This window comes from Salvelinus fontinalis, chromosome 6 (genome assembly GCF_029448725.1).
Source record: "Salvelinus fontinalis isolate EN_2023a chromosome 6, ASM2944872v1, whole genome shotgun sequence".
Lineage (NCBI taxonomy): Eukaryota > Metazoa > Chordata > Actinopteri > Salmoniformes > Salmonidae > Salvelinus > Salvelinus fontinalis.
In genome coordinates this window covers 46,219,422-46,286,855 of record NC_074670.1, presented here as the reverse complement: position 1 = coordinate 46,286,855, position 67,434 = coordinate 46,219,422, and the positions used below count along the sequence as shown (strand labels likewise).

Here is a 67,434-nt window from a genome sequence, read left to right as displayed (position 1 = left end):
TGTAGCCATCACCTTGGAAACCTGGAATTGTGAAAATTCTCTTCAAAGTGAATCATGTTTTTCATGCCATTTGTTGTCACCACTTGTCACGAGGAACCAATGGCTTAGAGCACACACTACATCCTATGACGTAACATGTCATCAAAATATACACAGCATAATATTATCATGTCAACACAGAAACACTTGCACTGTTTCCTCTCCAATCATCAGAATGCAGCTCACACGTCAAGTCAAGACAAATACCACAAAGCTCTCTGTTTCTGTGTTCAAACAGGCAGCCCAATTCTGACCTTTTTTTCACTAATTGCTCTTTTGACCAATCAGATCAGTTATTTTGCCAATAATTGGGCAAAAGATCAGAATTAGGCTACCCGTGGAAACACAGCCTTTGCTGCATCACCACAAACATTATTTTTTACGAGATCATCTTTCTGCAGACATGGTACATCTGGTCACAGATAATTACAGCTGTTTCCTGTTTGCTGTTTTCCCCCTCTGGCACTGCGTGGTTTGTACGATTATGGCCCAAGAATTTGAATGTCAATGATAATTGGGCTCTTTAACCATGTCTGGCAGGGCCGTCAAGTGTCAGAAGTAGATCTTAGGGACCAGGGAGTAGAGGGCATGTGACAATGCCTCTCTTGTAGTCTCCATCCCCCTGGAGTCACAGTAACCACAAACACACACACGCACACACACACACACACACACAAACAGCACAGTCAGAGAAAGAAAGACCCATGCACACACACACACACATGACAACACCCAGAGGCAGACAGATGCAGCAACCATTGGTGGTGCTTAATACTTTTCTTTTTAATTTACTGTTGCAGGGAAAGATGAAATCTATTTTCCCATAAACATTCATTACAACAACATACAATCTTGTGCATAGGGCACAGAATGTACAGTCCCCTCTATTCTCCACTTCTGCCTACTATTCTATTTCTTGAACTACAGCTCCCTCTACTGGTAAGGTTAAGTAAGCGGCGGAACAGCTTCCCCCAATATGATCCAGTTCAAAACAAGGAAATAGAAAATGCAGCTTGCTACATGCACATTTTCAATCAGCGTTACACTTCCTAATATGAATTTGCTAGTTATTATAAAGTTAGTTAATTAGGCATGAAAACCTCTGTTATTAATATACTCTTAGCTATTTTCAAATAAACTCAGCAAAAGAAGAAATGTCCCTTTTTCAGGACACTGTCTTTCGAAGATAATTTGTAAAAATCAAAATAACTTCACAGATCTTCATTGTAAAGGGTTTAAACACTGTTTCCCATGCTTGTTCAATGAACCATGAACAATTAATGAACATGCACCTGTGGAACTGTCGTTAAGACACTAACAGCTTACAGACAGTAGGCAATTAAGGTCACAGTTATGAAAACTTAGGATACTAAAGAGGCCTTTCTAATGACTCTGATAAACACCAAAAGAAAGATGCCCAGGGTCCCTGCTCATCTGCGTGAACGTGCCTTAGGCATGCTGCAAGGAGGCATGAGGACTGCAGATGTGGCCAGGGCCATAAAGTGCAATGTCCATACTGTGAGACGCCTAAGACAAATCAAATTTTATTTGTCAAATACACATGGTTAGCAGATGTTAATGTGAGTGTAGCGAAATGCTTGTGCTGGTAGTTCCGACCGGGCAGTAATATATAACAAGTAATCTAACAATTTCACAACAACTACCTTATACACACAAGTGTAAGGAATGAATAAGAATATGTACATAAAAATATATGGATGAGCGATGGCCAAACGACATAGGCAAGATGCAGTAGATGGTATAGAGTACAGTATATACATATGAGATGAGTAATGTAGGGTATGTAAACATTATATAAAGTAGCATTGTTTAAAGTGGCTATTGATACATTTATTACCTCCATTTTTTTATTATTAAAGTGGCTAAAGATTTGAGTCAGTATGTTGGCAGCAGCCACTCAATGTTAGTGATGGCTGTTAAACAGTCTTATGGCCTTGAGATAGAAGCTTGTTTTTCAGTCTCTCGTTTCTAGCTTTGATGCACTTGTACTGACCTCGTCTTCTGGATGATAGCGGGGTGAACAGGCAGTAGCTCGGGTGGTTGTTGTCCTTGATGATCTTTTTGGCCTTCCTGTGACATCGGGTGGTGTAGGTGTCCTGGAGGGCAGGTCGTTTGCCCCCGGTGATGCATTGTGCAGACCTCACTATCCTCTGGAGATGCTTGCGGTTGAGGGCGGAGCAGTTGCCGTATCAGTCGGTGATACAGCCCGACAGGATGCTCTCGATTGTGCATCTGTAAAAGTTTGTGAGTGTTTTTGGTGACAAGCCGAATTTCTTCAGCCTCCTGAGGTTAAAGAGGCGCTGCTGCACCTTCTTTACCACACTGTCTGTGTGGGTGGACCATTTCAGTTTGTCCGTGATGTGAACGCCGAGGAACTTAAAACATTCCACCTTCTCCACTACTGTCCCGTCGATGTGGATGGGGGGCTGCTCCATCTGCTGTTTCCTGAAGTCCACGATCATCTCCTTTGTTTTGTTGACATTGAGTGTGAGGTTATTTTCCTGACACCACACTCCGAGGGCCCTCACCTCCTCCCTGTAGGCCGTCTCGTTGTTGATGGTAATCAAGCCTACCACTGTAGTGTCGTCTGCAAACTTGATGATTGAGTTGGAGGCGTGCATGGCCACGCAGTCATGGGTGAACAGGGAGTACAGGAGAGGGCTGAGAACGCACCCTTGTAGGGCCCCAGTGTTGAGGATCAGCGGGGTGGAGATGTTGTTTCCTACCCTCACCACCTGGGGCGGCCCGTCAGGAACTCCAGGACCCAGTTACACAGGGTGGGGTCGAGACCCAGGGTCTCGAGCTTAATGACGGGTTTGGAGGGTACTATGGTGTTAAATGCTGCACTATGGTGTGCTACAGGGAGACAGGACGGACAGCTGATCGTCCTCGCAGTGGCAGACCACGTGTATCAACACCTGCACAGGATTGGTACACCCGAACCTCACGCCTGCGGGACAAGTACAGGATGTCAACAACAACTGCCCGAGTTACACCAGGAAGGCACAATCCCTCCATTAGTGCTCAGACTGTCCATAATAGGCTGAAAGAGGCTGGACTGAGGGCTTGTAGGCCTGTTGTAAGGCAGGTCCTCACCAGACATCACCGGCAACAACGTCGCCTATGAGCACAAACCCACCGTTGCTGGACCAGACAGGACGGGCAAAAAATGCTTTTCACCTACGAGTCGCGGTTTTGTCTCACCAGGGATGATGGTCAGAGTGTCACGATCGTGTGGAGGAGAGACGGACCAACACGCAGCTTTAGGAAAATAAGCCATCTTCATTTATTTGATGACGAAGGAAAAACGAAACAAAAACACTTAAACACTAAACAAAACAAGAAAACGATCGTGAAGCTAAATAACGATGTGCACACACAGGCTACAAACGTTTAACATAGACAACTACTCACAACAAATGAAAGCCTATGGCTACCCTAAATAAGGCTCCCAATCAGAGACAACCGAAATCAGCTGTCTCTAATTGGGAACTCATTCAGGCAACCATAGACTCTCCTAGACAACTAAACATACATAGACAACGCTAGACACAAGTACTCAACACAAACCCATATACTACACCAACAACCCCTTTACCATAGAAACACCCAAAACCAACAAAACACAAACATTCCCCATGTCACACCCTGACCTAACTAAAATAATAAAGAAAACAAAGAATACTAAGGCCAGGGCGTGACATAACCCCCCCCCCCCTTAAGGTGCGAAATCCGGGCGCACCATTACACAGTCTAGGGGAGGGTCTGGGTGGGCTTCCATCCACGGTGGCGGCTCCGGCTCTGGTTGTGGTCCCCACGTCACCACAGTCCCTAACCGCCTCCTTAGCTTCCTCCAAATGACCCCCCTCCACATTAACCCCATTGCATTAAGGGGCAGTTCCGGACTAAGGGGCAGCTCCGGACTAAGGGGCAGTACCAGGGTAAGGGGCAGTACCAGGGTAAGGGGCAGTACCAGGGTCAGGGGCAGCTCCGAACTAAGGGGCAGTACCAGGGTAAGGGACAACCCCAGGATAAGGGGCAGCACCAGGATAAGGGGCAGCACCAGGATAAGGGGCAGCTCCGGACTGAGGAATGGCAGCTCCGGACTGAGGAATGGCAGCTCCGGACTGAGGGACTGCAGCTCCGGACTGAGGGACGGCCCATGGCTGGCTGACAGATCTGGCTGCTCATGGCTGGCTGACGGATCTGGCTGCTCATGGCTGGCTGACGGATCTGGCTGCTCATGGCTGGCTGACGGATCTGGCTGCTCATGGCTGGCTGACGGATCTGGCTGCTCATGGCTGGCTGACGGATCTGGCTGCTCATGGCTGGCTGACGGATCTGGCTGCTCATGGCTGGCTGACGGATCTGGCTGCTCATGGCTAGCTGACGGATCTGGCTGCTCATGGCTAGCTGACGGATCTGGCTGCTCATGGCTAGCTGACGGATCTGGCTGCTCATGGCTAGCTGACGGATCTGGCTGCTCATGGCTAGCTGACGGATCTGGCTGCTCATGGCTAGCTGACGGATCTGGCTGCTCATGGCTAGCTGACGGATCTGGCTGCTCATGGCTAGCTGACGGATCTGGCTGCTCATGGCTAGCTGACGGATCTGGCTGCTCATGGCTAGCTGACGGATCTGGCTGCTCATGGCTAGCTGACTGATCTGGCTGCTCATGTCTGATTGGCGGCTCTGGCAGATCCTGTCTGGTTGGCGGCTCTGGCAGATCCTGTCTGGTTGGCGGCTCTGGCAGATCCTGTCTGACGGACGGCTCTAGCGGCTCCTGTCTGGCTGGCGGCTCTAGCGGCTCCTGTCTGGCGGACGGCTCAATAGGCTCATGGCAGACGGGCGGCTTTGCAGGCTCATGGCAGACGGGCGGCTTTGCAGGCTCATTGCAGACGGATGGCTCAGATGGCGCTGGGGAGACGGATGGCTCAGATGGCGCTGGGGAGACGGATGGCTCAGATGGCGCTGGGTAGACGGATGGCTCAGATGGCGCTTGGCAGACGGGCAGTTCAGGCATCGCTGTGCAGACGGCAGACTCCTGCCGGCTGAGGCGCACTATAGGCCTGGTGCGTGGTGCCGGGACTGGTGGCACCGGGCTGGGGACACGCATCTCAGGGCTAGTGCGGGGAGCAGCAACAGGACGCACAGGACTCTGGGGACACACAGGAGGCTTGGTGCGTGGTTTAGGCACTGGTGGTAAAGGGCTGGAGACACGCACCATATAGCTAGTGCGTGGAGGAGGCACTGGTGGTACTGGGTTGGGGCGGGGAGGTGGCGCCGGAAATACCGGACCGTGCAGGCGTACTGGCTCCCTTGAGCGCCGAGCCTGCCCAACCTTACCTGGTTGTATGCTCCCCGTCGCCTGACCAGTGCGGGGAGGTGGAATAACCCGCACCGGCCTATGTAGGCGAACCGGGGACACCATGCGTAAGGCTGGTGCCATGTACGCCGGCCTGAGGAGACGCACTGGTGACCAGATGCGTTGGGCCGGCTTCATGACATACGGCTCAACGCTCAGTCTAGCCCGGCCGATACGTGGAGCTGAAATGTACCGAACCGGGCAATGCACGCGTACAGGAGACACCGTGCGCTCTACTGCGTAACACGGTGTCTGCCCGTACTCTCGCTCTCCACGGTAAGTACAGGGAGTAGGCGCAGGTTTCCTACCTGACTTCGCCACACTCCCTTTAAGGCCCCCCCCCAAGAAATTTTTGGGTTGTACTCACGGGCTTCCAGCCTTGTCTCCGTGCTGCCTCCTCATATCGCCTCCTCTCGGCTTTAGCTGCCTCCAGCTCTTCACGAGGAAGGCGATATTCTCCCGGTTGTGCCCACGGCCCCTTACCATCCAGTATCTCCTCCCATGTCCACGAATCCTGTGTAGGTGGGTCCTGTTGCCGCTTTCCATGCCGCTTGGTCCTGTATTGGTGAGTAGTTCTGTCACGATCGTGTGGAGGAGAGACGGACCAACACGCAGCTTTAGGAAAATAAGCCATCTTCATTTATTTGATGACGAAGGAAAAACGAAACAAAAACACTTAAACACTAAACAAAACAAGAAAACGATCGTGAAGCTAAATAACGATGTGCACACACAGGCTACAAACGTTTAACATAGACAACTACTCACAACAAATGAAAGCCTATGGCTACCCTAAATAAGGCTCCCAATCAGAGACAACCGAAATCAGCTGTCTCTAATTGGGAACTCATTCAGGCAACCATAGACTCTCCTAGACAACTAAACATACATAGACAACGCTAGACACATGTACTCAACACAAACCCATATACTACACCAACAACCCCTTTACCATAGAAACACCCAAAACCAACAAAACACAAACATTCCCCATGTCACACCCTGACCTAACTAAAATAATAAAGAAAACAAAGAATACTAAGGCCAGGGCGTGACACAGAGTCGCATTTATCGTCGAAGAAATGAGCGTTACATTGAGGCCTGTACTCTGGAATGGGATCGATTTGGAAGCGGAGGGTCCGTCATGGTCTGGGGCGGTGTGTCACAACATCATCTTACTGAGCTTGTTGTCATTGCAGGCAATCTCAACGCTGGTCATTAGAGGGAAGACATCCTCCTCCCTCATGTGGTACCCTTCCTACAGGCCTATCCTGATGTGACCCTCCAGCATGACAATGCCACCAGTCATACTGCTCGTTCTGTGTGTGATTTCCTGCAAGACAGAAATGTCAGTGTTCTGCCATGGCCAGCGAAGAGCCCGGATCTCAATCCCATTGAGAACGTCTGGAACCTGTTGGATCGGAGGGTGAGGGCTAGGGCCATTCCCCCCAGAAATGTCCTTGAACTTGAAGGTGCCTTGGTGGAAGAGTGGGGTAACATCTCACAGCAAGAACTGGAAAATCTGGTGGAGTCCATGAGGAGGAGATGCACTGCAGTACTTAATGCAGCTGGTGGCCACACCAGATACTGACTGTTACTTTTGATTTTGACCCCCCCTTTGTTCAGGGACACATTATTCAATTTCTGTGAGTCACATGTCTGTGGAACTTGTTCAGTTTATGTCTCAGTTGTTGATTCTTGTTATGTTCATACAAATATTTACACATATTAAGTTTGCTTAAAATAAACGCAGTTGACAGTGAGGACTTTTCTTTTTTTGCTGAGTTTATGTACCTTCGAGAAGTACAGAGCGGGCTGCGGCAGGTGTCATAAACTGAAGTTGCATGTATGTGTGACCGAAAAAACAAAAGTTGTACTTCTCCTGTCACGGCCGTTAAAAGAAGAGGAGCTAGGTGCAGCGTCATGAGCGTACATTTTCCTTTTATAAATAAAAATGAGGCCGAACAAAACAATGAATACTACAAAAACAAACCGTGAAGCTAAAGGCAATGTGCCCTAAAAAAAGTAAACTTCCCACAAACACAGGTAAAAAGGGCAGCCTAAGTATGGTTTTCAATCAGAGTCAACGATAGACAGCTGTCCCTGATTGAGAACCCTACCCGGCCAAAACATAGAACTACAAACATAGAACATAGAATACCCACCCCAACTCACGCCCTGACCAAACCAAAATAGAGACATAAAAAGGATCTCTAAGGTCAGGGCGTGACATCTCCTAGCAGCAGGATATTATGCTGGAAGCACGATCGTCCCCCTGCAAAGACAGACTAAGCTTTGAGAATATTTTTTTGTCTTTTGTTTTTAAGATTGTATTATTTACACTAGCATTTATTTTGAAAGTTTACACAAATACTGGTATGCTGAAAGCTATTGTGTAGGCTATTGTGTGTCCCAATGGCGCCGGAGTGGATGGTCTGCCGTTTTACGGGCTCCTAACCAATTGTGCTATTCTGTGTGTTTTTTTTTGCGTTTTGTAACTTTTTTGGGACATAATGTTTCTGCTACTGTCTCTTATGACGGAAAATAGCTTCTGGACATCAGAACAGCTTTCACTCACCTCGGACTCGAGAAAGACATTTTCTTGAATGAATCGGAGGCAAAAGATTTACGACTTTTCCCGGACCAGGCCCAAATCCCGTCATTCGCATGAAGAGGAGATGCTGATACAGGGGCCGCATATCCGAATGCTTGTTGAGGATTCATCTGCAAGTTGACAAGCAACCTTTTTTTGCCATACTGGCAAAGGTGCAATCACTGTAGAATAAACTTGATGAGCTCCGTTCGAGACTATCCTACCATTAAAAATGGTAATATCTTATGTTTCACTGAGAGAGGTCATGAATAACATACAGTTGGCTGCTTTTCCATGCATCGGCAAGACAGAACAGCAACCTCCGGGAAGACAGGTGGTGGGGGTCTGTGTCTATTTGTCATTAACAGCTGGTGCACAATCTCTAATGTTAAGGAAGTGTCTAGGTTTTGCTAGCCTGAGATACAGTACCTCATGATAAGTTGTAGACCACACGATTTGCCAAGAGAGCCTTCATCTATATTTTTCATAGCTGTCTATTTACCTCCACAAACTGATACAGGCACAAAGACCTCACTCAACAAGCTATGTAAGGCCATAAGCTAACAAGAGAAGGCTCACCCAGAAGTGTCGCACCTAATGGCCGGTGACGTTAATGCAGGAAAAATGTAAATCCGTTTCATCTAAATTCTGCCAGCATGTCACATGCAACCAGAGGGAAAAATAACTCTAGACCACCTTTACTCCACACACAGAGACAAGTACAAAGCTCCCCCTCGCCCTACATTTGGTAAATCTGACCATAATTCTATGTACCAGTGACTCGCTCAATACGGAAGTGGTCTTTTGACTCTGATACTAAGCTACAGGACTATTTTGCTTGCACAGACTGGAATATGTTCCGGGATTCATCTAATGGCATTAAGGAGTATACCACATCAGTCACCAGCTTTATCAATAAGTGCATCGACGACGTCATCCCCACAGTAGCTGTCGGTACACATGCCAACCAGAAGCCATGGATTATAGTCATCATCCGCACTAAGCTAAAGGCTAGAGCTGCCGCTTTCAAGGTGCAGGACACTAATCCGGACACTTGTAAGCAATCCCACTATACGAACCATCAAACAGCCAAAAAGTCAATACAGGACTTAGATTGAATCCAACTACACTGGCTCTGACTGTCACGCCTGCTCCCGTTTCTCCTCCCTCTGGCGCTCGAGAGTGCCAGAGTCCACAACATTACCCACTCAAGCCATTTTCAGTACGCACACCTGCCTTTCCCTGTCACGTGCATCAGCGCTCAATGGACTCACGTGGTCTCAATTACTTGTGTAATTTCCTTGCCTATATCTGTCTGTTTCCTAGCTCTAATCCCTGCTTCGGGATTGTTTGTCATATGTCCTTGTTTACTCGTGTGTTAACGGTGTTCCTGTCGTGTTCTTTGCCCATTCCTGAATAAATGTTTGACTCCCTGTACCTGTTTCTCCTGTCCGGCATCGGTCCTTGAAGAATCCCGAAGCCGTCACATGAAGCATCGAGGAGTAGTGGCATTCCGGTTGGTGGTAAGGTGGGTTCTGGGTTGCTGCCGATGGAACCGGGGTTGCCTAGCCAGCTCGTCGGGCTTTCACGCCTAGCTGGCTCGAGAGGTTTCCTTTCCCCGGTTGGCTTGGAAAGCGCCTATCCCACGTCGGGCCTCAGCCGGATCGCCAGGTCTTGTTCGCCCAGTCGGCTCGTCAGACTGTCACGTCTCCGTCGGATCATCGTGCTTCCACGTCGCTGCGGGATCGACAGGGGTTCATGCCTCAGCTGTCTCGCCAGGCTCCCACGCCCCTGCCTTTTCATCGGGAGTTACCCCCAGCCGGCTTGCCCGGCGCCCATGTCTCGGCTGGCTCGCCCAGGTGGGACGTCGGGTGGCACCCCTAGAGGGGGGCATTCTGTCACGCCTACTCCTGCTCTTCCTAATTTCCTTCCCTATATCTGTCTGTTCCCTAGCTCTGTTCCCTGCTTCAGGATTGTTTGTCAGATGTTCTTGTTTACCTGTATGCTGACGCTGTTCCTGTCATGTTCTTTGTCCGTTCCTGAATAAATGTTTGACTCCCTAAACCTGCTTCTCCTGTACGGCGTTGATACTTACATTGACGCTCATCGGATGTGGCAGGGCTTGCAAACTATTACAGATTACCAACCCAGCTGTAAGCTGCCCAGTGATGCGAGCCTACCAGATGAGCTAAATGCCTTCTAAGCTTGCATCGAGACAAGCAACACTGAACCATGCATGAGAGCACCGGCTGTGTAATCATGCTTTCCATAGCCGATGTGAGAAAGATCTTTAAACAGGTCAACATTCCCAAGGTCAGATCAATTACCAGGATGCATACTTAGAGCATGCGCTGACCAACTGGCAAGTGCCTTCACTGGCATTTTCAACCTTTCCCTGACCAAGTCTGTAATACCTACATGTTTCAAGCAGACCACCATAGTCCAAGAACGCCAAGGTAACCTGCCTAAATGACTATGCCCTGTAGCACTCACGTATGTAGCCTGAGGTGCTTTGAAAGGCATGGCTCATATCAACACCATCATCCCAGAAACCCTATACCCACTACAATTCACATACCGCCCCCACATATCCACAGATGATCTCTATGGCACTCCACACTGCCCTTTCCCACCTGGACAAAACAAACATCTACGTGAGAATGTTGTTCGTTGGCTATAGCTCAGCATTCAACACCATAGTGCCCTCAAAGCTTATCATTAAGCTAAGTACCCTGGGACTAAACACCTCCCTCTGCAACTGGATCCTAGATTTCCTGACGGGTGTCGTGGAATATTCTAATCAAGTGAGAGAGACTTCGTCATTTCTTCAAACAATCATCTTTATTCAAAATTGATTCATTATTGCAATAATGAAACCATTGACCCAACAGTCCGAAGTGTGTGTTGCCGAGAGCTTAACTGATAATAAAAAAAACGTAGATCTTATATAGGACCTAAAAATGCTTAGGCAGGGCTGGTTCCACCCCTCCCATAAGCCACCTTGGTCCATCTCCTGGTTATCTGCACGGGATGTTGTTTTAACCCCAACCTGGCTTAGTTTCCCAGATGCCAGGAAGATGAGACAATGAGGAATTTTTCTAAACTCTTCCAGGATATCTCTATCTCGGGTCACACACACACACCACATCTTGTCTATGGAATGCCGGCTTTATGTTTTTATCACAAGTCATTATCAGTTCAAGCTATCTCTAGCAGAACCCATTTACTTGACCATATGCCCAGACTAACTGCAAGAAGCTAGAGTGGAAACCATCTCTTTACAGAAGCACAACATTTAAAAAACAGAAATGTCTTACTATTTGTTAAGTATATAATCATTAACTATTAACATCAAACAAATCAGGTAAATACATCATTTTTCTATCACACAGGTCACCACCAGGTGGTAAGGGTAGGCAAAAACACATTTGCCACACTGATACTCAACACTGGGGGCCCCTCAGGGGTGCATGCTTAGTCCCCTCCTGTATACTCCCTGTTCATCCACGGCTGCGTGGCCACACACGACTCCAACACCATCATTAAGTTTGTTGACGACACAACGGTGGTAGGCCTGATCACCGACAACAATGAGACAGCATATAGGGAGGAGGTCAGAGACTTAGCAGTGTGGTGCCAGGACAACAACCTCTCCCACATCATGAGCAAGACAAAGGAGCTGCTTGTGTACTACAGGAAAAGGAGGGCCGAGCATGCCGAGCACACCGTTCACATTGACGGGTCTGTAGTGGAGCGGGTTAAGAGCTTCAAGTTCCTTGTTGTCCACATCACTAACAAACTATCATGATCCAAACACACCAAGACAGTCACGAAGAGGGCACAACCATGCCTATTCCCCCTCAGGAGACTGAAAAGACTTGGCATGGGTTCTCAGATCCTCAAAAAGTTATACAGCTGCATCATCGAGAGCATCCTGACTGGTTGCATCACTGCTTGGTATGGCAACTGCTCCGACCGCAAGGCGCTACAGATGGAGACTGTGTTGCACGGCCTGGTGCTGGCTTTTTACTCTCTATAGACAAATACACAATGTGAACAATAATGGACAGGCATACCTGTTAACAACCTAGATCAGTGTTTCCCAAACTTGGTCGTCGGGACCCCAAGGGGTGCATGTTTTGGATTTTTCCCTGGCACTACAAGGCTGATTCAAATAGTTAACTGATTATCAAGCTTTGATAATTTTAATCAGCTGTGTAGTGCTAGGGCAAAACCCAAAACGTGTACCCCTTGGGTCCCCAGGACCGAGTTAGGTTAATCTAGGTCAGCGTATCCAAAATGGCAGTGGCATGTATTCATGGATGCCAAGGGAAGCCAGACTTCCCCCCAAAATTTGAATCTTTCGTCTCTCTGTGCTTCATCATTTTCTTTCAATTCGCAAGAGGCTGAATATATCACACAGGAGAAAGCATTAGAGTGAGCAAAACAGCGCCCCTCTGTCGCTCTACTTGTAGGCCATCTGTCTGGTCCAAACGAGTATGACATTGTTGCCCATAGAATTGAAGGTAAGGGAAGCCAGCGAGCATTTGGCCTCCCTTGATAAAAGAAAGTATAAACAATTTGCCAATCAGCGTTGAGCTAAACTGAGCGAGCTCAACTGTGAATGGTCCTGGCACACCCCAAAAAAACTGTCAAGGGAAGCCAGCTTGGATTTTGGCGTCACTCTTATCAATTCACAGTGAGAGCATGCGTCACTGACAGAAAACTTGAATTGTTGCATTTCTTTGTGTTGTTGTCCTCCGGTGGCTAGCTAGCCAGCTAAAATTGCCCCTTTCCTATATTAGCCATGGATGGAGATAGGGATTTGGACTTGTGGTTTTACTTAATTCTCCGTACTGGCCAATGATCGGCATTTTATTGTTAGGTGTTCTAGGTCGGTGAACAAAAGGACTTGAGTTCCTGTATGTTATCACAATCACACCATGAGTCGTTAATCATGAAACATACACCCCCACCCTTCTTCTTTCTGGAGAGATATCTATTCCTGCCTGTGCGATGAACTGAGAACCCAATTGGCTGGATGGACTCAGACTGTATATCCCAAGAGAGCCATGTTTCCGTGAAACAGAGGATGTTACAATCCCTGATGTCTCTCTGAAAAGTTGACAAGTCCTGAACTTGTCAATTTATTATCCAGAGACTGAACATTAGCGAGTAATATACTTGGAAGCGATGGGTGGTGTGCGCTCCTCCTAAGTCGGACTAGAAGACCACTCTGAGTACCTCTCCTCCACTGGCGGTGTTCTGGGTTGGCCTCTGGAATCAGTTCAATTACCCTGGGGGGGGGGGGGGGGTGAACGAAGGATTCGATTCGGGAAAGTCATATTCCTGGTCGTAATGCTGGTAGTGCTGGTGAGTTCTGATATCCAGTAGTTCTTCCTGGCTGTATGTAATAACACAAAACATTTTCTGGGCTAATAACATAATAAATAATGCATAAAAAAACGAAATACTGCAGTTTCCTGAGAGCTAGAAGCATGGCAGCCCCCTCTATTGGCGTCATTTTCATACCAGCAAGGCACGCAGAGATGCGTGTCACCACCTGGGTGTCAGAACGGTGGAAGGAGAAAAGTAGTTGTGTCATCCGCATAATAGGAGAGACCATGTGAGGATATGACGGAGCCAAGTGACTTGGCGTATAGAGAGAAGAGGAGAGGACCTAGAACCGAGCACTTTGTTTGTTAATGTTGTAAAGATTAGGCTATGTGTATTGAGTATAATTTCAAAACAAATCTGACAACAAGAAGGAGGGAATGGGTGTGTGGCGAAGACCCAATAAAGGCATGTTTCTGTCTCCTCTCAAATCGTGCGCATTTATTGTGTCATTGTAAGAATTGTTTAGGCTACCCGTTTGTTAATGTCATATACAGTACCAGTCAAAATGTGTACAATTTCCTACATTGTAGAATAATCGTGAAGACATCAATACTATGAAATAACACATATGGAATCATGTAGTAACCAAAAAAGTGTTAAACAAATCAAAGTATATTTTATATTTGAGATTCTTCAAAGTAGCCACCCTTTGCCTTGATGACAGCTTTGCACACTCTTGGCTCTGCCCCACCTGCCCTGAATGACGGGTCGCCACTGGACTACACAAATGGTGAGCTAACATTTACTAGCTGGCAAGGCAGCTCACAAAGGACTTGTGCCATGCGAAAGTGGGCATCCAGACAGGGCGGATTGTGCCAGCTCAGCGCGTTTGGTCTCCGGTGCGTCGTTTCGGTAGGTAATTGGTTGGATGGGCTTTTTACAGATGGGCTGTGTTACAGCTGCAGCGATCGGTAAGCTGCTCTGACAGCTGACTCTAAAAGTTAGTGAGGGAGATATCAGTCTCCAACTTTTTTGCAATTCATTCCAGTCATTGGCAGCAGAGAACTGGAAGGAAAAGCGGCCAAATTAGGTGTTGGCTTTGGGGATGACCAGTGAAATATTCCTGCTGGAGCGCGTGCTAGGGGTGGGTGTTGCTATGGTGATCAGTGAGCTGAGATAAGGTGGAGCTATACCTAGCGAAGACTTATAGATGACCTGGAGCCATTTCTTTTGGCGACGAATATGTAGCGAGCACCAGCGAACGAGAGCATACAGGTCGCAGTGGTGGATAGTATATGGGGCTTTGGTAACAACAGTGTCCCAAGAAGGGCCAGCTGTATACTGGTGTCGTCTGCGTAGAGGTGGATCAAAGAGTCAGAGCGACATCATTGATATATACAGAGAAAAGAGTCGGCCTGAGAATTGAACCATATGGCACCCCCATAGAGACTGCCAGAGGTCCGGACAACAGGCCCTCTGATTTGACACACTGAACTCTCTGACAAGTAGTTAGTGAACCAGGTGAGGCAGTCATTAGAGAAATCAAGGCTGTTGAGTCTGCTGATAAGAATACGGTGATTGACAGAGTCGAAAGCCTTGGCCAGGTTGATGAAGATGGCTGCACAGTACAGTCTTTTATCGATGGCGGTTATGATATCGTTTAGGACCTTGAGCGTGGTTGAGGTGCACCCTTGACCAGCTCGGAAACCAGATTGCACAGTGGAGAAGGTACGGTGGGATTCGAAATGGTCAGTGATCTGTTTGTTCACTTGGCTTTCGAAGACTTTATGGATTAAGGTATGATGGATTTAGGTATGTAACAGTTTGGATCTAGAGTTTCTCCCCCTTTCAAGGGGGGATGACCGCGGCCGCTTTCCAATCATTAGTATTCTCAGACGATACGAAAGAGAGGTTGAACAGACAAGTAATAGTGGTTGCAACAATGGCGGCGGCTAATTTTAGGAAGAGAGGTTCCAGATCGTCTAGCCCAGCTGATTTTTAGGGATCCAGATTTTGCCGCTCTGTCAGAACATCAGCTGTCTGGATTTGGGTGAAGGAGAAGCGGGGGAGGGGGCCTTGGGCCAGTTGCTTCGGGGGGTGTAGAGCTGTGTGTCGGGGTTGGGGTAGCCAGGTGTAAAGCATGGCCAGCCGTAGAGAAATGTTTATTGATATTCTCGATTTCTTCCAAAGTTGTGGCAAAATGGCTTAAGGATAACAAAGTCAAGGTATTGGAGTGGCCATCACAAAGCCCTGACCTCAATCATCAAAAGAATTTGTGGGCAGAACTGAAAAAGCGTGTGCGAGCAAGGAAGCCTGCAAACCTGACTCAGTTACACCAGCTCTGTCAGGAGGAATGGGCCAAAATTCACCCAACTTATTGTGGGAAACTTGTGGAAGGCTATCCGAAACGTTTGACCCAAGTTAAACAATTTAAAGGCAATGCTACCAAATACTTATGGAGTGTATGTAAACTTCTGACCCACTGGGAATGTGATGAAAGAAATAAAAGCTGAAATAAATTATTCTCTTTACTTTTTTTCTTAAAATAAAATGGTAATCCTAATTTACCTAAAACAGGGAATTTTAACTTGGATTAAATGTCAGGAATTGTGAAAAACTGAGTTTAAATATATTTGGTGTATATAAACTTCTGATTTCAACTGTATATCTCAGCTTGGATGTCGGCCCACCACCTCAAGGTCAACCTAAAAAAAATGGAACTGCTCTTCCTCCCGGGGAAGGCCTGCTGCTCAAAGACCTTTCATCACCTCTCATCACGGTTGACAACGCCACAGTTTCGCTCTCCCAGAGTGCAAAGAACCTTGGCATGACACTGGACAACACCCTGTCGTTCTCTGCAAACATCAAAGCAATGACTCACTCCTACAGATTCATGCTCTACAACATCCCTAGGGTACAACCCTACATCACACAGGAAGAGGTTAAGGTTCTAATCCTGGTACTTGTCATCTCCCATCTTGACAACTGCATCTCTCTGTTGGCTGGGCTCACCGCTTGCACCATCAAACTCCTGCAACTTATCAAGAACGCTGCAGCCCGCCTGGTTTTCAACCTTCCCAAGTTCACCTATGTCACCCCGCTCCTCCGCACACTTCACGAGCTTCCAGTCGAACCTCGCATCCATAAAAGACCATGGTGTTTGCCTGCGAATCAGCAAGAGGAACTGCCCCTCCCTACCTTCAAGCTATGCTCAAACCCTACAAACCAACCCGAGCAATCTGTTCTGCCACGTCTGGTCTCTTGGCCCTCCCACCCCTGTAGGAGGTAGCTCCCGCTCAGCCCAGTCCAAGCACTTCTCTGTCCTGGTAGCCCAATGGTGGAACCAGCTTCCCCCTGAAGCTAGAAGAGCAGAGTTCCTGCCCATCTTCCGAAAGCACCTGAAACCCTACCTCTTCAAAGAGCATCTTAAATAAATCCCCCTCCTCACCTACGTCTACATGACGTGTACGTGTCATGTGACGTGAACGCATCGGCAGTTTTGATGCCTTACAAAAAACTTGGCTGAATTGACAGTCAATGTTAATTTATAGCAGTATCCTATGGCGCTAGGAAGACGTTAGGTGACTTGGTGAGAGGTATCAGTAGCTTCACTAGGCTTCATTTTGGCAAGAATCACTCTCCATACGAGATAGCCAAACAGCGCCCATCTGTCTGACTATATGTAGTACAATGTATCTGAATCCTGTCTGGCCAGAAAAACACAGAAAACATTTTTATACGCAACATGCAACAATGTCTGTGATTTTACTGTGTTACAGTTCATATTAGGAAATCAATCAATGCAAATAAAGTAATTAGGCCCTAATCTATACATTTCACATGGCAGGGAATACAAATATGCATCTGTTGGCTACAGACACCTTTAACAGAAAACCAGTCAGTATCTGGTGTGACCACCATTTGCAGCATGACACATCTCCTTCGCATCGAGTTGATCAGGCTGTTGATTGTGGCCTGTGGAATGTTGTCCCACTTCTCTTCAATGGATGTGCGAAGTTACTGGATATTTGCGGGAAGTGGAAAATGCTGTTGTACACGTCAATCCAGAGCATCCCAAACATGCTCAATGGTTGTCATATCTGGTGAGTATGCAGGCCATGGAAGAATTGGGACATTTTCAGCTTGCAGGAATTGTGTACAGATCCTTGCGACATGGTGCCGTGCATCATCATGCTCAAACATGAGGTGATGGCGGCGGATGAATGGCATGACAATGGGCCACGAATCTCATCATGTTATCTCTGAGCATTCAAATTGCCATCGACAAAATGCAATTATCTTCGTTGTCCGTAGCTTATCCCATACCATAACCCCACCGCCACCATGGGGCACTCTGTTCACAACGTTGACATCAGCAAAATGCTAGCCCACACAACGCCTTACACATTTCTTTGGCAACAGCTCTAGTGGCCATTCCTGCAGACAAGCATGCCAATTCAAATCAAATCAAATTGTATTGGTCACATACACATGTTTAGCAGATGTTATAAAATAAAGCATGCTCTCTCAACCTGAGACATCTGTGTCATTGTGTTGTGACAAAACTGCACATTTTAGAGTGACCTTTTATTGTCCCCAGCACAAGGTGCACCTGTGTAATGATCATGCTGTTTAATCAGCTTCTTGATATGCCACACCTGTCAGGTGGATGGATTATCTTGGCATAGGAGAAATGCTCACTAACAGAAATGTAAACAAATATGGAACCTTAACCTTATGTATGGAACATTTTGGGGAACTTTTAATTCAGCTCATGAAACATTTGACCAACACTTTACATGTTGCGTTTATATATCTGTTCATTGTAGTATGACATGCCATACTGTTTTTGTCCAGACAGCATGGGATACATTGTCTACACATACTGACACAGTGGGGCGCTGTTTTGCTTGATCAGATGCTGTATCTGAGATTGATGCGTCTTTCTGTCAGCGCGCGTCTTGGTCAAATACAGTATCAATATTTCTTTATTTTATATGGACGGGCAAGGAGGTATGGTAGGGTGGGCCAGGCCCCCTAAGGGCCGCCCTGCACTTTGCCATTATGGGGTATTGTGTGTAGATGAGGAAAATTGTGTGTAGATGAGGAAAATAATCTATTTAATCCATTTTGAATTCAGGCTGTACCGCAACAAAATGTGAAATAAGTCAAGGGGTATGAATACTTTCTGAAGGCACTGTACAACTCTTCCATAAAATACAGTATATGTTTTAACTTGTTTTCTTTTGGAAGGCAGATAAAGTGTTTTTATCAAAAGCAATCATGTGAGAACACAGACTCCTACTTATTACTCCACATGTTTAACCTACGTCACTTCTGTTTTGAGATGACTTTTTGCCAGAACCAGGCACCAGGCTCACGCCTGGGAGACAGCCCGGTTCCAAATAGAATGTAATCAACGCTCACCCGATTCAATCCCATCAATATCAATACAGGAAGTAAACCACTAATTCAAGCCCAATATGCTGATAGGTTGTATGGTCTCAAATCAATCAAAGAACCTAGTGTATGAAGAACATAGCCATCTGCTGTATTGTTCAGCCCACCCCCTCATTATGAGTAGGATTAGAATGTTCATGATTTGCTCATTATAAAGAACAATGAATGGTACAGCCAAGAGTAAATAAAGTTGAGACATGAATCCTGTGACGTCATATCAGTTTGATTGACAGCTGTTGACTCTTGAACACACCCCTAAAGTTTCACATAAACATTAAACCAAAGCAAAATATGTGTATAACTAAACCAAGATAGACCACACCCTGTGGTTTCCAATGGCAACAAATTAGTCATAGTGGGCAGAACAGGCAAGGAGGTGGGAAGAGCCAAGCACGACCTAGCGAGGTCCTATTTGCCTGTTCTAGCAAACATCTGCATATTTCCGTTAGGGAACGCCTACTCTGTGAAGTGCGCGTCTGCATTAACTCAATTCGCCTTTGCACTCCTTGTAAACAACGCACTTTTAAAAAACTTTGACAAAGGGAAAAGTCTACAAAACCTATTCCACTCTGTTCAAAACAGATTGTAGTGTTGCGAACACAAAACTATATTGATTTCAAATGTTTCATCGATGAGAAAATTTGCAGAATGTCGGCCAAAATCCATCTCTTTCCATCTTCTACCACTGCTGACCACTGGGCTTCCTCTCACTACCAAATTTGGTAGTGTGTGGAAACGCCAAGCGGAGGCTTCACATTTATATATCCGGTGAAATATCTGTCACATTGGTCCTTCTGCGCCAAAGCCGTCCTGGTTCAACCGCAGATGGTGCGGTCCATCCAAGAGCTAACCAATAGCATCAAGCGTTGTTATCACACAGAGAGAAAAAAAAACCTGACAGTCGCCATGATGCTTGTTTGTTCCTTGTGATACAGCAGCGGAAACGAGAAAGTAGAAACAAAAGAGAGCACACACTCGTCCTCGCGATACAGATTGGTATGCGTTTGCAGGTAAAATCAACACAAGCGACGAGTTGCTTCGGGTGAAACAGATCCACAACTCAACTGTTTTCAATTATTGCTGCATAGGTGTTTCATAAAGTGCTACTTATGCATATATGAAGTCGGACAGGTTCGAAAAATGTAGATACCTAGCTTAGCTAGCCAACATTAGCTTTCAGCGCTTATTTCCATTAGGAATAGCCAGCATAGTTACGCTAGCTAGTTAGCCATAAGTGAGCTAGTTAGTTGCTACTCTGTCAGCCTTGCGTGTTATGGTCAGATACATGTAGAATAATATGCAGCCGTTAATATCTTCTCAATTCATTGGTTAGTTAACTATATCAGCTAACTATAATTCTCACGAAGTTATGTTGTAGCGGACTGCCGTTCGTTGGCTAATTTGCTAGTTAGCCCCTAACAGTAGCTAAAATTCTAAGCTATCTAGCTAAGTCCATTTTTCCTGACCCGATGTCGGCCTCAACGCGCCACCCAATTGTCTATCTAGCCGACCAGTTTGTGTTCTCTAACTATTTAGTGGTGGTTATTGCTCTGTGCGGCCTGTTGTGTAGAACTAACGTTAGTTGGCTGGCTAACTAGGTAACCGAGCTGTTGCAATGAGTATTATAAGTTCAACTTTATTGATTTCCCTCGCTGCTAAGTTGTAAAGTAACGCATTCTCATTGAACCGGATTTATTTCTGCAATTAGTATCAGCAGCCAGACAATAATATGGCCACATCTTTGAGCCTCATTTCCAGAAGTTGTCAGAATCAAGCGAAGCCCTCTTGAAAAGTTACGTTCCTCTTTGCATGTTTGTAAAGTACCTAGAAAGCTGCTAGTGAACAGTCACTTTCAAAATGTCCGTTTTGTGCAATGGATATCTAATTGCGTTTGACATGCATGTTATCAGTGGATAGATATAATGTTCAGTTACTTAAAAAACTTTCCCCCAGTGTTACAGCAGGAATGCCCAAGGAAAAATATGAACCGCCAGACCCCAGGCGGATGTACACTATCATGTCAACTGAGGAGGCAGCCAATGGAAAGAAGTCTTACTGGGCTGAGCTGGAAATCACAGGTGAGCATTGCAGGAGGGTGGCCCAGGGGCTGTGGAGGGGTGCTGTTCTCATATTAGGACTCAGCAAGTGAGGATGCTCTAGTCTAGGCCAGTTTATCAACCATTTTTGTTCAGTGACCAGCATTCTCGTGCTTAGAGGATAAGGTCCTCTGTTTTATAAGCCTGTATATTGGTTTGACTTGCAAGTCCAGCATGATTGTTTACTCATGTATTAGATAGAAACAAACCTGTATCTGCTTTGCATGAAAAGCCACCACAGAGACATGACTCAACTGTGTGTTTATCTACCCCTCCACATATCTCTCTCCAGGTAATGTCAGGAGCCTGAGCCCATCTCTGTGGACTCTGACCCACCTCACTGCCCTACATATCGCTGACAACTGTCTGTCACGCATCCCACCCGACATTGCCAAACTACACAACCTGTTGTACCTGGATCTGTCGTCCAATAAGATCAGGAGCCTGCCGGCAGAGCTCGGCCACATGGTGTGTCTCAGGTGAGCTGCTGGGAACCGCACTTCCCAGTATTCACTTTGTTCTAAACGTGTCACTAGTTGGTGCCTGAGAATAACCGTTGCCTGTTGGGCTCACAGAGCATTTACTTTTGTCTGTATAGATCACTGGTCAATGTGTTTATGGTTTATGGGAAAGTTGAGGAAGGGGCTGTATTGTCACAGAGGCTTGTCTCTTGACACTTGTGTTTCCCTGTGTCTGTCCTCAACAGGGAGCTGCTTTTAAATAACAACCAGTTGCGGGTTCTGCCATTCGAATTGGGGAAACTGTTTCAGTTACAAACACTGGGGTTGAAAGGTGAGTGTGGCTTGTCGTCTTGGTAACCCTTCCGTTCTGGGGACTCTATTGTAGATCCCGTTGCAAAAAAAAAAAAAAAAAAAAATGTAATTCAACGTTGTCTTCATTCCTGCTCCTATCAGGAAATCCACTTGCACAAGAAATCATGAGCCTGTACCAGGAGCATGATGGCACGAGGAAACTGTTGAACTACCTGTTGGACAATCTGGCAGGTTCAATCAAATGCAGTAAGTCACCCTCTGTTTCTCACATGACGTTTTAGCAAAAATTACTAATGGCTAACATGGACAACTCCTGTCCCCAGCCCCCACAGAGCAGCCCCCGTCACGGTCGTGGATCGCACTCCAGGAGCCGGACCAGACGAGACCTTCTGGTGAGAGACCAGCAGACAGTCCCTGTATACGTGTGCACACACAAACACACACACAGGCTGTTTTCCTAAAGAAGTTAAATCCGCTTAGTGTTTAGTTTCCTTGCCACAATACTAATGAGTATCGCGATACTGTTAAATTCCCGTCCCTAAAATAAGAATACACTGAATAAGGTTCTATATCCTACGTCTCTCCCTCCGTGTCCTCCCTCTCAGCGTTGTTCTCAGTGATGTGCTACAATGTGCTGTGTGATAAGTACGCCACGCGCCAGCTCTATGGCTACTGCCCTTCCTGGGCCCTCAATTGGGAGTACAGGAAGAAGTCCATCATGCAGGAGATCATGAACTGCAACGCTGATATCATCAACCTACAGGTATGTGGGTAAACCTCGACCCAGTGTTAAACAACTCCTGTTGCAGTCATTTTGGTTTCTCTCTGGCAAGTCATTAACCAATGAACCTGATTTCCCTGCTACATGTTTTGGGTACATTAAGTCATCTGTCCACTTTAATGTATGGATTTTGATTTATTTTCTACAGGAAGTGGAGACGGAGCAGTACTACCAGTATTTCCTGCCAGAGCTGAAGGAGCACGGCTACGAGGGCTTCTTCAGCCCAAAGTCTCGAGCCAGAACCATGCACGAGTCGGACCGCAAACATGTGGACGGGTGTGCAGTTTTCTACAGGACAGAAAAGTGAGTGCACCGGAGGAGCACTGTCAATGCTTTCTTTTCTTTTTTTTCTCCACACAATGCTCATTGACAGACACTCGCTAAGTTTCCATCCAAATGGTGACAGATTTTCAAGTAAATATTCTAAAATGTGCACAAAAACAATATGCACATTTTCCCACCAGAGTGATGTTTCCATCAACTGACTTGTTGCTAATAAAAGGCTGTACATGATGACGTAAAAAACACTTTTGCAGTTAAGTTCCCATGTACCGAAAACAAACAATAGAAGTTAAATTTAACTCTACTGGTGGTTTTGTATCAAACCGTTGTGGTGATATAAATATAGCAAACTTGACCAATCTGGTTTTGGCGCATGCTCTCTCGACAACAGTTTGCTGATAAAGTGGATATCTTATGTGGATGAGCAAGATCATTTTATTTGATAATTGGCAGCCGATTACAGGTCATGTCACCAGCGTTAAAATAGGCTAAATATCTAGGTTAGGCTATTGGAGATTTGCATGATCACTGTGCACTTATCCGCCATGTGAAGTTCATCATAATTGATTTCATCTGCCTAATAAACCTAATGCTTTTTCACGTTGTGGTGGTAGGTGTTTCCGCCACCATATCTCACATAATGAATAACACAAAGATCCCACCATGTCAAACGAACAAATTGTCAGTTGACAATTCTAAAATTGTACCAACGTTTCCTGTTTCCAGCAGCCCTGTTGTGAACTTTTTTTATGCGTCAGGTTATTCATCCACATGAAATAGCTGGATGGAAACCTGGTTACTTATCACATCTTGCTTCGTCTGTTTCTCTGCCCGTCTCTCTTTCCCCCTTGCCGCCTTCCCTCAGGTTCGGTGTGGTGCAGAAACACACGGTAGAGTTTAACCAGCTGGCCATGGCAAACTCTGAAGGCTCTGAGGCCATGCTCAACAGGGTTATGACCAAGGACAACATCGGAGTGGCCGTACTGCTGGAGGTCCGCAAGGAAATGATGGAGGAATCCTGTGAGTGCTATGTCCCTTTTCAAACCATAGACCCTACACCTAGTTATGGCCCTCTCCCTTTTCTCACCCTAGACCAGTGATGGGCAACTTTTGATGGGGGTGTGGGCCACAAATAAATCTGAAGTCATCACGAGGGGCCGCAGTGGCAAGCTGGACTTTGTACCCACGTCATACCCACACATGCAGTCAGAGCCAGCCCTAGCCCTTTGGGGCCCCTAAGTTAACTGTTGTTGGGGGGGGGGGGGGTCAGTAATTTGACCATGATTACTACAAGTTTAGATGGCTGCCTAAACTAATTTACCAATCTAAATATTTTGTTGCTGACATGGGTTAATTGAGTGACTGTCAGTGACTGCCATAACAAGAGGAACTGCTGCTGCACAACCAAATTACAACTTGTTTTCTACTATTCTAACTCCCAACATTAGGTTGAGACCCCGACTGAGTTCCAAACAATTGAGATATATACATACACTGCTCAAAAAAATAAAGGGAACACTTAAACAACACAATGTAACTCCAAGTCAATCACACTTCTGTGAAATCAAACTGTCCACTTAGGAAGCAACACTGATTGACAATAAATTTCACATGCTGTTGTGCAAATGGAATAGACAAAAGGTGGAAATTATAGGCAATTAGCAAGACACCCCCCAAAACAGGAGTGATTCTGCAGGTGGTGACCACAGACCACTTCTCAGTTCTTATGCTTCCTGGCTGATGTTTTGGTCACTTTTGAATGCTGGCGGTGCTCTCACTCTAGTGGTAGCATGAGACGGAGTCTACAACCCACACAAGTGGCTCAGGTAGTGCAGTTCATCCAGGGTGGCACATCAATGCGAACTGTGGCAAAAAGGTTTGCTGTGTCTGTCAGCGTTGTCCAGAGCATGCAGGCGCTACCAGGAGACAGGCCAGTACATCAGGAGACGTGGAGGAGGCCGTAGGAGGGCAACAACCCAGCAGCAGGACCGCTACATCCGCCTTTGTGCAAGGAGGTGCACTGCCAGAGCCCTGCAAAATGACCTCCAGCAGGCCACAAATGTGCATGTGTCAGCATATGGTCTCACAAGGGGTCTGAGGATCTCATCTCGGTACCTAATGGCAGTCAGGCTACCTCTGGCGAGCACATGGAGGGCTGTGCGGCCCCACAAAGAAATGCCACCCCACACCATGACTGACCCATCGCCAAACCGGTCATGCTGGAGGATGTTGCAGGCAGCAGAACGTTCTCCACGGCGTCTCCAGACTCTGTCACGTCTGTCACATGTGCTCATGTGCTCAGTGTGAACCTGCTTTCATCTGTGAAGAGCACAGGGCGCCAGTGGCGAATTTGCCAATCTTGGTGTTCTCTGGCAAATGCCAAACGTCCTGCACGGTGTTGGGCTGTAAGCACAACCCCCACCTGTGGACGTCGGGCCCTCATACCACCCTCATGGAGTCTGTTTCTGACCGTTTGAGCAGACACATGCATATTTGTGGCCTGCTGGAGGTCATTTTGCAAGGCTCTGGCAGTGCACCTCCTTGCACAAAGGCGGATGTAGCGGTCCTGCTGCTGGGTTGTTGCCCTCCTACGGCCTCCTCCACGTCTCCTGATGTACTGGCCTGTCTCCTGGTAGCGCCTGCATGCTCTGGACACTACGCTGACAGACACAGCAAACCTTTTTGCCACAGTTCGCATTGATGTGCCATCCTGGATGAGCTGCACTACCTGAGCCTACTTGTGTGGGTTGTAGACTCCGTCTCATGCTACCACTAGAGTGAGAGCACCGCCAGCTTTCAAAAGTGACCAAAACATCAGCCAGGAAGCATAGGAACTGAGAAGTGGTCTGTGGTCACCACCTGCAGAATCACTCCTGTTTTGGGGGGTGTCTTGCTAATTGCCTATAATTTCCACCTTTTGTCTATTCCATTTGCACAACAGCATGTGAAATGTATTGTCAATCAGTGTTGCTTCCTAAGTGGACAGTTTGATTTCACAGAAGTGTGATTGACTTGGAGTTACATTGTGTTGTTTAAGTGTTCCCTTTATTTTTTTGAGCAGTGTATATACAGTACCAGTTAAAAGTTTGGAAACCTACTCATTCAAGGGTTTTTATTTTTACTATTTTCTACATTGTAGAATAATAGTGAAGACAACACTTTGAAATAACACATGGAATCATGTAGTAACCAAAAAAGTGTTAAACAAATAAAAATATATTTTACATTTGATGTTCTTCAAAGTAGCCACCCTTTGCCTTGATGACTGCCAACAGTGTGCAAAGCTTTCTCTCAACCAGCTTCACGAGGAAGGCTTTCCAACAGACTTGAAGGAATTCCCGCATATGCTGAGCACTTGTTGGCTGCTTTTCCTTGACTCTGCAGTCCAACTCATCCCAAACCAATTCAATTGGGTTGAGGTCGGGTGAAGGTCAGGTCAAATAGTAAAAATAAAGAAACCCTTGAATGAGTAGGTGTGTGTAATATAAACACAACCATTTTGATAAGTTAAAGTTCATATAAGGAAATCATTCAACTGAAATAAATTCATTAGGCCCTAATCTATGGATTTCACATGACTGGGCAGCAGAGTATGTGAGCGAGGAGCGGAGCGTGCCCGATTTGACTGGAGTGGGGAGTGAGATTTCCAAAGGCTGAAGCGTTATTATTTTTATTTTGCCTAAAAACCTTTTAGGTCTACCTAATAGAAAAATACAAAAACTCTGCCCAGCCTGGCAAGAGTGGCCAAAAGGGTGTTTAGCATCCCCAGTGGCTCTGCAAGTGTGGAGGGGATATTCTCCGCTGCTGGCCGGCTCTCGCATGAGCCCAAAGCCACAGGCTGGCCACGCTCGTGATTCTAAAATTGAATTCAAAGGCACTAATAAATAATTTCATTGAATTTGTATTTCATTCTAAGTAAGTCACAGCCTATGTGCGATTTACGGACTTAGGACTTCATACAACAAAATGTTTAAATGCTGTGTGGTTTATGTCCCTACCATAATTGAAATGATGGAGCCTAAATTAATTTTCATTCCTCCTTAGGCTCCCGTTCTGGCTCCTGACCTATTTAATGTTTATATGCTGTTCAATGACATGTAACCTTTTCGAAATTGTTAGTGTCTTACGTTCACCGTTTCATGTTTATTCTTACTTTTCATTCCAATCTTTATGGTATAGTTTCAATACATAAAACAATTGGTAGGTCCAGGTAGTCACAGAAATAAATTTGGGAGCAGGATATTTTTTTTCTGTAGGTCTGGAGCGGTTTTTAGCAGAGCGTAGGAAAGGACATGGAGCGCTTGAGCAATGAGCGGCCAACTGCTGAACTTGACTCACATATCCTGCTGGGCAGGGGTGCAAGCATGGGGGGAGTCCTGGGAAGGCATAGACCCACCCACTTGGAAGCCAGGCCCACCCACTAGGGAGCCAGGCCCAGCTAATCAGCATGTTTTTCCCCACAGAAGGGCTTTAATACATACAGAAATACTATTGAGCACCCCTTCCCCTTCAGACGATCCCGCAGGTGAAGAAGCCAGATGTGGAGGTCATGGGCTGGAATGGTTACACGTGGTCTGCGGTTGTGCCGGTTGGACGTACTGCCAAATTCTCAAAAATTACATTGGAGGTGGCTTATGGTAGAGAAAATAACATTAAATTCTCTGCCAAAAGCTCTAGTGGACATTCCTGCAGTCAGCATGCCAATTCCATGCTCCCTCAACTTGAGACGTGGCGTTGTAACAAAACTGTATGTTTTAGTGGCTTTTTATTGTACCCAGCACAAGGTGCACCTGTGTAATGATCATGCTGTTTAATCTGCTTCTTGACATACCACACCTGTCAGGTGGATGGTTTATCTTGGTAAAGGAGAACTGCTCACTAACAGGAATGTAAACAGATTTGTTCAAAACTATTTGAGAGAAAAAGCTTTTTGTGCGTATGGAACATTTCTGCGGTCTTTTATTTTAGCCCATGAAACATGGGACCAACACTTTACAAGTTTTTATTTTTTAAATACATTGGCCTACAAAGGGGGGTTGTCCATCGCTGCCGTAAATCCTAGACCTTGCTATGACACTATCCCATTCAGGGCTCAACATATATTTTTTTAGGATCCTAATTAGCTATTGCGAAAGCATCAGTTACACTTCCTGGGGTCAACATAAAACATGACATGATGCATAACAAAAATAAACAAGAACAGCTCACGGACAGAGCTACATACATTTTAAAAACCGAGCACACAGCTTACATATCGATACATACACACTAAATATCTAGGTATCTACGTTAAAGTAAACACATTTTGGAAATGCATAACGCCATCTACCCAGTTATAAAATAAAGTTACCGGTATAATCAGTTCTTTGCCAGCCAGCTAAAGTTTATTTTAGCCTGCTTGCTAGCCAACCACCACAGTAGACATATCTAAGTAGTAAGCTAGAGAACAACTAGTCTAGCACTGGCAGGAACCCACAGAACCCAACAAAAAGCCAGCAGATATAAAGTAGAGAGAGCGGAGACTTATCCACATTGAATTTACCCAGTTTATCGCCATTGCTGCTGATATTTGCGATGTACCTGTAGGTTGGTAGAAAATGGAGGTTGAAGGCTTCAGTCACACTCGGCACAGTACCTGGTTTGTCAGTCTCATTCCCAATTCTACCTTCCACTGGTTATACTAAGCCATCAAAGTCATACAGTAGATGTGCGCACGGTTCCCATACTCTAATCTGCTTGCTTCAACCAGACAAACCGGTCCCACTTCAAATGAGTAGTAACCCCATCCTTGTGGGTTTTAGTGTACTAGCTACGAACGGCAGAAAACCACTACAACGCTTACTCGCTCGACTACCACTTCCAAACACAGGAAACGAGGAGATGCAGTTTTTTGCATGAATTTATGTTTTTTACTTTGGATGTACATAGTAGCTCACCAGCGCCAATACTTGGTTTGGAGTGTAATTGCATGTTAGCTGCTAGCCATGCTAATGTTAGCCAGCTGAACCTACCTAGGTAGCACTGGTTCTCCATATGACGTTGATTAATAGTGCCTTGTGTGTAGTTCCTAACATAAGTTAATAAATATGTATAAATGCTAAAACATAACTGTGTAGTTGTAGTCACGATCTGGTTACCTATAGCTAAGTCTTTGACCACAGTTACTTTAAGTAAAACCTCATGCTTCCTACCATTTTTAAAGTCACATTTTTTATGTTACGGTCCCCACTACATCAAGAAATACTTACATGTAATTTTGTGGCTTCAAAGCATCTCGTTGGCCAATGTATAGCATCAGCAATCAAGAGTTTAAATACATACTCATCCGTTCAAAAGTTTTGGGTCACTTAGATATGTCCTTGTTTTTGAAAGAAATTGTAAGGACAGGTGGAAACTTGTGCTAATTAAAGAAGCAATAAAACTGGCTTTCTTTAGACTTAAGGATCTGGAGCATTAGCATTTGTAGGTTCGATTACAGGCTAAAAATGGCCAGAAACAAAGACCTTTCTTCTGAAACTCGTCAGTCTATTCTTTTTCTGGGAAATTAAGGCTATTCCATGCGAGAATTTACCAAGAAACTGAAGATCTCCTGCAACGCTGTGCAATACTCCCTTCACAGAACAGCGCAAACTGGCCCTAACCAGAATAGAAAGAGGAGTGGGAGGCCCCGGTGCACAACTGAGCAAGAGGAAAGTACATTGGAGTGTCTAGTTTGAGAAATAGACGCCTCACAAGTCCTCAACTGGCAGCTTCATTAAATAGTACCGGCAAAACACCACTCAACGGCAACAGTGAAGAGGCGATTCTATATTTAATTTTGGATTGGAGATGCTTAATGTGAGTCTGGAAGAAGAGTTTACAGTCTATCCAGACACCTAGGTATTTGTAGTTGTCCACATATTCTTGGTCAGATCCGTCCAGAGTAGTGATGCGGGAGGGTGCAGGCAGCAATTGGTTGAAGAGCATGCATTTAGTTTTACTAGCATTTTAAAAGCAGTTGGAGGCCAAAGAAGGAGTGTTGTATAGCGTTGAAGCTCGTTTGGAGGTTTGTTAGCACATTGTCCAAAGAAGGGCCAGATGTATACAGAATGGTGTCATCTGCGTGGAGGTGGATCATAGAATCACCTGCAGCAAGAGAGACATCATTGATACGTACGTACGTACATGCATAAAGAGAAAAGAGTCGGCCGGAGAATTGAATCCTGTGTCCATAGACTGCCAGAGGTCCGGACAACAGGCCCTCCGATTTGACACACTGAACTCTATCTGAGAAGTAGTTAGTGAAGCAGGCGAGGCAGTCATTAGAGAAACCAAGACTGTTGCGTCTGCCGATAAGTATGTGGTGATTGACAGAATCGGGCAAGTTGCTGCAGGAGGTGCTGAGATGTTGGCCAGGGTAGGGGTAGCCAGGTGGAAAGCATGGCCAGCTGTGGAAAAATGCTTATTGAAATGATTGATTATTGTAGATTTATCGGTGGTGAGTGTTACCTGTCCTCAGTGCAGTGGGCAGCTGGGAGGAGGTGCTCTTTTTCTCCATGGACTTTAGTGTCCCAAACCTTTTTGGAATTGGTGCTACAGGAAGCAAATTTCTGTTTGTTTGATAAAGCTAACCGTAGCTTTCCTAACTGACTGTGTATATTGGTTCCTGACTTCCCTGAAAAGGTTAATTATTTGGTGGATATCCACATGGCTTAGAAATGGTCTCTCCCAGTCGGTTTTCAAGGGTGTACCACAGCAGTTTATCTTCATCTCACTTTTAAACCTAGAACTTCAATAGGGGAGTGGCTGTTGCTGCACTTTTCTGGCTTGTGTCCGATGGCTGTGCTCTGCCTTTTTTAAAAGGCAATCAGCAGTTGCTACATCCATTTTTGGACTTATATTCCTCAAGAATCAATGGGTACATGAGCTTAGTTCAACTGTTGTACCCCATCAGAAGCCAAAATAAAAACACCAAATGAAGTGTTGGTCCCATGTTTCGTGAGCTGAAATAAAAAATCCCAGAAATGTTCCGTACTCTCAAAAAGCGTATTTCTCAAATGTTGTGCACACATCTGTTTACATCCCTGTTAGTGAGGATTTCTCCTTTGCCAAGATAATCCATCCACCTGACAGATGTGGCATAGAATCTGATTAAACAGCATGATCATTACACAGGTGCGCATTGTACTAGGAACAATAAAAGGCCACTCTAAGGTGCAGTTTGGTCACACAACACAATGCCACATATGTCTGAAGATTGGAGGGAGCATGCAATTGGCATGCTGACTGCAGTAGTGTCTACCAGAGCTGTTGTCAGAAAATGTAATGTTCATTTCTCTACCACAAGCCGTACCAAACTTTGTTTTAGATTTTGGCAGCATGTCCAACCGGCCTCACAACCGCCGACCCATGTGTATGGCGTCGTGTGGGCGAGCGGTTTTCTGATATCAAAGTTGGGAACAGAGTGCCCAGTGGTGTTGGGGTTATGGTATGGGCAGGCATAGGCTACAGACAATGAACACACTTGCATTTTGTCGATGGAAATTTGAAATGCACAGAGATACCGTGACGAGATCCTGTGGCCCATTGTTGTGCCGTTCATCCACTGTCATCACCTCATGTTTCACCATAATAATGCACCCATGTCGCAAGGATCTGTACACAATTCCTGGAAGCTGAAAATGTCCCAGTTCTTCCATGGCCTGCATACTCGCCAGACGTATCACATATTGAGCATGTTTGGGATGCTCTGGGTCGACGTGTACAACAGCATATTCCAGTTTCCACCAATATCAAGCAACTTTGCACATCCATTCAAGAGGAATGGGAAAACATTCCACAGGCCACAATCAACAGCCTGATCAACTCAATGTGAAGATGTCGCACTGCATGTTCCATTTATATTTTTGTTCAGTGTATTGTAAATATTATCAGGAAAACTATGGCCTCAACATGGATAAACTATAATATTGATATCATGGATGGCAATACTTGCATCCATGGCTCTGTTTTATGATTTTAAAGACATGTTCCATTTATCCAGATTTTTTCCAAAACAGTGGTGGTGACTTTTTTTGTTTCTACTGCTTATTGACCATTTAAAGTAACCCCAACATTTTTTTCTCCCTTTTCTCCAGCGGGGAAGTCTCTGCATGGCATGGAGAAACAGCTCCTCCTGGTGGCTAACGCCCACATGCACTGGGACCCGGAGTACTCCGACGTCAAGCTGGTCCAGACCATGATGTTCCTGTCTGAGGTGAAGAACATTGTGGACAAGGCCACTCGCAGCCTCAAACTCTCCTCTGTCTCTGGGGAGACCAATGGCATCCCTCTTGTTCTCTGTGCCGACCTCAACTCTCTACCAGACTCTGGTGAGTGGCTGGGTTAGGTGTTAGGTTCTAATTCTGAGTAAAAAGTCAATTGACACTATGAAAGCTCAAACCAAGGTTATTTGTCCCATTGGTTCAATACAGCTGCATTAGACAAAGACATGTTTACAATAGTTGTGATTTTATAGGAACTTTAAGTGGAGTCTCCTCCTCTCTAAACATCATGTCTTTATTGCTAGGCAGGAAACTAAGTGATACGGGCAATAAACTTTTCTCCCTTAACCTGACCTGACTACGACCCTCGTCATCACTAATCCGTGGCTCTCTCCCCCCATCAATGCTGCCACGTGATTGTTTTACCTGCACTCAGCACATTTTCAAGCTTAATTGCACACACCGTATACCTTCCTCCTACAGATAAACATTAACTTCTGTTGTATACCCTCTAAACCTAAGCACTCTATTTCAATAGGATACCTGATAATTAACACTATCCCAAGTTTAGGACTTAGTACTCAGAAGTCGTCAAAGGTAAAGGTATAAGCAATAAATATAATGATGGGCCCACTAGCTGCTTGCTTGGTGATTTTTACTTTGAATGAAGGAATTAACAGACACTTTTGGGTTGTGTTCGGTAGGGAAAACGTTTTGCAATGGAAAAGGAACATCTGTCGTCATTGGACAAGTTTAGGTAGCACATTCCCCTATACTTAACAGGACTTATGTAAACCCCTACCGTCCCTCTCTCCAGGTGTGGTGGAGTACCTGAGTCAGGGTGGAGTGGACTGCACCCACAAGGACTTCAAGGATCTTCGCTACCTTGACAGCCTCACCAACTTCAACTGCAATGGCAAGAACGGCAACTCCACGTCCAACTCCAGGATCACCCACGGCTTCAAGCTGAAGAGCGCCTACGAGGACAGCCTGATGCCTTACACCAACTACACCTTTGACTTCAAGGTGAGGGAGCCACACAAACGTAGGCAGACCTGAAGCAATGTCTCTGACACCGCCTTCTGACAGGGCTACAGATTGCTGTTTGTCCTTGTCCTGATTAATCAGGAAATACAATTTTTACGACATTGAAATTGACCCATGGATTTTTCCACAGCATTACACCTGCTTTGCGAAAGGTTTCATGTACTCTGACATTTTGTCCACTGTTTCTAATTGTTAGGCAGGATGTTCTCTTCCTCAGTCATCAGCTTTTCCGTTAGCCGGAAATGTACTTTTGTACTGATTTTAAAAGAAATATCTCTAAATTACATTTAGCAATGCATGGAAGTTGGTTCAGGTTGTTTGTCTTTCAAGCGCATCATCGCTCTACTCTTCCTGTCTGCAGACTTGTAGTATTGTATCAACTAATACCGGCCCACAAGTATCAGTTATTGAGCAATATTTTGCTAATTTACAGAAATGTCATGCAGGTCCACCAAGGTGGTTGAGTAGTTGGCTTAGAAATGCTAAAACATTTGCAAAGCTACATCGCTATTGTACCAAGGAATGGATCGCAGACAAGTGAAGAAAGACATTGACACTAAAATGGAGGATATTGCCAACCACATGACAAAGGAAGATGTGCATTGTGCAAGGAGCCAACGCTCACTTTGTAGGGTATCAATCCTGCTTGTTTAGCTCAATCGTTGCAGTCAATTCGGCAGTCGGCACTGGGCGTTCCTTAAAAAGCAATATCCTGCACGTAACACCATTCAAACCGTTTTTTATTTGATGGCCGGTTTGCCCTCCTAATTAAAATCTGTTTTGTAAACCCTTTCACTCATCCCCCTCTTCTCTCTCTCGTGCTCTCTTTCTCCTCAGGGTGTGATTGACTACATCTTCTACTCCAAGCCTCAGATCAATGTGCTCGGCATCCTGGGTCCCCTGGACTCCAACTGGCTCCATGAGAACAATATCAGCGGCTGCCCGCACCCCCACATCCCCTCTGACCACTTCTCCCTGTTCGCCCAGCTGGAGCTGCTGCTGCCCAGCACTCTGCCTCAGGGCCAGGCCAACAACCAGGTCAACGGCATCCACCTGCCTGGAGGACGCAGGTAGTGGTGAGACAACCCCACTCCAGGGGTGCTGTATGCTATAGCAGTGTGCAGCCTCTAGCCCTCCAGCTCTTCTCTCGTTGTCACTCGGTGGAGAGAAGACGAGACGGAATACACAACCAACCTGTAAAATAAGAATCAGCCGCACAGTGAGGTCTGGCCAACAGGGATTTCAATTATATATTTTTTATTTTCCTCATTGTCGTTTTCCATTTGTTTCCATTTAGAAAATGTCAAGCCTGTGTTGTGTTTTGGATTCCTACCCCCCCCCCCCCCCCCCCCCCCTCCCCCTTGGTCATTCTTACACATAATGCTTTTGTAACTCTTTAACAGATAGAAGGGATGCTAGCTTCGAATATCACCATATCCCCTCTGGCTCCCGTATAGATCTTTAGCAATATCACCTGACTCTTGTTGTCTTTGACATGACCTGTGCAGTCTTGAACAATGGCACAAGAAATACCTTTTATCACTTGAGAGCTGTGCACACCCTTCACAAGGCAAGGAGAGAAAGGACACCACTTCTAAAGCTTACAGCTGATAGTCTGTCCTATACCAATCTCAAACCAGCAAAATTGGCAGCAACAGACATGTCTAATGTCTCAGCCAAGGCTAAGAGTGGGCCTTGTCTTTTCTCTCCCCACTGAGATCAATGTGATGGTATATCTATCTACCATAATATGGTGTGCCGCTCCTCCTTTCTGTGCTATAGGGCCAATCTCTGTGGGTCCAAAATGGTGGTGCTCACCTGGTGCTACCAGTCCACTACTATTGACTAATAGAACCTAGTCAGTTGTCTCCCTCTCCAAGTGGTGCAATAGGAACTATCCCCACTGGTGCATGTAGACTGATGTCACTGCTGAGGGGCAATTCCACGGTAACCGTGACACTGACTCTGATTTGTAACTTTCAAATGTATGTCAAACAAAAAACAATGATTGCAAAGTTAAACTAACATACAACTATGCACAAGGACTACTTTTTAAAAATGTCCACTGAATTTTTAAAGCAACTCATTTAGTTGGAACAATGCAGGTGCAAAGTTTGGTAACAGAATGACGGTGTATGTCGTCACCAACTTTTCATCTGCACTGTTCATCAAGTAAACGTTTTTGTTCAATCTTCTGTGGGAATTGTCGAAAGTAGGCCTTGTGCGTAGAGAGGGTTTGTTTGACATACGTTTTTAAAGTGAAAAATCGGGATCTCTGTTCCTGTGGAATTGCCTTGAGGAGTTTTTAGATGTTGATTATTATCCTTTTAGGAAAGGATGACGGCAACCACCAAATACACTTGTCTGGACCTGTTGTATGGAAGCAAGTAAGCTCTAGTTAGCGGAGGCTTGTTGGCATGCCGGTCAGGCATAGTGCTAAAAAAGTGTATCTGTATCCTCTGGATTGGAACAGATTTGAATGATTTTAAGTAGTTGAATAACATGTAATTAGTGGCCAGCGACCATCCCCTTTTGCACACTGTTTTTCCTCTGCATGCGTACGTGACAGAGTCATTGACTTGTTAATAGGACTTCATTTGGACCAGGGATGTGCAACTCCAGTCCCTGGGGGCCGGAGTGGTGTCACAGTTTTTCACCTTCTCCAGCCAACACAGCTGATTTTTAAACTAATTGGGTTTTAAACTATCATGATTAGTTGATTTATAGGAGTTGGGTGTGTTAGCTGGGGCAAAATTGTGACTGCAATCAGGCCCCGCCGAGGACTGGAGTTGCCCGTTCCTGATTTGGACCATATACCACCTTTTGTAATGGGGTAGGGGATTTTGGCTGAGGGGCAAGGCAACGGAGGAAATTCTCAACGAAACATTTTTCAGATTTGTTACTTTTTAAAGAGGGAGGGCAATAGCTGATGTACAGGAGTTTAAACCAGCAATCCTCTCACTGTCACACACGTGGACATACACAGATCTTGTAGCACTGTCTCTTGAGGCCAGTAGTCATTTTTCCCTCAGCCATAAATTCCGTACGCTACAGCAGTGGGTTTTTTCACAAGTGTTTGTACAGAATATAAATCTAGATTGTCTTTACACGATTGTATATGAGTCACAAAAGACCTGTTTTCTGGCAGGGTTTTTTTGTACTATGAGTAAATTATGATCCAATTTGAAGAAAGAAAAAGACATGATTGTATTGTAAACTATGGCAATTTTTTTTTTATCCAGTAAATGTTAAGATGAAATTGAAATGACCAGCTTGTACAAAAGACGTAAGGGGTTGTTCCAGGCGTTCGCTGCCACTACTTTGCACTCCTGCCCTAGGTTAACTGTTTTTATGTATCAGTATTGCTTGTTTTCCTGTTATGGTTTGAGAACCATGTTTCTCAGATTGTAAATAGACCTACTGACTAAATATGATGCATCTTCAAATCCATTCTATTTACAAGCCATTGGTCCATACTGCTGCCAGCCTGCCACCAACCGACCCATTCATCCACTCACAGTTCAGACTAAAGTAAGGTTTGGTCTCCAATAACACCCTATTTACTATAGTGCACTAATTTTGGCCAGTCCCATGTGGCTCTGTTCAAAAGTGCACTAAATAGGAAATAGGTTGTCATTTCAGATTGATCCTAAGAGTGATTTTTGCATCACGCACATCCAGTATCCCACAATTAGTGTTGTACAACCGGAACATTGTGCCTCGCCGTAGCCGTTTTGTTGTCTTGCACTATTTACAGTCGGCGAACTCCGGAACAACCTCTTCTCCATTTATTTTTTAAATACTGTCCACACATTTGATGTCCTTTGGGGTTTTTGTTATCGTTTTGTATTTTCTTTCCTTTTTTTTGTATGAGCTGTGACAATTGTGTATATACTCCTTGTTGAGCGATCTAGTAATCCGGTATGGAATATTTGTCAAGCTTTAGTTTTTTTTTTTTTCCATTGGGGGCAAAGTGAAGACCTCTTCTGAACCCCCTTACTTCCAGAATGTTTTGCACCCTCCGTGAACTTTAGATCAGCTCCTAGAACCCCGTTGATAGTCCCTTATCACCATGGTCACCTAGCCTGTCTTGCCCCTTCACCACTGAATTCTGAATCTAGAGAAGCATGTTCCCCCTATACCTAGCCCTATGTCCAACCCTCTAGACACTTAACAGTCAAGTGTATTACTTTAGTCCCTTTAAACCCCGCTACTGAAGCCTCTGTGCGGTACCGTCTGTGAGGAACTGACCCGTCTCCCCGTCTGTCAGGTGGCCCAGACAGACGTTCTCCATCTCTGTTCTGTTACCATCGGGACTGAAAAATGTCCGCGGTGACTGACTATATATTGCAACCGTCACATTTTTAAACAGGAAATGGAATGATCACGCTCCCCCCCCCCCCACCTCCTTTCCCACATTTATTATTGATTAAATTAAAATCCCCTTTTTAAAGTAAATATGATGCTTTCGCCACTGTGCTAAAGTTAGAATTTTATGAATTTTTACAGAGGGGAAAGGTTGAAATGGGGAATATAAATTGAGTCCTTGTTCAAAAGCTTTTTTTCTGACCTTACTTTCCCCCCTTGATATATTTTATTTGTTTCGAACAGAAACAAATGTCCAGTTTGATACCCCTGAATTGCTGGTAGTATTGTAGTAGATTTAAAGACTTAGCTTTTTTTGTAAAGTGTGAATAAAAGATGTATCTCATGTTTCCTTCCTAAAACTTTGAGTTGTGTATATCCTATGATTGCTACATTTTTCATTTTTACTCATTGCTTTTCCATACCTTACCCCACCTTTCCATCAACCAAATTATTCTCTTTTTTGGTAGAAATGATAGTCATTTTTTTATCATTAAAACATTAACTTGGTCAACTTTGGGTCGCTGTAAAAATGGACGCAGAATGCTTATCGAATGAAGATTCCTAAGCGGAGTAGTTTAACTCCAAATGTGAATATTTCAACTTTTTCTCTGCTGCTGTATTTGGGATGTCGCTTAGGCTAGCAGATGTATACTATTGTCTTAGACCAGGATAGCATTGTCTTATTAGCCGATTCAGTTCTAGACAGCACTATTGTTGACTGGTGTGAAACCAACATGAATGTAAAACCAAGCAAAAAACTTCCTGCTGGTAGCTAGACTGAGGGTTCTACTACAAAGCAGGATCAATGAGTTAGCCAGCTAACTTTTGAATAACAACCAGAAATAACTACATTTTCTGGTTCCTTTTTAAAGATGCAATCAAACTTTTGTGTAATTTCAGCTAGTAGTTTTGAGTGGTGCTCACGATCCAAAAGTGGCCCCTGTTTTGTGTACTAAGTCATCCATTTCATATGTTGCAGTTCGTGTGGTATGTAACGAAACCAATTCATACTATGTTATGAATTTGTGCTTAAGATCCTGGCGTGCCTCTTTTAAGGAGACCAAACTTAGATTTGTTTTTGGTTGAGCCAATGAGTCCATGCCCATTTCAAGCCTATCGGTTGAAAAAATTAGTTATTTCAGAAAATGTAGTCAAGTTAGCTGGCTAACTCAATTGATGCTCAGAGGTATACTACAAAAGATGAGCTTGAAATGAGAAGGACCTAGTTGACTCAACAACCAAAAACACAAGTTCATTCTTAATGAACCAGAAAATGTATGGTAATTTATGGATGTTAATCAAAGTTAGCTGGCTAACTCATTAATTCTGCTTTGTAGTCCGGTCCTGTGGTGATTTGAGTACTATTTGGTCCTTGCCGCTGTTCTTGTGCTTCATAGTGGCTAAGCGGAGTAGTTACTCTGATCCCCTCCTAACCCTCACTTTGTGAACGCCCCTGCACCCCCCAAACATTTGTTTCTATGATTGGATCAAGGAGGGAGAATCACACTGCTTAACGTGTCACCATTCACTTCAGTTAGTTAGTGATCACTGTTGAACTCGGTTGACTTTTTCATTGTGCTTCTGTTTTCTCCGTTGTATAGGACTTGCTCTGACTGCGTTCCCTGGCAAGGTGCACACTGAATCTGCTTCTGTGTCCCAAGTGTAGAGCACCCTCTAACCTTAACGTGTGTCAAACTCATTCTGACTGCTGGTTTTTGCTCTTCCCTTGTAATTGATTGAATAAAGGTCACTAATTGGCAAGTAACTCTCCTCACCTGGTTGTCTAGGTCTTAATGGAAAGGGAAAAACCAGCAGACACTAGGCCCTTCGTGGAATGATTTGACACCCCTGTTCTATACAGTACATACACTTCCCATCCATAGACCACTGTCATGACTTGTCTCTTTGCCTTTTCCAACAGCCTTTTATAACACTTTTTTTTTTTTTCAACCATAACAGTAATTTGTCAAAAGATTTTGGCTTGCAACAGTGCATTTTATTTCAGACCGGTCATTTCCATCCCCCAGAAACTTGGCAGTATTACCCTCAAAGTCATTAAGTAAATGTTTTTGAAAATATTTTTGGGGGGAAGCTAACTTATCTACTACTTTTTTTTCAGTCACCCATTTTTTGCCCACTGCTTTTCCCGTAAGACCAAGTGCAATTACAGCAGATTCCACCTCACTAACAATCACCCCATTCACTCATCTCTCTCTCCTGCCTCCATGTCTCCATCTTGTATAGGCCTCACCCTCCTCCCTGCTGATAGTGATAGACAATAGACAATCCTGATCATCAATAAACTATCTGTAGCCAGTTGAGTACATACTATATTGATGTGTCACTGTATTGTACATACACAGGACCAACTACTTGTTTACCATTCACGGAATACCAGCAAAAACACTTGCACAACATTCAAAGAATGTTCATCAACAGAGAAGAAAATCAAGGCAGCTGTTTTTAAAATTATAGAAACTGTTAAGAAACTGAATGGTAAACAAGGCTTTTTTTCAGTTTTCTTCTTAAGCCGTCTTCGTGGTTTGACTGTCTTTGGACTAGTTTTCTGTTTATAACACCTTTGGCTTGTTTTCTTTAGTCCTACCTATCTATTTTCCTACTTCTGGTTGAAAATAAATTCTATATCTGTTTCGATCGGTCTCTGATTCTTTGCAGTGGTACTTGCATAATATGGTTGTCAATACATGCTATATGTGTTCACTGTGTCCTGCATCCTTTTTCACAGTATTTGGAGTATGTTTAATGTAATCGCAAACATGTTTATATTTAAATAAATACAAAATCTAGCCTTGCAAAACTGAGGTACATTGGAAGTAATCGGTGAGATTAGATCGGTTATCCAGATAGATTTATCTACCTGTATTTTATTAGTTATGTATTATTTAACTGGTAGAAGACAGACTCTGTGGCAGAAGATTATTGCAGCCTGATGTCCCAAAATGAATTGAAGACCACTAAGTAGGTAAGTATTATAATTTATGACCACAAGGTGGCACTATAAGATCAAAACACAGTTGTGCTTAGCAAGTAACAGTGTCCTGTGTTTTTTGACCACTGTCTGACACCTGTTGTACATTTACATGTTATAGGGATTTTCATTGAACATATAAACTGTACAAAACATTAGGAACACCTGCTCTTTCCATGAACTAAACCAGGCGTGTCACTCATTTGACGGAGGGCTGAGTGTGTGCGGGTTTTTTCCTTTCAATTAAGACCTAGACAATCAGGTGATGGGAGTTCCTTACTAATTAGTGACCTTAATTCATCTATTGAGTACAAGGGTGGAGTGTGAACTCTGCCCTCCGTGGGTTGAGTTTGACACGTGACCTAGACTGACCAGTTGAATCCAGGTGAAAGCTTTGATCACTTATTGATGTCACCTGTTAAATCCACTTCAATCAGTCGAGATTAAGGGGAGGAGACATGTTTAGGAAGGATTTTTAAGCCTTGAGACATGGATTGTGTATGTGTACCGTTCATAGGGTGAATGGGCAAGAGAAAAGATTTAAGTGCCTTTGAACGGGTATGGTAGTAGGTACCAGGCACACTGGTTTGAGTGTGTCAAGAACTGCAACACTGCTGAGTTTTTCACGCTCAACAGTTTCCTTGTGTGGATCAAGAATGGTCCACCACCCAAAGGACATCCAGCCAACTTGACACAACTGTGAGAAGCATGGGCCAGCTTCTCTCTCTATGGAACGCTTTCAACGCCTTGTAGTCCATTCCCTGACAAATTGAGGCTGTTCTGAGGGCGTGCAACTTAATATTAGAAAGGTGTTCCTAATGTACTGTACACTCAGTGTATAACATTTGTACTGCGTTAAAATCAAACATTCTGAGGGTGTTGAGCAGATTACTAAGTCACAGGGTGTCTGCTGGTTGAAAAATTGACATTTATGGCTGAGGTAGGGCAGGTGTGTGCTTATTAAATTAGACTTGGTTAGGGTCAAACGACAAGCTAAGTCCTTAGAATCAAAAAACGACGTTGAGTAGAGCTCGCCTCACATCCAGAAAAAACCCTGAAGAGGTGGTTATTGATGTGGTGATTATTGATGAGGTGCTTAAAAACCTCTTAAAGATTTTTACTTAAAATGACATACCCAAACATAACCTCCTGCAGCTTAGGAACTGAAGCAAGGATGTGCGTATTCTTGATACCATTTGAAAGGAAACACTTTGAAGTTTGTGGAAATGTGAAATGAATGTAGGAGAAAATAACACATATCTGGTAAAAGATAATACAAAAATATATATTTATTTTGTACCATCTTTGAAATGCAAGAGAAAGGCCATAATGTATTATTCCAGCCCAGGCACAATTTAGAGTTTGGCCACTAGATGGCAGCAGTGTATGTGCAAAGTTTTAGACTGATACAATGAACCATTGCATATCTGTTCAGAATGTTGTATCAAGACTGCCCAAATGAGCCTAATTGGTTTATGAATATATTTTCAAGTTCATAATTGTGCACTCTCCTCAAACAATAGCATAGTATTATTTCAGTGTAATAGCTACTGTAAATTAGCCAGTGCAGTTAGATTAACAAGAAGTTAAGATTTCTGCCCATATCAGATATGTCTATGTCCTGGGAAATGTTTTGGTTACTTACAACCTAATGCTAATCACATTAGCCTACTTTAGCTCAATCGTCCCGCGGGGGACACACTGATCCCAGAGAGGAGCGACTGTCCAGTGAAAATCTAACTTTTAAATGCTTATCTGTTGACTCATACCCAAATAATGTTGCTGACCCGTCCTATACTGGCTGAGCTAGCCAATCAGCTGTTTACTTGTCATTAATATTTTTATTGACTGCTATACGCCCACACCATTCTGTTGTTGGGGTATACCCACATATAAGATGTTCCTGCAGTGGATAGCAGCCGTCTAAGAGGCTCCTGACCAATTCTGCTATTTTGTGTTGTTTTATGCTGATCTTAACTTTTTAATGTCTCTGCCATCATTTCCTATGACCAAAAAAGCACGTCTGAACATATGAACAGCGATCACTAACCTCGATTTGGACGAAAATATCTACTTCAATGAGTTGGCAGCTCTGGACGTTCTGCTTACTCCGGACCAGGCCCTGATCCCGAGACACGAAAGAGGAAGCTGTGGTGAAAGAGAGGCATGCGAGGTGGCATCCCGATGAAACTAACATGGGCAAGCAAATAGGGTGTCATTGCCCTCTGTTCTCTGACGAAGGTGCAGTCACTGGATAACAAACTGGATGAGCTCCATTCAGGACTATTTTATCAACAGGACCTGTTTCTCAGAGTCGTGGCTGAACAAGGACATGTATAATAAACATCTCGCCGATTTTTCTTTGCATCGTCAAGACCGGACAGCAGACTCGGGTAAGAAGAAGGGAAGAGGTGTGTACCACTGGGCACAGACGTCAATTCAACATTTATTCCACGTTGGATCAACGTAATTTCACCCCAGAGGGGTGTCTCTTTGTTAACAACATCTGGCGAGAGATCCCAAGTTTTTGCTCACCCGAGTTAGAATACCTCATGATAAGCTGCAGACCATACTATTTACCAAAAGAGTTTTCATCTATATTTTTCATAGCTGTCTATTTACCACCACAAACCGATGCTGGCAGTAAGACCACACTCAACGAGCTGTATAGGGCATAAAAAAGGAAAAAAAGATAATGTGTATTCAGAGGCAGTATTTTTCGTGGCCTGTGATTTTAATGCAGGGAAACTGAAATGTTTTTTACCACTTTTTTTTTCTTCTGCGTGATCTCGATCTCCGAAGCCAATGTGAGGAAAATGTGAGGAAAACCTCTAAACAGGTTAACAAGGTAACCGCCTACATGACTATCGCCCCGTAGTACTCACATCTATAGCCGTGAAATGTTTTGAAAGGCTGGTCATGCCTAACATCAACACCATCATCCCAGACACCCTGGACCCACTCCAATTCACATACCACCCCAACAGATCCACAGATGACACAATCTCGATTGCACTCCTCACTGCCCTCACCCACCTGGACAAAAGGAATACCTATGTAAGAATGGTGTTCAGTGACTACAGCTCAGCATTCAACACCATAGCTCTTCACCAAGGTCAGGATCCTGTGACTAAACACCTCCCTCTGCAACTGGATCCTTGACTTCCTGACAGGCCGTCCCCCAGGCCGTGAGGGTAGGCAACAACACATCAGCCACGCAGACCATCAACACGGGGGCCCCTCAGGGGTGTGCTCCACTACATAAATGGGACTGTAGTGGAGCAGGTCGAGAGCTTCAAGTTCCTCAGTGTCCGCATCACGAAGGAATTAACATGGTCTACACACCCCCACACAGTTGTGAAGAGGGCACGACAGCGCCTCTTCCCCCTCAGGCGGCTGAGAAGATTTGGTATGAGCCCTCAGATCCTCAAAGTTATACAGCTGCACCATTGAGAGCATCTTGACTAGCTGCATCACCGCTTGATACGACAACTGCAAGGCACCCGGCTGCAAGGCGCTATAGAGGGTGATTAGTATGGCCCAGTACATCACTGGGGCCGAGCTCCCTGCCATCCAGGGCCTCTATACCAGGTGGTATACACACACAACATACACACATGCATACTGACACCACACACCCACCCACACCATTTCACACTCATCACAAACGCCACTGCTAGTTTCTATTATCTATCCTGTTGCCTAGTCATTTTACTCTTACCTATATGTACATAGCTAATTTCCTCTTGTCACTGCACTTGGACTCGGTACTGGTACTCCCTGTATATAGCCATGTTATTGTTACTCGTTATTCATTATTCGCTGTGTATGTATTCCTCTTGTCACAATTGTTTTCTCTATCGCTATATTGTTGGAAAAGGACCCATGAGTAAGCGTTTTACTGTTAGTCTGCACCTGTTGTTTACGAAGCATGTGACAAATGGATTTGATTGATTTTGACCATTTAAACACAGAAAAGCTATTTTTAACATAATTTAAAAAATTAAAAAAATTAAGGAAAACGGCAGTATTTCACTCATATTGTAATTGATTATATACAATATTTCATAGAAATCTGGAAACACTGGACTTTAAAAAGGCATTTTGAGCAACACACACACAAACTATGGCCCTCGGTCTACCTGCATGGCACCATAAGAAGGTGTTAAAACACAGTGGAAATTAGGAGGGAAATGCATTTAGCAACATCACAGGTACAATATATGGTTTGTTACTCAGTACCGCACATCTGGTAAAAATGGTAACTCCTCTCAAGTTGGATCGCACTGAGTCATTCTTATATTTGAGCAGTTTATTGAGTTCTGGTGTATTGACTAAGCTCCAGCTTACATAGCTGTGAGGTTATTCTCACTTTGAGTGTAGCAGCAAGACTTCGTCAATTATTCTGCTCAAATTGCCTGTGAAAGAACACCTTTTTCACTTGTGTTAGACTGCTCTCGTTCTCACGTTTTCTGATTCAATGGAGTTAATGTGTTGAAAATTAGGCTGTTGAGAGGGTTGGGTCAGGATATAATTTTTATTTTATTTTTTCTTGTTTTAGGTCATGAACCTTTTTTCGTTCATGTGAAATTTGATGTTGGATGTGTGTGTGTGTGTGTGTGTGTGTGTGTGTGTGTGTGTGTGTGTGTGTGTGTGTGTGTGTGTGTGTGTGTGTGTGTGTGTGTGTGTGTGTGTGTGTGTGTGTGAGGGGATGGGTGGGAGTGTGTGTATGTCTGGCTGCCTGTGTGTGTGTTTGTATCTGTGTGTATGTGATCCTCCCCGGTTGACTCCAGTGCTGGCTGTCTTGTCAGTGTTGTGTTGACGTGGCAGTCCAGAAGCCTGTAAAGCGCTTGCAGATGTCGCTTCTCTACTCCTCCACATCCTCCTCCCTTTTTCCCCTCTTTACAAATTAAACTCTACATGACCGACAGTTCACATGGGGGGGATCAGTAAACATGCCTGCCTCGTGCATTCTGTTTTTTTGTGCCATTTCACTGTGTGCGTACGTGTTCTTGCTTGCATGTGTGTGTTCTTGGCTGCATGTCAAATCAAATCAATTTTTATTTGTCACATACACATGGTTAGCAGATGTTAATGCGAGTGTAGTTTGCCCCCAGTGATGCGTTGTGCAGACCTCACTACCCTCTGGAGAGCCTTGCGGTTGTGGGCGGAGCAGTTGCCGTACCAGGGTGGTGATACAGCCCGACAGGATGCTCTCGATTGTGCCTCTGTAGAAGTTTGTGAGTGCTTTCGGTGACAAGCCGAATTTCTTCAGCCTCCTGAGGTTGAAGAGGCGCTGCTGCGCCTTCTTCACAAAGCTGACTGTGTGGGTGGACCTTTTCAGTTTGTCCGTGATATGTACGCCGAGGAACTTAAAACTTTACTACCCTCTCCACTACTGTCCCGTCGATGTGGATAGGGGGGTGTTCCCGCAGCTGTTTCCTGAAGTCCACAATCATCTCCTTTGTTTTGTTGACGTTGAGTGTGAGGTTATTTTCCTGACACCACACTCCGAGGGCCCTCACCTCCTCCCTGTAGGGAGTGTGTTCATTCTTGCATGTGTGTGTGTTCTTGCATGTGCGTGCTTGTATATGTTTGGGTCCTAATGTAGTGTCTCTACACAGAGGAGAGGAGAGGAAGCCTGACTAAGTGCCTGTGTGCGTATGGAATCATAGTTCCCAACTTCCCATGTAGTAATGTGGAATTCACAGAAGAAATATGAGCCCATTGTTGATGAGTAGATTTCTGACCTCAGAAGTTAGCATAACTGCTGTGTAATGTTTCGACTTGCTGTCGCCAAATTCTAACTTTACAACGGCTTTTGCACGTGTTTTAAAGAGGTATGTAGAAGGAGTGACACCTGCACCTTTGTAGGCCTGTGAACTATCAAACGTGTGGTGTGTGTCAACACCTGTTATACCATTTATTACAGAGAAAGGTGAGACGCATGAGTTATATAAACCCTGCATAGCTGACACTATGTCTTGGCCAATAAGAGCCTTGAAGCCACTAGGCCGCCATCATCATACACCTCCTTCGGGGCTTTGAGTAATGGAAGTGAATCAGAGATAAAACGATATTCCTACATTAGAATAGCCAACTTGTCAACAATGCCACGATGCGCGGCATATACAGCCAGCACCAATTCAAGTGATGTGGGAAGACATTTCGTATGTAAGTATGGAAATTATTTGTCTAGAAAATGTACTTTTTGGTCTATTTTGAGAGACAGACTGCTTCTGGCAACTTGTGGTACTGTGTAACCAAAGCAATGCATGTAAGCAAATGTCTGTATGCTAGCTAGCTAGCTAGCTAGCTTACTTAAGCAATAAGGCACATTCAAGCAATACTTAAGCAATAAGGTCAACATTCACAAGGCAGCAGGGCCAGACAGATCCTCAACATGGAGGCCCCTTAGGGGTGTGTGCTCGGTGCCCTCCTGTACTCCTGTTCACTCATGACTGCACGGCCAGGCACGACTCCAACACCACCATAAAGTTTATTGATGACACAACAGTGGTAGGCCTGATGAGACAGCCTATATGGAGGAGGTCAGAGACCTGACCATGTGGTGCAAGGACAACAACCTCTCCCTGAACGTGATCAAGACAAAGGAGATGATTGTCGACTACAGGAAAAGGTGGACCGAGCACGCGCCCATTCTCATTGACGGGGCTGTAGTGGAGCAGGTTGAGAGCTTCAAGTTCCTTGGCGTCCACATCACCAAAAAACTAACATGGTCCAAGCACAACAAGATAGTCGTGAAGAGGGCATGACAAAACCTATTCCCCCTCAGGAGACTGAAAAGATTTGGCATAGGTCCTCAGATCCTAAGAAGGTTTTACAGCTGCACAATCGAGAGCATCACTGCCTGGTATGGCAACTGACGGTAGTGCGTGCGGCCCAGTACATCACCGGGGCCAAGCTTTCTGCCATCCAGGACCTCTATACCAGGCGGTGTCAGAGGAAGGCCCTAAAAATTGTCAAAGACTCCAGCTGCCTTAGTCATAGACTGTTCTCTCTGCGGTACCGAAGCGCCAAGTCTAGGTCCTAGAGGCTCCTAAATAGCTTCTACCCCCAAGCCATAAGACTCCTAAACAGCTCATCAAATGGCTACGCAGACTACCTACATGTACATATTACCTCGACAATTACCCCGCACATTGACTCTGTACCGGTACCCCTTGTATATAGCCCTGCTATTGTTATTTACTGCTGCTCTTTAATCATTTGTTAGTCTTATCTCTTACTTTTTTTTAGGTATCTTCTTAAAACTGCATTGTTGGTTAAGGGCTTGTAAGTAAGCATTTCACTGTAAGGTCTACCTACACCTGTTGTATTTGGCGCATGTGACAAATAACATTTGATTTGATTTGAGAACAGGCCTAGATTCACCATAATACAGGAGTTGAATCAGAACATGTTTACACCCTAGTTCAGGATTCGTCAACTAGGTTTGGCCACGGGACAAACATTTTTTTGAGCTAATAGTCGGACGGGCCAGAACATAGTTAGTATATGATATTAGTACAATTATTTGGCCTACACTACAAAATATATTCGGCGCATGTGACAATTACAATTTGTTTTGATTTGATACAACCCTTAGCTTGGTTTATTGGCCATATACCACAACCCCCCGAGTTGCCTTATTGCTATTTTAAACTGCTTACTAAAATAATTAGAAACATAAAAAATGATTTTTGTCATACCCGTGGTATACAGTCTGATATACTACGGGTGTCAGCCAATCACCATTCAGGACTCGAACCACCCAGGTTCTAACCCTGAAGTCTGATTCTGTTTACGTGTGTTTGTGTGTGTGCATGCCTGTGGGTGTGAACACACATGCGCACATATTTTTGTGAGTGTGTGTGCCGTGCGCAAGGCACATAATCCAAACTCCATATTTCCACATGAAACACATAAAATTAAGTAGAGCCGTGATAAAATCACACATGCACACACATACCAGGGTTTCCTGTAGCCGGTAATTGCCAGCTTTTGGCAAATAAAGAAATAATTTAAAGCCGATTAATAAAATTGCTGCCGGCCAAATTGACCGGGAGAAAAAACTATCCAATTTCAAAATAAGGCTTTTCATTCATTGTTAGAAATATCAGTCGATGTAAATAAATTTGACGGTCTATAAGTTCATTTACATTATGCATTTTGAAAACATATACTTATTTGTTTGAAACTTGAACATTTTACTTCATGTTATCGTTGTCCAGAAGCCAAAGGCACAATCCTAGTCATGTTAGCAACCCATGCTAGTTGCTGCATCTTCAGATTCCCCCTCTTTCTAAGTTTCTAACAGAGATTTTCATCTCTGTCACGTACAGAACCACTCGCATCAGGTCCACTGTTTAAAATAGTTTTCCTGCGAATTGCATTTTGGCAATGTTTGAAAATGACGTTTTATAGGCTGCTTCATTACAGGAGTTGCATGTTCTGTTAAGATGAATTACCATAATTAAATTGTGATTTCGGTCATTCTGAGCACCGTGGGTGGATGCCCTAATGACTTAAGCACCTAGGTCCGGTAAATTTCTCAAATGGAAGGTAATTTCAAGAATTTCCGGTCAGACAGACAGACACACAGACACACAGACACACAGACAGACAGGCAGAGACAGAGACACACAGAGACAGACAGAGCAGTGTGTCTGTATCTATATATGTTCTGTTAGGTAATGGAGCAGGTCTCAGAGGGCATGCTTCTCTATTTATCAGAGGAACTAATGAGTGTCAGGCTGATCTAAAGGTCTGTGTATTAAATGATAAGTCATCATCAGCCACACTGCTCACCTCATACTGTACCAGCCTAATCCTCTACCTACAGCCACACACACACGCAAACATACTGTACCAGCCTAATCCTCTACCTACAGCCACACACACACGCAAACATACTGTACCAGCCTAATCCTCTACCTACAGCCACACACACACGTAAACATACTGTACCAGCCTAATCCTCTACCTACAGCCACACACACACGCAAACATACTGTACCAGCCTAATCCTCTACCTACAGCCACACACACACGTAAACATACTGTACCAGCCTAATCCTCTACCTACAGCCACACACACACGTAAACATACTGTACATGCACATTTATGTGCAAACACACACGTACACACAAACGCACGCGCGCAGCCAGACATACGCACGCACCCAGGCATGGACGCACAGGGATTACTCATTGTCAACGGGGAGGAGAGAATAATCGCTCTTCACAGAAAACGTGAAATTTGACATGAAGTGCGGGCTTAGCTGTCTAGATTTCCCCTGAACTACAAGAGGAGAGGAGAGTAGGAGCGGAGAGGGTTGCATTTGGAGGGGTAACCTACCGCTACCGAGACGACTGGGTTCACAGCCCCCTCCTCTCCTCAGGGAGCTGTCGCCTCACTGCGCCTCACCATGACAGCCAAGTGATAGTCCCTCTCTCTCTCTTCTATCTAAGCGATGGCCGTGCTAATTGTAGTTGGGTCTGGGAGCGGACGGCCGGGCGGCGTGTCCACGGGTCACAGGCTCCAGAGTCGCCTGGGCGGGCGGATGACAGGTCCTACATTCCTCACACACTAATGAGTGTGAGGGTAGACGAATAGAGGGAGAGAGACACAGAGACCTAGAGTTTAGGGGAAATGGCAGAGAGTGGCTGGAAGATTCAGAAGAGGAAGCCCTTTGGCCACATGTTAAGCTGTTGGTTTCTCTCTCACACACACACACACACACACACACACACACACACACACACACACACACACACACACACACACACACACACACACACACACACACACACACACACACACACACACACACACACACACACACACACACACACACACACACACACACACACACACACACACACACACACACACACACACACACACACACACACACACACACACACACACAACACAACATACTTTACCTCCTGAGCCCTGCTCTCAATCTTCCCACCAGAGACTCTTTTTGACTCCACCATACAGCCATATGACTGGGAGAGAGGTAAAACTGTGGCCACTCTCTCTGGCCTAGGTTGTTGTTCTGGGAGCTAGCTATGTGGTAAGTATGGGAGCGGGTTAGGCTACACTCCACTCACTTCAGTTCAATAGGCTGTTGGCTGGGGTGAGCCTTTGTTTACGCCTGTTTTTATTCTATAGTATTTATAAAGGTATGAAGCAGTCTAAGGCAGATGTATTATACAGCAGCCATGGAGATTGCTGTAGTAATTGGTTGAGGTCCTACTTTTGCTTAAACCATGGTTTAAACCATTGGTCTAAAATGGCTAGCTGCTAGCTTTTTCTCCATAGGCCAACCTGGCACAATAAGCCACAATGTTGAAGACGGTCAGCTGAGCAGATAATTATATCCAGTAACAAATTCAGTCTCAGCCAAATAAAATTGTGCATGTAGATGGAGGTGATCCAACACTTTTTCGCTAAAGAATCCTTACCCAGAAGTCCACTGTCACATTGATACTCAAAGGACAAATGGGGTCATCATTTTCCCTTTGACACGTGGACCTTGTTGTTGTATTGTGTTGAGAATGAAAGTGCAGTCATCGCCTTAAAAATGAAGATTAAGAATGAATTTAACAAGGATAATAAGGTACTAGGCCTATGACTTTCTTCAGCCATCTTCGAGAACACCCTGCTATGGCCTAATAATGGTTCAGAATATGAGGCTGCGTGAACGTGTACACTTGCCAATATGTAGGTTATGCCTACAACGTTTTATATGCGTTTTTATAATCATTATCTTAGCCTACCTTGTCACACGTGTAACAAAGTGTAAATTGACTGGTCTGGCTAGGTTCACCAAGTATCCAGTAGAGGGCGCAGCTACTCCAGGAATCCACTGAGGTGCAGTCGAGCCTCATCCTGGCTTCACAATTTATGAAGCCGATGCAGCAGAAGACACTTAATCGGATCGTGCTTTCCTGGCAATTTTGTAAGACATTCAGATCAATAATAGAGGTATTGTCATGGACATGTTATTAGCTGTTAGGCTATCGTGTCCAAAAAATGGTGTTGATATAGGCATGCCTACTATAGGTTGAACGTTGCACGCATTTGCACCAGATAGTGTCCTCCTTGCTATAATACCAGATAGTGTCCTCCTTGCTATAACACCAGATAGTGTCCTCCTTGCTTTAACACCAGATAGTGTCCTCCTTGCTATAACACCAGATAGTGTCCTCCTTGCTATAACACCAGATAGTGTCCTCCTTGCTATAACACCAGATAGTGTCCTCCTTGCTTTAACACCAGATAGTGTCCTCCTTGCTTTAACACCAGATAGTGTCCTCCTTGCTTTAACACCAGATAGTGTCCTCCTTGCTTTAACACCAGATAGTGTCCTCCTTGCTATAACACCAGATAGTGTCCTCCTTGCTATAACACCAGATAGTGTTGTCCTTGCTTTAACACCAGATAGTGTCCTCCTTGCTTTAACACCAGATAGTGTCCTCCTTGCTTTAACACCAGATAGTGTCCTCCTTGCTTTAACAGCAGATAGTGTCCTCCTTGCTTTAACAGCAGATAGTGTCCTCCTTGCTATAACACCAGATAGTGTCCTCCTTGCTTTAACACCAGATAGTGTCCTCCTTGCTTTAACACCAGATAGTGTCCTCCTTGCTTTAACAGCAGATAGTGTCCTCCTTGCTTTAACACCAGATAGTGTCGTCCTTGCTTTAACACCAGAATATGTCCTCCTTGCTTTAACACCAGATAGTGTCGTCCTTGCTTTAACACCAGATAGTGTCCTCCTTGCTATAACCTATTGCTAATGCGATTGGGATTTGAACTCACAGCCACCATATGCCCACACCGTGGAGTAGATCACTTTAGTGGATCACACAACCACTCCGGGCTAGCAATAGTGGGTCAATTACTCCTATTTGATAACGCCACGAAAGTCATCGCCTTTGACTTTTACAATGTCTGAGTACAAAGTTACATGTTATGTTATATAATCCTCCTGCTTTTTTCAGTGAAAGTACGTGGATGTGTTAAATAGATGAGCAAAAACCCTTATGAATTGTGTATGACGTCAGTAGCCTAGCCAAGGAAGCATCATGCAAAACTATATTGGCACACTCCACTTAGACCATGGGTATCAAATTAAACCAAGCAGTTGGATGGTTTAACAATCTGCCTCTGGTGGCTAAACTGTTGAACAAATCCGATTGGATGGTGGCTCTACCGTTTAAGGTCTCTGATAGGTTGATTCGTTATTTCAGCTGGCCGTCCTCAGCATCGTGAATAATTTGGACAGGTTGGCCTATGAGAAAAGCTAAGCATCTAGCCTTTCTAGACCAATGGTCTAAGCAAAAGTTCACGTATGGCCTGCTTGGGTTTCTAAAGCATTCAGAGATGTTTCTCCTCTCGCTCTGCTAGGATACACCACACTGAGCGGAGGGGCTTTCTGCTGCCGCCTTGGTGTGTGTTTGTGTGCACCCACACTGTGTTTGTGCGCGTGTGTAGTACATACTGTGTGCATTTGTTTACGTGTATATTTGGAGCGACAGCAGCTCCTATTACTATTACCATGATTTAAGGACCACAAATCGCATTGAAACCTTACTCGTGTCTGCCAAGGCCTCCGTGACCCCACGCACTCTACTTCATTCAGTGGCACAACCCAATAATCTGCCTTAATTATGGATCCAGTCAGAGCTGCTCCCAGGTCAGTTGTTTATCCTTTTGTGAGGTTCACAAGTTCAGCCTGATGCTCAGACAGTATCATATAACCCAAATGGCACCCTATAACCCTTATAGTGCACTACTTTTGCCCAGAGCCCTATAGACCCTGATCAAAAGTAGTGGACTATACAGTATAGGCAATAGGGGTGTCCTTTGGGTTGTATTAAGGCCACCCGTCCTGAATGTATTACCTTGTCCTCTTCCTCCCGTGTCCTCCTGTGCCACTCCGACATTGATCGTCTTAATATTGACATATTTCTTCATTCCATTGTTTTACTCTTAGATGTGTGTGTATTGTTGTGAAGTGTTAGATATCACTGCACTGTTGGAGCTAGGAACACAAGCATGTTTCTTCGAAAGCCAAGTCAACAAACAGATCACTGACCATCTCGAATCCCACCGTACCTTCTCCGCTGTGCAATCCGGTTTCCGAGCCGGTCACGGGTGCACCTCAGCCACGCTCAAGGTACTAAACGACATCATAACCGCCATCGATAAAAGACATTACTGTGCAGCCGTCTTCATCGACCTGGCCAAGGCTTTCGACTCTGTCAATCACCATATTCTTATCGGCAGACTCGGTAGCCTCGGTTTTTCTAATGACTGCCTTGCCTGGTTCACCAACTACTTTGCAGACAGAGTTCAGTGTGTCAAATCGGAGGGCATGTTGTCCGGTCCTCTGGCAGTCTCTATGGGGGTACCACAGGGTTCAATTCTCGGGCCGACTCTTTTCTCTGTATACATCAATGATGTTGCTCTTGCTGCGGGCGATTCCCTGATCCACCTCTACGCAGACGACACCATTCTATATACTTCCGGCCCTTCCTTGGACACTGTGCTATCTAACCTCCAAACGAGCTTCAATGCCATACAACACTCCTTCCGTGGCCTCCAACTGCTCTTAAACGCTAGTAAAACCAAATGCATGCTTTTCAACCGTTCGCTGCCTGCACCCGCACGCCCGTCTAGCATCACCACCCTGGACGGTTCCGACCTAGAATATGTGGACATCTATAAGTACCTAGGTGTCTGGCTAGACTGCAAACTCTCCTTCCAGACTCATATCAAACATCTCCAATCCAAAATCAAATCAAGAATCGGCTTTCTATTCCGCAACAAAGCCTCCTTCACTCACGCCGCCAAACTTACCCTAGTAAAACTGACTATCCTACCGATCCTCGACTTCGGCGATGTCATCTACAAAATAGCTTCCAACACTCTACTCAGCAAACTGGACGCAGTTTATCACAGTGCCATTCGTTTTGTTACTAAAGCACCTTATACGACCCACCACTGCGACCTGTATGCCCTAGTCGGCTGGCCCTCGCTACATGTTCGTCGTCAGACCCACTGGCTCCAGGTCATCTACAAGGCTATGCTAGGTAAAGTGCCGCCTTATCTCAGTTCACTGGTCACGATGGCTACACCCACCCGCAGCACGCGCTCCAGCAGGTGTATCTCACTGATCATCCCTAAAGCTAAAACCTCATTTGGACGCCTTTCCTTCCAGTTCTCTGCTGCCTGCGACTGGAACGAATTGCAAAAATCTCTGAAGTTGGAGACTTTTATCTCCCTCAACAACTTTAAAAATCTGCTATCCGAGCAGCTAACCGATCGCTGCAGCTGTACATAGTCCATCTGTAAACTACCCACCCAATTTACCTACCTCACCCCCCATACTGCTTTTATTTATTTACTTTTCTGCTCTTTTGCACACCAGTATCTCTTCTTGCACATGTTCATCTGATGATTTATCACTCCAGTGTTAATCTGCTAAATTGTAATTATTCGATTTATTGCCTACCTCATGCCTTTTGCACACATTGTATATAGATTCTCTTTTTTCTACCATGTTATTGACTTGTTTATTGTTTACTCCATGTGTAACTCTGTGTTGTCTGTTCACACTGCTATGCTTTATCTTGGCCAGGTCGCAGTTGCAAATGAGAACTTGTTCTCAACTAGCCTACCTGGTTAAATAAAGGTGAAAAAAAAAAAAAAAAAAAAATGTCGCTACATCGGCTAAGGATGTGTATGCGACCAATAAAATGTGATTTGAAAGTGTCTAATGCGCCACTGTAAGTTAGATTCGTGGCTGCTCTTCTGTCTCTCTGTACGACCGTAGGCGACACATCAATGTGTCAGTGAAACTAGTGGGGTCGTGATTTGGTCAATAGTGTGGGGTAATGAACTTTTTGAAGATTGGTCTAGTTGCGTCTGTCTTCCGTTGGTTGTGCGTGAGCACACACCACGATGTGAATTGTGCGCTTGCGTGGGAGTGAGCGTCTGTGATCACGTGTAAACAACAGTGTATTCCCAATCTGGCCTCGAGCAGGAACACAGAACACTCGAGTCAATCAGCTGCAGCACTAACTCACTACAGATCCTTCGTCAGGATGGACAGAGGGGGTGAAGATGGAGGGAGGGACGACACCGTATGTGCATGGCGGATGTTATCAGCATACCTTCGTAGTAACGCGTGAAGACACATTATCAGAACACCATGTCCTGACTTCATTCTGGGGTTATTGGGGCTGGGGATGGGGTAGCGTGTGGGTCAGTGGGGACTCTGACAGTAGAATAACAACACTAGAATTGAGGATCCTGAGATGTTCCTCTGTGTTAGTCTGCAGTGGATGGATAGGAGGATGTTTTTCAGTTTAAACAATCAGTCATAGGCCGGAATTCACTGAAGCCATGCAGAGGCAGGCGACATGTTCTCCTCAGAACATAACAGTTTTGACGGGAAGTAAAGAGCTTTTGGAGGGGAATGAGGTGGGTTTGAGTAAGGATGTGTGAGTTTGAGGTTGTTGGATAGTGTGTGTGTGTGTGTGTGTGTGTGTGTGTGTGTGTGTGTGTGTGTGTGTGTGTGTGTGTGTGTGTGTGTGTGTGTGTGTGTGTGTGTGTGTGTGTGTGTGTGTGTGTGTGTGTGTGTGTGTGTGTGTGTGTGTGTATGTGTTTGACGGTCTGTGTTGTATAAGGTGTGTGCGTGTGTCTGAGAGTGAGGGGGTGTCTGTCTGTCTCTGAGGGTATCGACCAGTAATGGGCTGAGACTGGAAACAGGGTTACTGACAGCTGCTTCTGTGCTCACTCATTTAAGCAATAAGCCACAAGAGACAGTGCTGTATAATGAATACAGTCACAGGTAAATGGCGTTGTTCGGCCCGACGCGATAACAAAGGGCCAGTGAAACATTCGGACAGGCAGACAGCGAGACGTATATTAACCCCCGCTGTACCAAACGAAATGGCTGGAAGCAAGGGGAAATAATGTGCGATAAATGCAAGAGATTCAGACAGCAACATGAACATGAAGTTCTTATGGATTCTTATGAAAATTCTAATTTTCAGATGGAACTGTTAGCAGGCATAGGTGTGTCTGTGGTGGCCAATACAGTATGGCTTGGAACGCTGCTCGTCCAATCAGCATCCAGGATCCAAACAACCATTTTTATAATTGAGCAGTAATACCCTAGGAGACTTGGTATATGGACCCTGGGGTGCTTTATTGATATTATAAACTGGTTACCAACGTAATTAGAGCAGTAAAAATAACTTTTGTCCTACCCATGGTATATGGTCTGATATACCACGGCTGTCAGCCAATCAGCATTCAGGGCTCGAACCACCCAGTTTCTAATTCATTTTTTTAGCCTTTACATTCCATTCCATTCAAATCTCATTACGATAACTCCAATATATCAAGGCAAGTGTGTGAAAGGGCAGTTGGCTGTATAGACTCCTCGTTGTTTGTATCTGAATGTGTGTGTGTGGAAGGGGAAACTTGTTGAGGTGCACATGTGCACTCATGTGCACTCATGCGTGTTCTGTGTGCGTCACACAGACGCTGACACACCTGGTTGGGGTCAAATGAAACTCACAACACCATCACATCCCTCTGTTGTTTTCCCCAAGTCTCTTCACAACGAGCGTGAGCTGAAAGCAAAGAGCTTACATCCTTTCTCGTTGATTGACAGAGGTTATTTAAGGCCAGTTGACAATCCTGGGCATCGCTGCCAGTTTTTTGACTGACAAGGCATGTGTGGTTCTCAACAACTGTATTTCGTTAATGCACTCTTTAACCAACTATTTTATTAGGGGATGCTAAAAAAAAAGGCTGGGCCCTTTAACCCTGAATGGAAGAATCAACGTGAATACGATTATGGAATCTGCATGGCTGCCTATAATAACTTTCCATATTATCTTTGTTTGTCTTTCATTGTCTTTATTAGGCTCTTTGTCACACAAGGCCTTATCAATGTTGCCTTGTCGGTATTGTATGGGTATTATGTTATTATCGTCACCTACCCCTTGACTTTTTCCACATTTTGTTTGGTTACAGCCTTATTCTAAAAATGGATCCTCATCAATCTACACACAAAACCACATAATGGCAAAGCAAAAACAGGTTTGGAATTTAAAAAATACATATATTTTAAATAAAAAAACATATTTACGTAAGTATTCAGACCCTTTGCTATGAGACTCGAAATGGAGCTCAGGTGCATCCTGTTTCCATTGATCATCCTTGAGATGTTTCTACAACTTGATTGTAATCCACCTATGGTAAATTCAACCAAGCCATGAGTTCGAAAGAATTGTCCGTAGAGCTCTGAGACAGGATTGTGTCAAGGCACAGATCTGGGGAAGGGTACCAAAAAATGTCTGCAGCATTGAAGGTCCCTGAGAACACAGTGGCCTCTATCATTCTTAAATGAAAGAAGTTTGGAACCACCAAGACTCTTCCTAGAGCTGGCTGCCCAGCCAAACTGAGCAATCGGGGAAGAGGAACCCAGGGAGGAGACCAAGAAACTAATGGTCCCTCTGACAGAGCTCCAGAGTTCCTCTGTGGAGATGGGAGAATCTTCCAGAAGGATAACCATCTCTGCAGCACTCCAACAATCAGGCCTTTATGGTAGAGTGGCCAGACAGAAGCCACTCCTCAGTAAAAGGCACATGCCAGCCCGTTTGGAGTTTGCCAAAAGGCACCTAAAGGATTCTCAGACCATAAGAAACAAGATTCTCTGGTATGATGAAACCAAGATTGGACTCTATGGCCTGAATGCCAAGCGTCACGTCTTGAGGAAACCTGGCACCAGCCCTACGGTGATGCATGGTGGTGGCAGCATCATGTTGTGAGGATGTTTTTCATCGGCAGGGACTGGGAGACTAGTCAGGAATGAGGGAAAGATGAACGGAGCAAAGTACAGAGAGATCCTTGATGAAAACCTGCTCCAGAGCACTCAGGACCTCAGACTTGGGGCGAAGATTCACCTTCCAACAGGACAAAGACCCTGAGCACACAGCCAAGACAACGCAGGAGTAGCTTGGTGACATGTCTCTGAATGTCCTTGAGTGGCCCAGCCAGAGCCCGGACTTGAACCCGATCAAACGTCTCTGGAGAGACCTGAAAATAGTGTTTCAGTGACGCTCCCCATCCAACCTGACAGAGCTTGAAATGATCTGCAGAGAAGAATGGGAGGCAGTATATCCCCAAATACAGGTGTGCCAAGCATGTAGTGTCATACCCAAGAACACTCAAGGCTGTAATCGCTGCCAAAGGGGCTTCAGCAAAGTACTTAGTACAAAGTTGAATCGTATGTTATTGTGTTATTTCATTTTAATATATTTTTTTATACATTTGCAACAAATTCAAAAACCTGTTTTTCTTTTGTCATTATGGGGTTTTGTGTGTAGCTATTTTAGAATAAGGTTGTAACGTAAGAAAATGGGTAAAAAGTCAAAGGGTCTGAATACTTTCATAAGGACATAATAACATTATGACCCATACAATACCGACAAGGCAACATTGATAAGGCCTTGCGTGACAAAGAGCCGAACCAATCACCATAAATAAAGACAACCAAAAACAACCAAAGATAATATGGAAAGTTGTTATAGGCAGCCATGCAGATTCCATCATCTTATTCACGTTGTGTCTTCCATTCAGAGTTAAAGGGCTCCGCTTTTTTGTTAAGCATCCCCTGACAAAACAGTTGGTTAAAGAATGCATCAACATTGCATTGAGAAACGAGCGAGAAAGAGATAGCTGAGGAAGAAAGATAATGATGCAGCTGGCATGTGAGCCCGCAAGGATGCTGGGAAAGCGACCGGGAAAGCGCTTTCGTGTCAGGAGGTGGAGATCACTATATTCTATTGTCATGGCGACCAAGGTCATGCGTTCTGGTAACAGAAGCTCACACTGTTTTGATTAGGGTGATTCTGTTTTCTTCACTCTCATGTGCTTTGTTTGTCTGTCCCAGGGTTTACATTAGCCGGTAATTGCCGGCTTTTGACCCCCAAAAATTAAAAGCAGATAAAACCTGAATGTTTTACTTCATATTATGAGGCATGTCTTATCTTGCTTGAAAATCCGACAATAGAAGGGTGGAGGCAATTATTTCCAAGTTTGTGGAAGCATACACTTTATCCTACCATTTCTACTGATTTGGGTGTCAGTTATGATTTTCATATGTGCTTTTTTTGTGGAACGGTTTCATTTCAATCAATAATAACCTTTCTGTTTTTCAAAGTCATTGTCACGTGGTTAAATCATACAAATCTGAATTAAAATGATACAAATATAAAAGCAAAAATTCTAGTTATGCTAGAGCACCAGCCTCTGCCATATGGACACTGTGATCATTGGTGGCTAGATAGCCTAAATAAGCTCATGGAATTTAGAGATGGCCAATGCAGTCGTTGGCCTATAACTTCCACTGCCAACCATAGTAAAAACACATAAAGCCGACAAACAAAAACTGCAGAAAATATAACCTACTGATAAATTCTGGTTCTTTCAATCACATCTCTCTACTCAGCCTGTCTTGACTTGAGCTATAGCTAGTGCAGTGCAACATTGTATCAAATCAATCAACTGGATCATACAGGAAGCTGTCTCTAGCGAACTTGCAATATTGTATCAACTAGCCTTTTCCAGGCCATCAAAGTTTCCAGCACCAGTGAGCTCTGGACAGACAGCTGTTTTTGCGCAAGGGAAAGGTCTTTTATGATGTTTCCACTGGATTTATGGGATCGTCAGATGATGATGTTTTGCTCTTTCACACAGAGGCTTGGCGACTATCGAGGGGGTGATTGTTGGAAAGCTTTTTCAAACAGGCCTACCGTGAGGAATTATTAGGCTATCATTTGCAAGAAAAACAGACTTAGTTGACTTCGTGTGTGTGAAGTGAACAAAAAAGGACCTCGAAGCTCAGCTTATTAGTGGCGGATGTGGTGACTAAGACACTCAGAAGTCAAGCATCTCCAAGTGGGCTTTACTACGTTTCCGCGCAGCGGGCCAGGTAGGCTACTTCCATGCGTGCTCAGGCCCTTGCACTCCCTCATCATTAACAAGACAGAGAAACCAGACCCATGCTCATTGCTCCCATGGAGCACTCCAAACAAAAGACAATTAAAAGATTGTCGGTACATTTACTACTGGTGACATATGTAACGGGGAATTGATCAGAACAAACAATCAAAGTGCAAACAATTAATATGAAGCAATGAATGTGCAAGAATTGGATAGAGACAAGCCTATAGGCTGTCTTCGCCACACACACCTCCCCTTCTTCTCTCAACATTTTCAATTATACCTAAGACACATTATCTTCACACATATTTTAGATGCTTTTCACTGACAGCCGCAACTCAATAATCAGCTAGGCCTTTTGCCAAACGCGCTGCGCTGCCTTTAAAAGACTAGCTCATATGCCATTTCTCTCCTGTTCTATTGGTTTTCATATCGACTTTCTTTCGTTGTCCAGAAGCCAAATGCACAATCCTAGTCATATTAGCAACCCATCCTAGTTGTTGCATCTTTAGATACACCCTCTGTCTAAGTTTCTAACAGAGATTGTCATCTCTGTCATATAGCCTACCGCTCAAATCAGGTGCACAGTTTAGAATAGTGTTTTCCCTTTTTCACACGAATTGCATTTTGGCAAATGTTTTAAAATGATGTATTATTGGCTGCTTCATTACAGGAGTTGCATGTTTTGTTAAGCTGAATTACCATAATCAAATTGTGATTTATTTTATTTTGAGCACCGTGGGTGGACGCCTTAATGGCTTACACACCCATTGCATATACACTACCGTTCCAAATGTTGGGGTCACTTAGAAATGTCCTTGTTCGAAAGAAAAAAATGTTTTTTGTCCATTTCAAATAACATGAAATTGATCGGAAATACAGTGTAGACATTGTTAATGTTGTAAATGACTATTGTAGCTGGAAACTGCAGATTTGTTATGGAATATCTACATAGGCGTACAGAGGCCCATTATCAGCAACCATCACTCCTGTGTTCCAATGGCACGTTGCGTTAGCTAATCTAAGTTTATCATTTTAAAATTGATCATTAGAAAACCCTTTTCCAATTAAATTAGCACAGCTGAAAACTGTTGTTCTGATTTAAAGAAGCAATAAAACAGACCTTCTTTAGACTAGTTGAGTATCTGGAGCATCAGCATTTGTGGGTTCGATGGCCTCCGGGAAGCAGGCCTTCTAGGCAGAGTTACAAAGAAAAAGCCAGATCTCAGACTTGCCAAATAAAATAAAAGATTAAGATGGGCAGAAGAACACAGACACTGGACAGAAGGCCAGCATCCCGGAGTCGCCTCTTCACTGTTGACGTTGAGACTGGTGTTTTGCGGGTACTATTTAATGAAGCTGCCAGTTGAGGACTTGTGAGGCATCTGTTTCTCAAACTAGACACTGTCTATTGCACTCCTCTTGCAATTCTGGTTAGAGCCAGTTTGCGTTGTTCTGTGAAGGGAGTAGTACACAGCGTTGTACGAGATTTTCAGTTTCTTGGCAATTTCTCACATGGAATAGTCTTAATTTCTCTGAACAAGAATAGATTGACGAGTTTCAGAAAGTTATTTGTTTCTGGACGTTTTGAGCCTGTAATCAAACCCACAAATGCTGATGCTCCAGATACTCAACTAGTCTAAAGAAGGCCAGTTTTATTGCTTCTTTAATCAGAACAACAGTTTTCAGCTGTGCTTACATTGCAAAAGGGTTTTCTAATGATCAATTAGCCTTTTAAAATGATAAACTTGGATTAGCTAACACAATCAGGAGTGATGGTTGCTGATAATGGGCCTCTGTACGCCTATGTAGATACAATAGTCATTTACAACATTAACAATGTCTGCACTGTATTTCTGATCAATTTGATGGTTTTGTTAATGGACAAAAAATGTGCTTTTTCTTTCAAAAACAAGGGCATTTCAAAGTCACCCCAAATTGTAGTGTATTTGTCCGATGTGTTTCTCAAATAGCGAGTAAATTAAAATCTTTCTGGTCACGTTGTTTGGGCATTTCCTTATGGAAACCCTGGTCTGTCTGTCTGCCATCTGCCCGTCTATTTTCCAGTGTATATGTTTGTCTGTGTCTGTGTGTTTGTCTGTCTGTCTATCCATCTGTCTGCCGCCTGATCAAGTCTTTGTAGTGTGGTAAGTTTGGCGTCAGTTGTGGCCCTCAGACCCATGTGTCTGTGTGTGACAAATGTGAACCCTGCACACACAGACACACAGAGCGTCAGTGGGACTACACCGCTGCTCTGGTGAAACCTCTTTTTACACGTGTGTACGTGAATGACCACCTGTAACAGAGGAAAACCGTGGGCACCAAAGCAAACTATGGAATTCATCCAGCATTCTTTCTCACTTCCCAAAGAGAACGTTGTTATGAACAGTGTACTCTATGATGTTCCAACTGATGAAAGAGGACAGTAAATGTGGGTTGCGTAACCACCCAGCAATCTTTGAACTGCCTCCCACTGTTACACAACTGAGAAAGGGTTACACCTGCACGGCTCTCGCTAACCAGACCGGCTGACACTTGAGCAGCGTTGGTTGCTAGAACCCATTCTAATGGTTTGACCCGAGTGTGTCACCCCTTCCAATCTTAGGCTCGCTGGCCACCGGGCCCCCAGCAGAAATGTCAGCGAGCATTGCAATCACTCACTCCTCTCATATTATGACCTCCGAAACGTTGAAAGAGAGACATGGAGCGAGTGCCCGGCGCGGAGAGGGTGATGGATGGCTTAAAGCAGCCCTAATAGTGTTTCTGCGCTACAATCAGCTGTCTGACTGATGTTTGTGGCCTCTGTGTCCATCACGCAGCGAGTGTACTGTTCTGATGTGGGTTTCCCTGAGAGAGGGAGGGATGGAGAGAGGTGGAGGGAGAGGGAAAGGGGGAAATAGAGGAGAGTTACATTTACTGGTTAACAATTCACCTCGGCTGTGTCAAGTTCTTCTGTCAGACAGACATGCCTGTCTCATTTCCCCAGCTCTGATAATGATCATTGTAAACATATCATATCTCCTTAATGCTGCAATACGGAATGACTTAACTACTCCTCTGAATACACGTAACACCATCTCCACACCTGTGCCATTAACTCTCTGTAGTCACAGGTTCTACATACTGGCTTTATGTATAAAAATAACAGTCTATAAAGTATAGTATGGATTTAAAACACAAAAACAAAGCTATACTCTCCTATAGTCTTCCATTTACACAAAAGGCTCTAAGTATGCATGTGTCTCTCCATCCCCACCCACTCTTGATCTATACCCCGGCCACGATCTTTGATATATATTTCAGGCCTGTTAGACTCTGTGTCCAGAATAGAGAGAGCGTTTAGAAACTTGGTACTCTTGTCTCGTAAATCCACAGCAACTTTGTAAATAAATTATCGCGTGACGCTGTGCTGTGCAGGGTTGAGCCGCGGACCTGAAGGTTTGGGAGGAGACCTTTTACACCTGGGAGGAGATCTGCTTTACACCTGTAATATAAATTCAGTGTGAATGGAAGAGGGTAGCGGGTGAACACCTGGGTACCTCTATGTAGCAGTAACTTGGTTCTGTTTAATGGAGTTTAAATGGGTTTTGAAACACATCGCTGCTGGATGAGGTTACTTAACCCATCATGGGGTGACTTAAGCCTTCATTAGATGACTTAACACTTCATGAGGTGACTTAACCCCTTCAACCGATTTGAGCAACTGGAGAAGTACAGGGGGAAAAACATGCATGTCAACCTTTTAGAATGACCTGGATTTCTGCATAAATCGGTCATACATTTTTGATCTGATCTTCATCTAAGTCACAACAATAGACAAACACAGTCTGTTTAAACTAATAACACACAAACAATTATAATTGTTCATGTCTTTATTGAACACACCGTGTAAACATTCACAGTGCAGGTTGGAAAAAGTATGTGAACCATTGGATTTAATAACAGGTTGACCCTCCTTTGGCAGCAATAACCTCAACAAACATTTTCTGTAGTTGCGGATCAGACCTGCACACTGTTCAGATCCACAATATTCTTGGGATGTCTGGCGGGAAGCACTCTCTTGAGGTCATGCCACAGCATCGCAATCGGGTTGAGGTGAGGACTGACTTGGCCACTCCAGAAGGCATATTTTCTTCTGTTCAAGCCATTCTGTTGTTGATTTACTTCTGTCTTTTGGGTTGTTGACCTGTTGCATCACCTAACTTCTGTTGAGCTTCAATTGGCAGATAGCCTTACATTCTCCCGCAAAATGATAAACTTGGTAATACATTTTTCCATCGACGATAGCAAGCAGCCCCAAACCATGATGCTCCCTCCACCACACTTTACAGTTGGGATTAGGTTTTGATGTTGGTGTGCTGTGTCTTTTTTTCTCCACATATAGTGTTCCTTCCAAACAACACAACTTTAGTTTTATCTGTCCACAGAATATTTTTCCAGTAGCGCTGTGGAACATTCAGGTGCCCTTTTGTGAACTTCAGACGTGCAGCAATGTTTTTTTTTGACAGCAGTGGCTTCTTCCATGGTGTCCTCCCATGAACACCTTTCTTGTTAGTGTTTTACGTATTGTAGACTCGTCAATAGAGTTGTTAGCATCTTCCAGAGATTTCTCTAAGTCTTTAGCTGACACTCTAGGATTCTTCTTAACCTCATTGAGCATTCTGCGCTGTGCTCTTGCAGTCATCTTTGCAGGACGGCCACTCCTAGGGAGAGTAGCAACAGGGCTGAAATTTCTCCATTTATAGACAATTTGTCTTACCGGGGACTGACTTTTAGAGATACTTTTGTAACCCTTTACAGATTGTTGCAAGGCAACATTTTTTAATCTTAGCTCTTCTAAGATCTCTTTTGTTCGAGGCATGGTTCACATCAGGCAATGCTTCTTGTGAATAGAAAACTCAAATTTTGTGAGTGTTTTTTATGGGGCAGGGCAGCTCTAACCAAAATCTCCAACCTCGCCTCATTGATTCGACTCCAGGTTAGTTGCCCCCTGACTCCAATTAGCTTTTGGGGAAGTCATTAGCCTGGGGGCTCACATACTTTTTCCAACCTACACTGTGAATGTTTAAATTATGTATTCAATATAGACAAGAAAAATACAAAAATGTGTGTGTTATTAGTTTAAGCACACTGTGTTTGTGTGGTGTTTTTACTTAGATGAAGTTCAGATCAAATGTTATGTCCAATTTATGCAGAAATCCAGGTAATTCCAAAGGGTTCATATACTTTTTCTTGCCCCTGTACTTTATTATTATAATCATCATGATTTGGCCCCACTGGACAGAGTCAAGCTCACTGTAACAGTCACAACTACAGGAGACGTACATATGACCTTCATAAGCCCTTTATAATGCTTTCAATAAAAAAATACCTGTTTCAGATTGTCATGTTTTTATGTTAGCTCTTTTTATCTACTCTCATCCTCCGACCAATGTTTTGGACTTTTGGAAAACTTGTTGTTGTGACATGTTTTTCTGGAAACTATTCTGATTCCTTCGAATTTCCATTGTGTAGTTGGTTTCCCCAGACATTTAATAGGTAGAACATCATTTTCTGTGTTTAAGTAAAAACATCATCTCCACCACATTCTCTGTAAAAGTCTCTTTCCACACAAACACACACACACACACACACACACACACACACACACACACACACACACACACACACACACACACACACACACACACACACACACACACACACACACACACACACACACACACACACACACACACACACACACACACACACACACACACACACACACACACACACCATGCAAACTGCCCATAAATATTTATATTTTACAATATAATTAATATTTTAATAAAAGTCCTTCATTTTGTATCAGTAAGTCCTACAGAAATTTACTAGAGCACCCTGGTAGAATGACATCACCTCATTTTGCTCACTTGGAGCCATGTTCCACGGCTCTTTGGAATAATTACAAAGCTATCAAAGTCATTTTTTCCATTTTAGGGTACACTTCCATAACATAAGGAAGTTATCATCCCTTAGAGAGAGGCTGGTATTTCCAGTCTAAATCTCCATCCAATTCCACTCTCCGAAGAGTGATGAAGTGCTGTAGCTAGCTCAGCACCGTGTTTTCTAAAAGTTTGGTAGCACTCTCCTGAGAGTATAGCTTAGTTAAGTATCTGGCCAGGCCAACAGTGTTGTCAAATTTAATTTTAATATAGGACAGAATGTCTGCACAGGATATTTAATTATAAAAAGCTGCCGTGTTAATCTGTGCTGACGTGGTAAGAGGTTTGAATATGAGTTATTCTGGCCTCTACAGGCTGAACAGAGAATGTTTGTTATCCTTGAGAGAACCTTCCGAATTCTTAACTTAACAATGTTGCCTAAAAATGTAGCTAGGTTTGTCGTGCTGTAACGACTTTGTCAATAACAAAAGCCTGATGTTTTCTCATACCTTGCTAACCGTTTATTTGTGTGAATACATTGAACCTGCAGAGATAAATCTGATCAAATAAAATTGGGGAGAATGTGGCATTAAAATGTAGGATCTTTAAGGTGCTAGCACTGTCTGACCTGCAACACACACACACACACACGGCTTTGCTGCTTCCCGCCAGTTCCTATGGAAACATGCATACAGAAAGTGAACATACGATACTGTTCAAGGACAGGTATGTTGGTAAACGAGAGATCCTTGGATCAGCTATGTATCTTACGAAACACACACATACTATTCAAGAACTGCACAGTACTAGATCAAGGTTGGCGGTTTAAAAGGGGCAGTCCACAGTCACTGTTTCAGTAAAACGCTGAGGGACGGGGCTGGAGAAATGTAACCACTCAAATTCATAGACAGAGCTATGGATGCAAGGACTGACCATCCATGATATCAACATTATAGTTTTAACAATGTTTTGAGGCTATGAAGTGTTTGTTTACATTTACTTTGTTTTTCAGACATTGGAGTAAAACAAGTTTATACACTGAGTGCACAAAACATTAAGAACACCTTCCTAAT

General features: G+C 44.3%; 1 protein-coding gene across 2 annotated transcripts; it reads left to right on the top strand.

The window, feature by feature from the left end:
- The first annotated feature begins 19,601 nt into the window (after nucleotides 1–19,601).
- Nucleotides 19,602–40,057, top strand: LOC129857908 (CCR4-NOT transcription complex subunit 6-like). Of its 2 annotated transcripts, XM_055926596.1 has the most exons (12): nucleotides 19,602–19,825; nucleotides 20,769–20,893; nucleotides 21,204–21,390; nucleotides 21,618–21,703; nucleotides 21,826–21,930; nucleotides 22,008–22,076; nucleotides 22,290–22,447; nucleotides 22,614–22,768; nucleotides 23,613–23,767; nucleotides 31,864–32,097; nucleotides 32,807–33,015; nucleotides 33,874–40,057. In XM_055926596.1, the coding sequence occupies exons 2-12, from the start codon at nucleotides 20,782–20,784 to the stop codon at nucleotides 34,108–34,110; spliced, it is 1,707 nt and encodes a 568-aa protein (XP_055782571.1). In that variant the 5' UTR covers nucleotides 19,602–19,825; nucleotides 20,769–20,781; the 3' UTR covers nucleotides 34,111–40,057. The 2 variants fall into 2 exon arrangements, with proteins under 2 accessions (XP_055782571.1, XP_055782570.1); XM_055926595.1 differs by lacking the exon at nucleotides 19,602–19,825 and having other exon boundaries at nucleotides 19,832–20,893.
- Nucleotides 40,058–67,434: the final 27,377 nt, after the last annotated feature.

Bases quoted from the DNA above. Each gene is read 5' to 3' on its own strand.
- LOC129857908 (XM_055926595.1), top strand. From the start codon at position 20,716: ATGTTATCAGTGGATAGATATAATGTTCAGTTACTTAAAAAACTTTCC. The intron at 32,098-32,806 runs GTGAGTGGCTGG...CCCTCTCTCCAG, and splicing joins CAACTCTCTACCAGACTCTG to GTGTGGTGGAGTACCTGAGT. The intron at 33,016-33,873 runs GTGAGGGAGCCA...CTTTCTCCTCAG, and splicing joins ACTACACCTTTGACTTCAAG to GGTGTGATTGACTACATCTT.